General features: G+C 45.0%; 1 protein-coding gene across 7 annotated transcripts; it reads right to left on the bottom strand.

Moving 5' to 3' along the window:
* Positions 1 to 16151: 16151 nt before the first annotated feature.
* Positions 16152 to 43046, bottom strand: LOC121543382 (nuclear respiratory factor 1). 7 transcript variants are annotated; one of them, XM_045212703.1, is made up of 13 exons: positions 42948 to 43046; positions 41132 to 41368; positions 34412 to 34526; positions 34054 to 34180; positions 32689 to 32829; positions 29546 to 29704; positions 28817 to 29020; positions 27940 to 28038; positions 27435 to 27515; positions 25891 to 25941; positions 25378 to 25535; positions 23250 to 23410; positions 16152 to 16480 (listed from the first exon to the last, which is right to left on the bottom strand). In XM_045212703.1, the coding sequence occupies exons 2-13, from the start codon at positions 41340 to 41342 to the stop codon at positions 16320 to 16322; spliced, it is 1668 nt and encodes a 555-aa protein (XP_045068638.1). In that variant the 5' UTR covers positions 41343 to 41368; positions 42948 to 43046; the 3' UTR covers positions 16152 to 16319. The 7 variants fall into 7 exon arrangements, with proteins under 7 accessions (XP_045068638.1, XP_045068640.1, XP_045068639.1 ...); XM_045212705.1 differs by having other exon boundaries at positions 23286 to 23410; XM_045212704.1 differs by having other exon boundaries at positions 25378 to 25526.
* Between the last annotated feature and the right edge of the window lie 29043 nt (positions 43047 to 72089).

The following is a 72089-nucleotide window of genomic DNA, read 5'->3' as shown; positions in this document are numbered from 1 at the left end:
GCCTACATGCATCCAACAAGCGCATGGTGATTTATTTGGCAATTATCTCAACTGTTCGGTAAATGACAATACAAATATTGGTAGACTGAAATTGTGTAGACCTATTGTCAGCCTTAAAAGGATGGGCAATATGGACAGACCTATACCGCATTGTGACAGCCTGTTCATATGGAATGCAGCTTTTTAGTTCTTCTTGATAATTATTGGCCATCTGGACGCGGTCATTTGATCCTCCTACGTCAATTTAACCCAAGAACTGCAGGCTCAACAGTATTCCAGCCGACTAAACCTAATCCTTGAGTGGGGGCTGGGAAGATGCAGCCATTTTCTCTGTATCACAGGCCTATTGCTTTATATCTGAAAATGCAGCACAGCTAGGCCTAGTCTACAGTTATAAAAATCATATGATTCAATTAAAATGAAAAGTATAATATGCAATGCCTGATGTTGTGAGTAGCTAAGAAGTAGTGCACTAACTATTTATATTAATTTTGTTTATGTATTGTACCATATGTAGAGATTGTCGGTAAAACAAATCAAATAGGCTGCGTGAAATGCGCAATGGCAATTGGATAGGTTATGCCTACCCTACATCCGTGAATAGCTAATTATAATCAGCAGAGGTAATATCAAATAGCCCTATCTAAATGTTTAAAAAAAAATACAATTCAGTACAGGGCAGCCCGCCGATCCGTTATAGTCCCTCCCTCCCTCTCTCTTTCCTTTCCACGCTAGACAGAGCCTCTTTTGTCTGCTGGGCACCGCAGGTAAACACCTGTCTAACTTTATCCAGACAGACACAATCAGGACTGTCTTGCATATATGCCCGTTGCAAAAAAAGGACTGAATTTACTATTATGTTTAGATGTTCTATATTTAACATGTATCATGTTGTATTATTGTGCTCCATAAAAAATATGGTCAAATGACGCACAGCAGGATTTTGCTGAACGAATTTCGGATAACTTCTATTTAATTTGTAATATGTGTATATGATGTCAAAATACTTGTTAGAAATAGCAATTAAAAGGCATTAAAATAGAAAATAATTATTCATAATGGTTAAAACGTAGGCCTATCTCCAATGTAGTCCCAAAACCATCAGAGCACCGTATATAAAGAATCAAAGAGAGCCTCTTGTTATATCAAACAATAGCCTAAAGAGGGGCTGAACCAAATTATTCTCCATGAAATCATTTAATCCAGGGAGCAACCAATCCTCATCTGCTCAGGCTGCAATAGTCCTCCAGCCAAAATCGAAGCACTTTAATGTTGCCTTGCCTCCCGCGAGCTCCACCTTAAAATAAAAAAAAAGCACTTGAGCCAGTGACATCGCAAAATACGACAGAGGCGGGTTTGGATTATTCCTTTGGTACGAGAGTAAGATGCTTACAAACTAATTATCTTTTCCATTGGCAAATCCTTGCTCTCGCAGCCCGCAGCCCAAACAAGGAGGAACGGCTTGTGCGCAGAAGTAGAGCCTTTGCAGCAGGCGGCGGGATAGACGGTGGAAAACGAGGCAACAGGAGACTCGCTCACCTGGAGTCGACAAAGCGTCGCGGATTGAGCCTCTCTCGCAGGTAAAAGAAAGGGTGGGAAAGAGAGGGGAATCGTATGGGGGGGAACGGAGTTGGAATTGACATTTGATACTCAGGAAGTTAACGACGACGCTTGGATTTCTTTGTTTCATTGTAATTATAACGTTTTGCTGAGGTCTAGGGAGCTTCGAACGACGTTTTGTTTTGTCGAAATGAGGCGAGCAAATAGCTTCATGTTTTGAATTGCGTAGGCTAGTCAAATGTTGATTTGAATATGTTCTGCTCAAACTGGTGAGCTCTGAAAAAAGGTCAAGGGGACCTCAATTATGTGTTTAGAATATGTCTAGTTTTAGGTTAGGTTAATTTTTTATATTCGAATTGCTCAGGCAGATTTCGTCGCGCATCGAGAACAGGTAGGCTGATTCTTATTTGAGAATAGTTTTATATAGGCTAATAAATAATTCGATTTGGTAGACCATTGGTCCTCAAAACCTTTTTTTCAAATGACTGTTTTTTCCTTTAAAAATGTCCTTATTTTGTTGGAGAGACATTTCATCTGGAAACGTTACATTTCTGTAATCCGTTAGCCTATTCCAAGATAAAGCAATTCCGACATGCTTCAGCAAACTAGAACAATTATTAGCCTATAAATTAGGCTAGACTAGAGAATACATTCAGTAAAATATATAAACCATGTGTAGCCTAACATTTAATTGTCTTATTTTGTTTCAATAAAACATTTCGAACAATATTTTACTGGATGGTTTTAGCCTAGCTATTACATCGTAATGAGCAATATCGTTCTTAAAAATGTCTTACGGAAATTGTTTTCATCCTGCCACAGGCTAGAGCAGGTGTAGGCTAATTAGTGTATTTTGAGCCATTGCACCTGTTTATACAGTAGTTTACACGTTTTGTATAGGGTATGGACCTTAACTGCTACAACTAGTTTTATGTCTGTATTTCATTTAGCCTAACTGTAGTGTAGAATATTTCTGGAATTGTATTTAGGCTACAATAATTTGTATATGGAAAATTGAACGAAATCCCCCATATAGCCTAGGCTACAATATGATGATCCTCAAATTAAATTATTTACATTTTCGTTTGTTTTATTTATGTGCCATATAATGCTGAACATTTACATATTTTATTAATTCAGATTTTATTCCCCATATTTACAATCTTGTTTTCTCAACTGGTCAACACTTGTCAACTGATTCCTCAACCCTGTCGTGCCCTCAGAGTGAGAGAGACCATAGCAACATCGCGCCAAATCTCTCCTAAAATAACCGAAATTGGAGGACTTGCAGACTCCGTAATCAGACAAATGCGATTAGACGAAAGGGCTTTGCAACTGTCATTGGGGTTAAATTAACGATGGGTGACCAAATTATACCATGGTAGAGACAGGCACGCAATACACAGCACCTTTAGTTGGCATTGAGGACTGAGTAGGCTAATGGCTGTTTTGTCTCTGGACTCAAAATAGCTTAATTCATAGATAGGCCTAGGCTACATAATACATGTGGATCAGTTTATTAATTGAATTGTTAATTGTTTAAAAAATTTATATGTTTAAACATGTCTCAAATCAATGAAACTAAATCTCTAACCAAAATGGCATTTATTTTCTGTGTCAAAATTTGAACTAATCTTATTGAAATGATTGAAACCTCATCTTCAATGACATAAAACACTTAATGTGAATTACTTGTTTACCATACTATATTTAATTTCAAATCTGTGTTTTTTTTTCATAGAATCTTCTGCATTTTAAATTCGTTTTTTAATTATTTTTGTCCATTGGATGAATATAAAAATTCAAACGGCTTTTAGATAAGCAATAGGAGAAAAAAACCTACCATATGTAAATCTCAGGTTCTTTAAATTAGAATGAATGGCCAATGATACACAGACATTTCGGCTGCATTTGTTAAACAATGATGTAGTGGTAGCCAATATCTTCTGGATTTCCACTCTTTAATCAGCTGAAAAAACAGTAGACTCAGGTCAATCTGACTGGATGCAGGGCTTTTTTCAACTTGGGCTTTTTAGTGCTATTGATTTCTCCAGGAAATGGCAACAGGAGTCCTGCTCTGGGAGCCATTTGGGTGTCTGAGAAATCACTTAGAACATGGGTTGAGAGCTGGAATCAATGTGTGCTCTCCTCCACTGCAGGGCCCAGGGTGAGGGAGCTAATGGCTGAGTGCGGGACCCATCGGGGTGGAGTAGAGCAGAGCAGGGCAGAGTGGAGGATGGCTCATCACACTCACAGACAGATGGTAGGGAAATATTAAGCTGTAAACGAGAAATAGACTGGCTAGATGACTCATAAGGGAGAACTTGGTTTATGTCCTATGGAGGAATATAGGTTTGTTTCATGGGAGTCGTTTTACATGGAACCCAAAAGGGTTCTACTTGGAACCAAAAAGGGTTCTACCTGGAACCAAAAAGGGTTCTCCTATGGGGACAACTGAATAACCTTTTTGGAACCCTTTTTTCTAAGAGTGTCTAGCCTATAGCCTTTGGGTTAGATAGAGGACACTGCAGTTATGATGTCAAACTGCTGCACTTTCCCTGCAATGCCTAGTGTAAAAGCCGGCTGGCGGCCATTTTCTGTTTCGAACAGGGACTGGGTTGCATAGCCCAGAAACCCATGGGTGACCGTGAGACCCATTGACTGGCTGTCAACACACACAGGCCATTGTCTCTGTTGTGGACAGAGGGCACTGCAGCATCCTGAGCTTGGTGGCACACTCACCATAAAGGACTATGCTCATTGCCTCATAAAGGAATCTATGCATGATAATATTATGCTGGAGGTTTTCTCTTTATGGAGACAACATGGAGATATTAGATTATAATCTATAAATAGATTACTGCTTCAATGTGTGTGTTGTTTGTCTGTGCTTTATAGTCAAGGAAAATGTGTTAAGTGTGCTGGTATCATAGAACAGTAGGCTATTTAGAAAAAAGGGTCTCTTTGGCACAATACAGGATATTAGGGAGTCAGGAACAACTTCTGTTTTCTGGATCTTTCCATTGCAGCGATGTGTCTCTAGTGTAAAAGCTGGTGCAACAACAACCTTGATGAAAACAGTTGCAATTTGGCAGGGCACAATACAGTGGGGAAAAAAGTATTTAGTCAGCCACCAATTGTGCAAGTTCTCCCACTTAAAAAGATGAGAGAGGCCTGTAATTTTCATCATAGGTACACGTCAACTATGACAGACAAATTGAGAGAAAAAAAATCCAGAAAATCACATTGTAGGATTTTTAATGAATTGATTTGCAAATTATGGTGGAAAATAAGTATTTGGTCACCTACAAACAAGCAAGATTTCTGGCTCTCACAGACCTGTAACTTCTTCTTTAAGAGGCTCCTCTGTCCTCCACTCGTTACCTGTATTAATGGCACCTGTTTGAACTTGTTATCAGTATAAAAGACACCTGTCCACAACTTCAAACAGTCACACTCCAAACTCCACTATGGCCAAGACCAAAGAGCTGTCAAAGGACACCAGAAACAAAATTGTAGACCTGCACCAGGCTGGGAAGACTGAATCTGCAATAGGTAAGCAGCTTGGTTTGAAGAAATCAACTGTGGGAGCAATTATTAGGAAATGGAAGACATACAAGACCACTGATAATCTCCCTCGATCTGGGGCTTCACGCAAGATCTCACCCCGTGGGGTCAAAATGATAGCAAGAACGGTGAGCAAAAATCCCAGAACCACACGGGGGGACCTAGAGAATGACCTGCAGAGAGCTGGGACCAAAGTAACAAAGCCTACCATCAGTAACACACTACGCCGCCAGGGACTCAAATCCTGCAGTGCCAGACGTGTCCCCCTGCTTAAGCCAGTACATGTCCAGGCCCGTCTGAAGTTTGCTAGAGTGCATTTGGATGATCCAGAAGAGGATTGGGAGAATGTCATATGGTCAGATGAAACCAAAATAGAACTTTTTGGTAAAAACTAAACTCGTCGTGTTTGGAGGACAAAGAATGCTGAGTTGCATCCAAAGAACACCATACCTACTGTGAAGTATGGGGGTGGAAACATCATGCTTTGGGGCTGTTTTTCTGCAAAGGGACCAGGACGACTGATCCGTGTAAAGGAAAGAATGAATGGGGCCATGTATCGTGAGATTTTGAGTGAAAACCTCCTTCCATCAGCAAGGGCACTGAAGATGAAACGTGGCTGGGTCTTTCAGCATGACAATGATCTCAAACACACCGCCTGGGCAATGAAGGAGTGGCTTCGTAAGAAGCATTTCAAGGTCCTGGAGTGGCCTAGCCAGTCTCCAGATCTCAACCCCATAGAAAATCTTTGGAGGGAGTTGAAAGTCCGTGTTGCCCAGCGACAGCCCCAAAACATCACTGCTCTAGAGGATATCTGCATGGAGGAATGGTCCAAAATACCAGCAACAGTGTGTGAAAACCTTGTGAAGACTTACAGAAAACGTTTGACCTGTGTCATTGCCAACAAAGGGTATATAACAAAGTATTGAGAAACTTTTGTTATTGACCAAATACTTATTTTCCACCATAATTTGCAAATAAATTCATAAAAAATCCTACAATGTTTCTACAATGTGATTTTTTTTCTCATTTTGTCTGTCATAGTTGACGTGTACCTATGATGAAAATTACAGGCCTCTCTCATCTTTTTAAGTGGGAGAACTTGCACAATTGGTGGCTGACTAAATACTTTTCCCCCCCACTGTACCTCCTGTGGATGTCATCCACAATGTTGTTTTATTTTTTGTTTAATCTGTGAAGATGAAATTATGGAAATATTTTAGCTGCTGGGCAGAACAGTCAGTTCCTAAAAGAGGCCTGTAAGCCTCTATGGGTGGCATATTTGCCTTCTCTCTGGCCTGCCCGTGCAAAGACCATCATGGTTCAATGTAACAATGGGTAATCAATCTGCCAGGCCAGTATCACCAATTAAGATGTCAATTCGAGGGCATCATATCGGACGATATCCGCATTTCTCTGACAGAAGAGAGTAGGGGAACAGAGGTAGATGTAAAGAGATCACCTAGCAACCAAGGGTCCTCAGGACCACTGCTATCACCACCAGGGTCGTGTTCATTAGGGCACGTGGTGCCAGGTAGCCCCTCCCCGTTTCAGTCCATTTTCTTCCATTTTGTGCTTAATGAACATGACCCGACCTTACACCTGAGGAAACAATGCTCATGGGTAATGTTGGCTGCTTCTAAGACGGGCTCTTTCTCAATGAGTCTCCATGCAGACGGTAATCGTCTAGATTAGGGTGAAAGACTTCAGGTTACTTCAAGGTTTGGTGCTACTGCCATGCTATTTGGAGAACCTAATGTTGGGCCATTGACACCATTTGGAAGGTTAGAATGGTGGATAGTGTGAGAGGATGACTGGCATATTCTGTATCCTTATTACTAGTTTTATGTTGTGTCATCTATTTCACTTGGGGTGTTATTGGGTGAAGATGGTGTAATAAACTATTCTGAAGGTCGTTCCCACTGGGCACAGGCGTCATCAGTTCAACGTCTAGTTTTGATTTACATTTGGTTGACTTGTCAACTAACGTGAATTCAACGTGAAATCAACAAAAAATGTCACCATGTCATTGGATTTAGGTTAAAAGTTGTGTGGGAAAAAAAAGATGACTTTTTTCAAATCCAATCAGTTTTCCATGTTGATTCAACGTCATCACATTACATTTTTGGGTTGAAATGGCGTGCGAACAATTTTGATTCAACCTGTTTTGTGTTTCTATATCTTGTGGTTGTATAATGATGGCTTGTTGTATCAGCGTGTTTTAACAACGTAATATTTATTTACGTTTTAAAAATTGCAAAGTACATTAAGATCCCAAAACAAATCCCAGACATCGAATAAAGACGGGTGAATACTGATGTTGAACAGCCGTTTACAACATCTACAAGATGACTAGCTTTGGCCAAGGACCATCTGGCATCTTTACCAAAGGGCTGGGGTAATCTCGTAGTCTTCTTCACACGTTGTGTAAAAGTACTGTATATATTCCAGGTAAATTGAAAATATTCAAACTAAAGACGCCGGTTTTGTAAAAGATGAATGGCACTAGAAAGGCCTTGTTTTCAAACTTACAACTCAAGTGAATGAAATATGCAGTAACATCTTGGAAACAGTGAGATTTATGTTATAAATTGATTATTACACATTTACCTCTTCACTGCCCTAAATGTAGTGACTGTGTGATCACTCGCTCTATTGCTTGCACACAATTGCCAGAATTGCCAATATTACACAGCCTTTCCCAGAAATCCAAAGATGGCAGCTCAGGGCGATTAGCGGGGAGGAATTAGTCGTGGCAGTCTGCTATCCGAGGAAGTGGACTTACGGTCAGTCTCACATCTCCAAGGCACGCTGGCCATCGATTTATTATCCTCGAACGCCATTCCATCCACTGCAGCAGTGCCTCTTTGGCTAAGCTGCGTCACTCCATTCAGGTGGGAAAAACATTGAGTGTTGGAGTGTTGCCACCTTTCTCTCACTTTGTTTATATCTCTCTCTCTACAGTCTACTCTCACCTGTCTCCCTCCCTCCCTCCCTCCCTCCTCATGTTTTCTCTCTATCTCTCTTCAGGCAGTGATCTTCCTCTTCCCTCGCTCCGTCTCATGTGGTCTCTCGTTTCCTGCAGAGTTTGGCTTTGCAGGGCTGACTGGCTGGCTGACTTGCTGGCTGGCTGGTTCCCTTATATGTGTTGGGGTGATGATGACTCCTGTTCTGTGTATGGCACTGGTAGAATTCACTGTGAAAGCACACTATCAGTGAATTACCATAGGGCCATAAACAGAGCAGAGAAAGAACCACTGGATGACGCCCGTCCATTTCTAGAGCTAACTAAACTCTCCCTTGTCTTCTACTGCTTGGGGTGGGGTGAATGAGATGTCTCTGTTTCGGTTGTATGAGTAGTGCTCTGGATCTTTGATTGGGTACCTTTGGGATCTCTGTGGGTCAATCAAGCTTTGGTGTGTCCCTCACAACAACCGCATCGACTTGCATTGGGACGTCTCCGCCTCCGACTCTGCTTTTCTTCTTTGCCCATTTTGGCACTAGCACATTTTTGCTTCTGTATATATGCTTTGAGCAATCATGTGTAGTGCCAATATAGGACAAGATAGATTGACGTCGTTTTGGGGGGAATTCAACATTCACTGGGTACTAATACTACCTTGTCTTGTCTCCTGCACTGACAGTTCTAGGACTTTGACTTGATTGATCCTCTGTGTTCTCCTTGCTCTCCTGTCCTGTGTATGTCATTTTCTATTCTCAGTACAATGGAATCTGAGCCTCATTATCTGAATGGATAAACAGAAAATTCAATAGACCAATGGACCACTTTTAAAATATATTCTGCTGACTGCAAGTGTGTCGGTGTCTCGCATGCCATCCCCTCTGAAACGATTCCTTTTAGCATTGACAATGATGAAGATGAATGTCAAGGGTGTTTATTGCCTAAACTCAAAAATATGTATTAAATATATGTGCAGAGTGGAATTTTGCATGACAGCAGATAGGAGCGGATCGATTCATTGTCTTTACCTTCTTCCCCCTGCCATAGCCATGATTTTAGAGGCAATGCTAGACACAACCTTAAACCATCCATGTTCCATCAATCGGAGGTACTGGTTCGCTTTTCAGACGGACAGGCCTGGATCGGCCAGGCAGCTCTCTGGCGGTGTTTGGCAATGGTAGAACTCACACTGGTGAGGTAGCTGGATCCGGTGGTTCTAGACTTGCCAACTACTGCTCGAGAGCTTCAGCTCGGCGCATCGAGACCAGTGAAGACATCAAGGCACTCTCTATGGTGTCTAACTCTTCAACGTTCTTATAACGTATCTCAACATTTTCCAAATGCAGACACCCTCTGGATGGCTAGGATAGGGATAGCTTCCTCCCTGAGTGAGTGGCTGTTGGTGGTGAAGGGTGGGGTGAGACTTCTGTATTCCTCCCCTCCACACCCCAGTCTCAGAGCTCCATTGAACCAACCATACAGGCAACAGTCTCAGAGGAAAAGAGAGTTTGTGCTCCAACTACAGGAGTATCAGTCAGGAAATGTGACAAGATCGTGTCTCTCTTCCGTTGGACGTGACTGTATATGTAATCTACCCAGACTTTTCTTGAGTAGTTATGCTAGTAAAACATAGCTTTTGACTAGAGAATGTTATTGGTCATGCCTGCTGGTATTTCACTGTGAAGTCTGTGCATTTGTATTTCGCAGTGCGTTTAGAATGAGCAAGTACTGTTTTCTTGTTGTTGCTCTCAGCCTTGCTTCACAAGCCTGGTCCCATATCTGCTTGTGCTGTTTTGCCATCCCCAATGGCCCTTGTCATGCCAAACGACCATAAGAAGGCAAGACAGCACAAATAGATCTAGTGCCAGGCTATAGCTCCATCAGAGTTGAATAGAATGCGAGTCCAGTTCCCAAGTCTGTATAATGAGCCCCTGTCTGTTCTGCCCATGGCCAGCCAACAGGGGGCCATGCCTCCCTCTCTGGAGTCCCAGGCAGAATTAGCAAACTGTGTGGTGTCGTCTTACCCTCCTCTTTCAATGCACCTCTTTTTCCCTCCCGTCCCAACCTGCTTGAGAAAAGAGAGAGAGTAGGAGTCTGTATTTTCAGAGAGAGAATGACTTTGGTTGTTAGAGAAGCCCATAGCCAGAAAGCTGCTGCAGTGCTCTGCTCAGTAGATCAGGGTCAGGGTATCTGCTAGTGTAGGTGACAGGGGGATGGGGGAGGGATTAAAAACCCTTCATCTGCTTTTGCATAAATCCATGCTATACGCTTCAGCGTCGGCTAATATGATTTGTATTGTAACTCATTCAGCCGGGGGCTATGTCTGTTCTGTGCACACGCTGTCATTTGACCTGCACAGCAGTGGTTTTAGCTTTTGTGTTGGAAAGCCATTAAAATGGAAAAAGAAGGGAAGTGGTAAGATTGTGGTCGATAGACAGCCAGTATGCCTTGATAGACAGCCAGTATGCCTCGATAGACAGCCGGTATGCCTCGATAGACAGCCGGTATTCCTCGATAGACAGCCAGTATTCCTCGATAGACAGCCAGTATGCCTCGATAGACAGCCAGTATGCCTCGATAGACAGCCAGTATGCCTCGATAGACAGCCAGTATGCCTCGATAGACAGCCAGTATGCCTCGATAGACAGCCAGTATGCCTCGATAGACAGCCAGTATGCCTCGATAGACAGCCAGTATGCCTCGATAGACAGCCAGTATGCCTCGATAGACAGCCAGTATGCCTCGATAGACAGCCAGTATGCCTCGATAGACAGCCAGTATGCCTCGATAGACAGCCAGTATGCCTCAATAGACAGCCAGTATGCCTCAATAGACAGCCAGTATGCCTTAGACAAATCCCTGGTGAGAGTGGTGTAGCCTGTTCTCTGCTTGACAAACAGATTCAGATTCACTTGACTCTATTCTTGTGTGTCATATTCAGATTCACTTGACTCTATTCTTGTCTCATATTGCCAAACTTAACATGCACACTATTAACCCCACAAAACATGAAAATGCATTTTTATCTCTTGATAATGTGATGATTATGTGACTTGTGAAACCCAGTCCTGACTTTGTAATGTAAGCGCACCTGTTGACATTCTAGCTTTTACATTTTTCCTCCATAGCAAATCACAGTCTCTCTCATGCAAATAATAAACGTATTCAAAAGACTGGCCCATTGTCTGACTTCTGTAACAATCTTCTCTGCTGCAGTACAGTGCATTGTGGGAAAGCCATCGTCAATGCAGGGGCCTTCTCCAGATGGGCTGCACCTCTCAGGTTACACCACATTTTTCAGCCCCCTTTCTCTCTCTCTCTCTCTTTCTCTCTCTCTCTCCACCGCCAGCCCCCCACTCCAGCCCCCTCAGCCCTTCTCAATCTCCCACTCTCTCTCTCTTTCTCTCTCTCTCTTTTCTCTCTCTCTCTACCCCCACCCCAGCCCCCTCTGCCCTCTCTCTCTCTCTCTCTCTCTCTGTCTCTCTCTCTCTCTACCCCCCACCCCGGCCCCCTCTGCCCTCTCGTTCTCTCTCTCTCTACCCCAACCCCGGCCCCCTCTGCCTTCTCTCTCTCTCTCTCTCTCTCTCTCTCTCTCTCTCTCTCTCTCTCTCTACCCCAACCCCGGCCCCCTCTGCCCTCTCTCTCTCTGTCTCTCCCTCAGAGCCGTGATGAGTAGTTTTCAGTGTTAGGTTGGGAGAGTTGGGCTGAGGGCAGAGACAGCAGTGCCTGTACTCCACTAATGCACGCAGGGGCATTAGTGAAATGAGATTAGGACCCATCGTTCTTACGCCAGTGTCTGTCTGGGCCGGAGGGAGGGTAACAGAGGTGGTGTGAGTTAGTAGTGTTGCTGGGGAAGGTGTGGAGGCCATTATTGAGGTGTAAGGGGAGACTATAGGATGCAGCATCAGCACATGCTGATAGGCTGTCAATATCTTTGGGTGATAGGAAGGAGAGGTTAGAGAAGAGGTCAAATGTGTTACACGTTGGTGCAATTTATTTAACCCAATTAAAAGTTTATACAGCTGTAAGTGAAACAAAATATGCCTTTCCATGTAAATCTTTAGTCTAATCTATGATGAAACAGGTAGAGCATATGTTAACTATCATAGTTATAACCCACTATGAGACAGAGTGGAGCACTTAGTACACTGATAGTAAATGTTGCTATAATTCAGAATGATCCCCTGGTTCATCCAACACATTTAATATGTAGCTAACAAGTGTGTGTGTGTAGAAGTGTATACGGTAGAGTCTTGTTCAGCCCCACCCCTTCTCCCCCCATCTCCTATCAGCCCAACCCCCTCTCCTCCCATCTCCTATCAGCCCCACCCCTTCTCCTCCCATCTCCTATCAGCCCCACCCCCTCTCCTCCCATCTCCTATCAGCCCAACCCCCTCTCCTCCCATCTCCCAAGGCTGGTGCTGGGACAAGGGGAGGGAGTGGAGATTATCCCCTATGCTGGAGTATTAAGAAACGATTAGTGGAGATTAAAGGCCTGCCTCAGAGTCTGCACGACTCCGGGCAACAAGAATGTCTCCCCCACCCCCGTGGAGCCGAATCAATATCAATACGCCTCCTACTACTACCTACTACATATTACTGTGTGTATTTGTGTTTGTGTGTAGGTAGGTACTGTGTAGGTACTGTGTACAACTGAGGACCAGCACACAGAGCACACACAGCCACTCCCATAGACTCCTGTCAGAGAGACCCACTTAGTTACATATTCAATATCCAATCAATTCTAGAGTAGGTTTGTTATAGCTCAATCAAGGGCAGCAGGCAATGATGTCATATGTAATAAAATGATATGCTGTCGATATTATGAGGCTTGCCTGCAGTGTATTGTCCTAGCTGAGTAGTATTCCATTGGACAGAGTGGCTTAGTGCTGAAACATAACTGGATGGTGTTCAGTTGGCACGAAACGGAAGAAAACGGTCAGAAACAGAGTAAAACAGGGAGGTACTATCTGGATCTATCCAATAAGAAATGCTAGTTTTTGCTTTCTGTTGCAAACCACTTTATTACGGTGTGCCCTTATGAACAAGACTTTGGTTTCAGGGGGCATGTAGAGCAGTCAGGATTGGTGGAGAGGTGATTTGTCAATACAGATGCCCCCTGCTCTTCAGCCTTTACAGGTCAGGTCACCGCATCACCGAGCCCCCTGACAGACACCCGCATGGATCCGACTGCTGCCACCATTAGCTGATTACATCACCACCACCCACCTCACTGACCGACCGGCTTACCACAGCACCTTTCATCAGTGAGCCTGCCTTCATCAGACACTGGAGATGAAACCGTTAACATGAAGTCTGCGTCCAAAATGGCACCCTATTATAGTGCACTACTTTTGACCAGGGCCCATGCACTATAGGGAATAAGGGGCCATTTGGGACGCAAGGTGCTGTGAGGTGTTAGATGTATGTCAGTACACATACATTACTGCTAGTGTTGAGTTACTATTTACATTTGACATTTTAGTCATTTAGCAGACGCTCTTATCCAGAGCGACTTACAGTTAGTGAGTGCATACATTTTTTCATACTGGCCCCCCGTGGGAAACGAACCAACAACCCTGGCGTTGCAAGTGCCATGCTCTACCAACTGAGCTACACAGGGCCCTATGTGCACTTAGTGGTTACTTCCTGCTACTTTGTTAATTCCTATTTGTAGTGGATACTTCATTCTATAAATCCCAAGAATATGTTTGGGTGGACAAAACGACAAAAACGGGGATGGTAAGAATCAATTTCGACAGACAGAACCAAATCTTGTGTCTGCGCTGGCCAGCTACTCGATTGGAGTCAATTCATTTATCTAGCAGTCTGTCATGAGACTAGGTAAGAATGAATGTGGCTTTAATTCCCTGTATAGGTGGATATTTTAGAGAGAGAGAGAGAGAGGACAAGGCCTGTTTCCCAGAAAACATTCTAATAAGGCATTTTTAATCTGGTGCTACAAATTGCACACTCCTACAACCCCCATGGCTAGCTGTCCTCTAACCCACAACATCCCCCTCCCACATCAACATCCCCCTCCCACATCAACATCCCCCTCCCACATCAACATCCCCCTCCCACATCAACATCCCCCTCCCACATCAACATCCCCCTCCCACATCAACATCCCCATCCCACATCAACATCCCCCTCCCACATCAACATCCCCCTCCCACATCAACATACACACGATTTAGACGTCCTCTCAAAATGGTCTCCTTAAAATGTCTCATAAACAAGCACTCCAAGCACTCCAATACGGAGAAGATAGGAAAGCTGGGCACAACAGGACATGGTGTATCTTTCCATCCATGAGGTTGTAACCTGCTTCCTCTGCTGTAATCTGGGAGGCAGAGTGGGATGTGCGTTGACGCCTGACGGATTAGGGCCCGAACCAACGTCTCTCTCTCTCTCTCTCCCACTCCGCAACAGAAGGGCCCAGCTAGCAAATCCCAGGCTTTAACCAGGGGGAGGGCTGCACAGTGCAATACAGCTTATGATGTAACCAGGACCCTGACCGTCCGTCACGACAGGCTCTGGGTGTGTGTGGCGGGTATGGGGGATGACAGGGGAGTGTATAGAGGTCATTGAGTTTTCATGGCAGGGTAACTACATCCATATGTGATAATCCATGTAGAAAATGAGGGAGAATGAGATGGGATGACAAAACAAGTCCAACAACCACCAATATAGTGCCTGGGGTGATGAATAATAGTAGGGGTTTGGAAAGGAAGTATTTCACCTTCAGAGTTCAATGATGACACTGGCTAGTGTGACCGGTGAACAGTAGTCACTTTATTGGGAGAGCACATGGACTGCATGCTTGGAGTAATTCAGTCACCTTTCTAACATATTTCCCAAATCATGAATACTACGGAAAGGATTCTCTGTAGTGAGCTGGATTTATTCCTACCGTCATATCAAACCAGACTGAAAGAATGCACATGTATTCTGTACAAATACAAAAGTCATTGAATGCTCTGTAGTATACAGTACAGCCCCCCTCAATTTATAAAATGATTTAGAATACGTTCCTACCACTGTTTAAAAAAATACTAAAAAAGGGATAGAGGCTACTCATGCATTGCAGACAACAATAGTGATATGCTCTGGAGTCAAAATGGTTGCCTAGCCAGGTCGTCAAATATTCAGCACAAAAAATACCTTACTATTATATCCTGAGTCTTCACAAATCCCAGCATGTGTGTGGAGTGGTCTAAAGTACAATAAACCACACAACAACAGGTAACATATTTCAAAAGTAATGTTTCATTGGAATCATTTTAGGCAGTGAAGTGTCTTACAGTGGACAGTTGATAATTGGGACGCTTCGTAGACTTCCACGGTACAAGAGGAACATTGACTAATATAACAGGGGGTGGAATTAGTGGAATGGTTCCTGGGTTTCGGCATAACCTGATTGCATATGAAGTCTATGACAACAGAGCAGAGTGTGATTTGGTAACCACATTCTATAACAAACATGGAATAACATTCACACATACATAGTACCAAAATGTCATTAATGGGACTGTGATATAGGTTCAGAATTAAAAGGTCAATCGGTGGTGGTGGTGGCTTCCCCCTTGGCTTTTTGGTTAATCTTTAAGTAAAGGTTAAGGTGTAAAGAAATAAATACTAAATACTCTCTAACCCTTGTCACACAATGCTTAACATCACAAAGCTAAAAAAGGAAATTCCAAAAAAAACAAAAAAACATATATTCTACTATATACACATAGTAAACACAATGTATTGATAAATCTGTCACTTTTTATTCCCCTGCAGATGTACATAAAAAATATTTTGTACTTTGTACAGAGCGCAGCGTGTGGAGACCATAGAGAATGATAGAGGCCTCTAGTGGCCAAAAGGCCGTGTCAGCATGGGCAGCGCCATTGAGGGCTTCCACCATTTTAATGTAGTCAACTGGGTGGTACATCCAACTTCATTGGCTGATCCCTCCTGGTGACCCTGTTGGAGTCATGTTCAACCGGGTCATCAGGTGGGATCAGCCAATCGTGAAGAAGAAAATGTACTACTTCAAAATGGAGATTGCCTCAATGGCGCTACCCATGCTGTCACAGACGCTATAATGGCACAGATACAAAGATGAGTCCTCTATCTATCTCTATGGTGAAAACAGACTATCCCTCCCTCAGCTCCCGGCGGCAGCCATTTTGGGACACTTTTTTCCAGCAGCACACACCTGCAGAGGGAGGATTCAGTGTCACTGCTCGAGGGTCACTACCTCCACCGCCTGACCGTCCAGTGTGACCGTGTTGTCGATGCGCGTGGCCACGGGCGCCATGGCCACTTGTACAGGCCGGTTCCCCTGGGCTAGGCTGGTGACCACCGTCTGGTACATGCTGACCGGGATCTGCACCAGGCCTGGAGAGAGACAGACGGGGGAATACAGGCTTAGACACACGGGCTGCATATCAATAGTCTAAAGTAGCCTTCTCTTCTGTTCTCCATCTACCGAAATGTGCATTTGTTAAATGTTTAATGTCTTTAATTGTAAATTCTAATTGTTTGTAATGTCTTTTTAGTTATGTGTCAGACCCCAAGAAGACTAGCTGATGTCATGGCATCAGCTAATAGGGATCCTAATAAAAATGTAAATTCCATATTTTCTTGTCTGATGTTATAAATGTAATTATGAAGTGAAATATACATTTCCCAGAATGAGGGAACAATCCATTTTTCTATGCTATTCTATATTTTGGCCACACATACAATACAGTATTGACAAAGGGACTGGTGAAATGGATAAATAACAATTGACCATTTTAGTTCTGCTGTAAAGTGCCTTGGTCAATAGGGGTCTTTAAGGGGGTTAGGGCCTGAGAGAGAGCCGTGCTAGAGTCAAACCGTTTTAGGCAGCCATTTTAGAAAGAGGCTGCATTGCAGAACAATGGTCCAATTGAGCCTGTGACTGCCTCTCCTCCCTGCCCAGCTGTGTGTGTGTGTGTGTGTGTGTGTGTGTGTGTGTGTGCCTGGGGATTATTACTGCAGTCACGTGGGTCTCTGCCCAGCCCCACAAGCTGTCACAGTGTCACAGGCTAGGGGAAGAAGGTCAGAGCTGGGTATGGTGGCGGGCGGATGCGCGTGGCCATTCCACATTTCAGTGATACACTGGCATAATAATAAATAATGCGGGCATTTAGGAAATGATACATAAATGTGATAAACAATATGATAAGCCACACCCCTTTACCTTATCCACTAGGTAAAGGATCCAGACCCCTCATTTATAGATAAGCCACACCCCTTTACCTTATCCACTAGGTAAAGGATCCAGACCCCTCGTTTATAGATAAGCCACACCCTTTAACCTTCTCCACTAGTTAAGGAATCCAGACACCTCATTTATAGATAAGCCACACCCCTTTACCTTATCCACTAGGTAAAGGATCCAGACCCCTCGTTTATAGATAAGCCACACCCCTTTACCTTATCCACTAGGTAAAGGATCCAGACCCCTCGTTTATAGATAAGCCACACCCCTTTACTTTATCCACTAGGTAAAGGATCCAGACCCCTCGTTTATAGATAAGCCACACCCCTTTACTTTATCCACTAGTTAAGGAATCCAGACACCTCGTTTATAGATAAGCCACACCCCTTTACCTTATCCACTAGGTAAAGGATCCAGGCACGTCATTTATAAAATGTGCTTAGCTTAAATACCACATTTGAGTTCTAAAATGTAATGTGAGAAAATGCAATTGATAAAATGTCTGTCTACACACGCACTAATACAGTCTAAATTATGTAACAGCGTTTCATTTATAAATCACTAAATGTAATGCCAGGTAAATCACCTTTGGTCGACTCGTATGATCAATCTGCGTGTACAGGCTTTCTCTAAATGAGGCCCCAGGTCCCCCTCTGCAGTAGTCTAATAAGCCCCCTTGGCCCAACTAAGTGACAGAATCAAGTTGTGTTGATTCAGGTAATGATGATTGTGTAGTAGCAGGGCTTACAATATGGGGGGGGGGGGGCAGTCTGGCATAGTAAGTTTACCATGTCTTGTTTTGTGGTGTTTTGACTGATTTCAAGTCAATGATAATATGGAAAAATCCACTAGCTAGCTAACCAACAACTGTAACGATGTGTTTGAGAGACAAGTGCTCATTGTGCAAATGTATTTCTGTTTTCAATAAACATTTGGAGACTAAATATAGTTGACATGTTGTCAACATGCGGCAGGTAGCCTAGCATTCAGAGAGAGAGAGAGATATGTTTATTTATTTTCCCATTTGTACTTTAACTATTTGCACATTGTTACAACACTGTATATATACATTATATGACATTTGAAATGTCTTTATTCTTTTGGAACTTCTGAGTGTAATGTTTACTGTTAATTTTCATTGTTTATTGTTTACTGTCTACTTCACTTGCTTTGGCAACGTTAACATATGTTTCCCATGCCAATAAAGGCCATGAATTGAAATTGAATTGAGAGAGAGAGCACGGTGCTTACTGAGTCAAGTACCAGGCCAAGCCGCTCACACTTCACTTACTGTGACATTGAGGGCCATGGTCGACGAGTGTGTGTATGTGAGTGTGAGAGTGTGAGAGTGTGTGAGTGTGTGTATGTGTGAGTGTGTATGTGTGCTAGCCAATCAGGCAGCACTTCAAACAGCGGCCCCTCCACTCCCCCATTATGGTGATTAGGTAAAGGTCAACAGGCTCAGGAGAGGAGCAGTACTGGGCCAGCAGGTGAAGGGGCTGGTTGTTAGCTGAGTGGTGCCTGCTGCTAGCTAACAGACTAAGGATGTGTCCCAAATTACACCCTATTCCCAGTGGGCCCATAGGGCTAAGGTCAAAAGTAGTGAACTATATAGGGAATAGGGTGCCATTTGGGATGCAGTCTAACAGCAGAAGCTACAAGGGAAGGAAGTTTAGCACTGTGGCTTCTACCAACTGGCTAAAATACCCCCCCTTTGTAGAATGATGGGGCACGGAAGGGGCTCCAGCTATCCCACAATGCCTTTTCCTAGCCTCAGGCTCCACGGTTCTGCCGCCTCCCTCCCTGTCCATTCACAAAACAGAGTGCCTGAGTTTTTGGCGCTTCACAAAAAGCCACAACAGATGGGTTTCCACTAGATAACACAGCCACAAAGTCAAAATTGGCTACAAACATTAACTTTTTGGTCTTAATTTAAGGTTAGGGTTAGGCATAAGGTTAGCAGTATTGTTAAAGTTAGGTTTAAAACATATTTTAAGAAGATAAATTGTAGAAATGGGAGGGGTTTAGTCATAATTATGACTTTGTGGCTGTGTTAACTAGTGACGACCCAACAGATGGGCATCTTAAAAAGGGTAGCCATTTTGCAAATGACAGTATGATGCATGTCCAAATCGGAACATGTTTTTCCTCTGTCATACCGTCAGATCACTCCTGTGAAACATACACACCCAATAGGGACAGCTTTAACGTCACTTAGGAGAAAAGCATTCGATTCTCTCTGCAATGCAATGTGACTGTAAAATGATGTCAATTTCTTTAAATGTAGTTGTAATGCTTGCTAATCAGCTTTGGTGTTCAAAGACACGCCTCGCTCCTGTCCTAATGGCCTTCCTCCTAATGCAGCCTGTGGGCAGTGGTAGAGGAGGGGACAGTGTGTGTGTGTCACCATGCGGCCGGTTGCTGTCCGGTCCCAGAGCGCTGACAGCTGGCCCAGTGATTACACTATGGACTGATAATGGAGTGGATCAAAGCCTCTTTAGCAGGAGCTCTTCAGGGAGATGACAACACCCCCGTGCCTGGGGGGAAGAGGTGTGTGTGTGAAGGGGTAGGGATTGTCACCAGCAGGGGCATGGCCCACTGTAGGACAGGGGAGTGACGTGAAGAGACAGGAAACAAGCCCTGAAGGAGGAGAGGGAGGACTTGAAGGTTGAGGGATGGAGTTTCTGGAACGGTGGTGGTGGTGGATGAAAACGGCTGTTGAGATCATGATGTAACCATCAGCTGACGTGGGCTGTTATCATACGACCTGAAAGATTTTAATGAACTGTAATCAGTATGTATTGTAAATGTGCATCTACAGTATGAACGGCCTGCAGTAGGGTTGTAGAGGAATAGTATGGATTAATAGAATGGTGGACATACTGACTAACACGGTCTCTGGTGTCCACGCCCACCATCTGTTGCATCAACACAGAGTAGACTAGAATAGAGAAGCTCACTGGGCTGCTCCTGTCCTGTCTCATTCCCTCACATACTGACCAGACCTGGGTTCAAATACATGCCTATTTAAGTATTTGAAATATTTCGAAATGTATTTGAAAGTAATTAAAATACAGTAAATAGTATTTGAACCCAGGTGTGATACTGACACTACTGTGTACCTGGGAAGACTAGACTCAATAGAGGAAATGCTATTGGTTAAAAAAACACCTTCACTAATATGTCCCGGCGTTGCCACAACCCAAGAATGATACTCATCAACACTCATTTTATGTGGACCTTACCTTCTGGGGTAAAAGCAGAAAGTACACATGAAAATCCACAACTAAAGTACAGGACCAAATATCCAGTCATACCAATTCCCTTGTTAAATGCACATTGAAACCTCCCACCTTGTTGAAAACCTCCTATAGCCTTTTAGTGATTTGCATATGCCACCCTTCCAGCCAATTGGACTGATTTGAAGATGAAAGGAGCGCTGGACTTGCTCTGAATGTAATGAATGATATAAATCTAGTGTAAACCAAGTATCATTAACATTCAAACAAGGAAACTGGTAGAGTTCAGGTAGGCCTCTGAGCTACAGCAAACTAATTATCCACCGAATTAGTCCTTTTGGAAGTTTTTCTTGGCCTGGACAGAGTATCTAGTATGAGCCACACACACACACACACACACACACACACACACACACACACACACACACACACACACACACACACACACACACACACACACACACACACACACACACACAAACAGCACTGCTGGGGAACCTGGGTTATCCTAGCGAGAGCAAGGGGACAGGTGTGTGTGTGTATGTATGTACTGTGTTACCTACCTGTAGCTGACACCCCCAGACAGGTCATCATGATATGGGAGGATTATGTTAAACTGTTTTGTATGCATGGTGTCTAGCTACAGTGAGGGAAAAAAGTATTTGATCCCCTGCTGATTTTGTATGTTTGCCCACTGACAAAGAAATGATCAGTCTATAATTTTAATGGTAGGTTTATTTGAACAGTGAGAGACAGAATAACAACAAAAAAATCCAGAAAAATGCATGTAAAAAATGTTATAAATTGATTAGCATTTTAATGAGGGAAATAAGTATTTGACCCCTCTCAATCAGAAAGATTTCTGGCTCCCAGGTGTCTTTTATACAGGTAACAAGCTGAGATTTGGAGCACTCCCTTTAAGAGATCTTGTCAATGATCTCGTCAATGATCTCAAGGCAGCTGGGACCATAGTCACCAAGAAAACAATTGGTAACACACTACGCCGTGAAGGACTGAAATCTGAATGATTCAGAGGAGAACTGGGTGAAAGTGTTGTGGTCAGATGAGACCAAAATCGAGCTCTTTGGCATCAACTCAACTCGCCGTGTTTGGAGGAGGAGGAATGCTGCCTATGACCCCAAGAACACCATCCCCACCGTCAAACATGGAGGTGGAAACATTATGCTTTGGGGGTATTTTTCTGCTAAGGGGACAGGACAACTTCACCGCATCAAAGGGACGATGGACGGGGCCATGTACCGTCAAATCTTGGGTGAGAACCTCCTTCCCTCAGCCAGGGCATTGAAAATGGGTCGTGGATGGGTGTTCCAGCATGACAATGACCCAAAACACACGGCGAAGGCAACAAAGGAGTGGCTCAAGAAGAAGCACATTAAGGTCCTGGAGTGGCCTAGCCAGTCTCCAGACCTTATTCCCATAGAAAATCTGTGGAGGGAGCTGAAGGTTCGAGTTGCCAAACGTCAGCCTCGAAACCTTAATGACTTGGAGAAGATCTGCAAAGAGGAGTGGGACAAAATCCCTCCTGAGATGTGTGCAAACCTGGTGGCCAACTACAAGAAACGTCTGACCTCTGTGATTGCCACCAAGTACTAAGTCATGTTTTGCAGAGGGGTCAAATACTTATTTCCCTCATTAAAATGCAAATAAATTAATAAAATTTTTGACATGCGTTTTTCTGGATTTTGTTGTTGTTATTCTGTCTCTCACTGTTCAAATAAACCTACCATTAAAATTATAGACTGATCATTTCTTTGTCAGTGGGCAAACGTACAAAATCAGCAGGGGATCAAATACTTTTTTCCCCTCACTGTATATGAAACAACGGACCAGTTGAATGTTAGGGCAGTGTTGTTTGAACGTTAGGGCAGTGTTGTTGGAATGTTAGGGCAGTGTTGTTGGAATTACATTTACATTTTACATTTTAGTCATTTAGCAGACGCTCTTATCCAGAGCGACTTACAGTTAAGTGAGTGCATACATTATTTTTATTTTTCATACCCCCCGTGGGAATTGAACCCACAACCCTGGCGTTGCAAACGCCATGCTCTACCAACTGAGCTACATCCCTGCCGGCCATTCCCTCCCCTACCCTGGACGATGCTGGGCCAATTGTGCGCCGCCCCATGGGTCTCCCGGTCGCGGCTGGCTACGACAGAGCCTGGATTCGAACCAGGATCTCTTGTGGCACAGCTAGCACTGCGATGCAGTGCCTTAGACCACTGCGCCACTCGGGAGGAATGTTAGGGGAGTGTTGTTGGAATGTTAGGGCAGTGTTGTTGGAATGTTAGGGCTATGTTGTTTGAATTGACATTGACATTTTTACTTTTTAGTCATTTAGCAGACACTCTTATCCAGAGTGACTTACAGTTAGTGCATTCATCTTAAGATAGCTAGGTGGGACAAGCACATATCAAGTCGTAGTAAGTATACTTTTCCTCAGTAAAGCAGCTTTCAGCAAAGTCAGAGCTAGTAAGGGGGGGGTCAAGTGCGAGTGAGTTCACAAAAGCCTTTTTTTTTGTTAGGGCATTGTTGTTTGAATGTTAAGGCAGTGTTTGAATGTTAGGGTTGTGTTGTTTGAATGTTAGGGTTGTGTTGTTTGAATGGTATGAGGAGTGTCAGTGGAGTATTTCACATTAATTTATACAGGTGAGTCAATTACCTGACAATAGTTGTTGAGAGGTTGTGTGGTACGTACCGCTGCCATCCTGCACTCCAGTCAGTGCTCCTACAGCAGCCGCCGTTTCCCCGGCCAGGACGATTTGCCCTCCTCCCTGTAGGGTGGCCTCAGCCAGCGTCGCCACCGCATGGGCCGCAGCCTCACTGCAACACAATCACACGCACAGGTTATGGATGCATGGCGATTTGTCCACGTTGCATGGCATCCAAACGTTGTTGACAGATTGGTGGACACTGACATCTATAGGGAGAGGGGACAACAACCCAAGCCCCAACCCTGACAGTATGGTGCTGGCAGAGGCCCAACATTAGCCTACAGTTGACAGTCTGACACCTGTAGAAGAGCCTCGGTCTCTCACCCAGACATCCTCTTCAACTTCCCACATCTGAAGGTGAGTAAGGCAGCGCACCATTGCACATACTTGGCTCTGCATTGGGACACTCTTTAAAACAATACACCCATCCTCCCACCACTCCCAAACTGACCCCAGTGCCCCAGGGACTGCTGACAAGGAATGGGGTTATTAGAACATGGGGGATGGAGGCGTTATAAGCATATTTTCTGCCATGGTCAACTTTGGGAATCTGTCACATATTCCTGAACAGGCATACTAACTTCTAGTCCTCCTCTTCCAGGCAAACGAGATAGGAAATATTATCAACACCCAAGAGTTTCATCCACAAAGATTCATAGAATGACTGTTTACATCTCACTTTTATAGAACAAACTAAAGATCACACTGACAAGAATTGACATATCCCGTTTTCAACCACTGGCATAATGAGAACATCCACTAGGATAAAAGTAAGCTCTCTTTTTGAAAAAACAAAACAAAAACCTTTTCCCTCCTCAGTGGGGGTTGGGAAACAGGGACAGAAGGTTCTGGCAAAGTGCAGAGAGTGCCGTGCTGCTCACATGATGTAACCAGGAGGGAAGGGGACTCAGGTGGGTACCTGTAACAAGCCCCAATGGGAACTCCTCGACACTGGAGGAAATGACTCCGAACTACCGTAGTGTCAATGAGTGCACCGCTAGCATCTTCACACTTAATACACACCATGGGTTCCAAAAAAGCTAATGACTTAAACCAATTTGAGCAGTTTTACTGTTTAGTTCACATAGACCCGTTACCACACTTTTGTGAAAAGCGCAATCTCATTCAGCAGTGGTTTTCTGAGGAATAAATCCAGGCTCTGTCGTAGCCGGCCGCGACCAGGAGACCCATGGGGCGGCGCACAATTGGCCCAGCGTCGTCCAGGGTAGGGGAGGGAATGGCCGGCAGGGATGTAGCTCAGTTGGTAGAGCATGGCGTTTGCAACGCCAGGGTTGTGGGTTCAATTCCCACGGGGGGCCAGTAGGAAAAATAAAAATAAATAATGTATGCACTCACTAACTGTAAGTCGCTCTGGATAAGAGCGTCTGCTAAATGACTAAATAAATAAAATAATAAATGTAGTGGCTGATTGGTTGGTTAGCAACCATTTCACACCCCAGAAACCAGGCGAGGCAGTTCATTACACGGGTAACGACTAATTAATTAACTAAAATTGAACTCTGAAATGGGAGGAAAAAGCAGCTGACCCCATGTCCCTATGGAACCCTTAGTTTCCTGCCCCAACCGTCCCCTCCTTCTGACATCACAGGTGTTATAGAACTACCCATGCAATTAGAGACTTTGGGAATAACACTATTCAGCCTAGTTGCCTGCCCCTCCCTTGCTACGGCTGCAGAACCCAGGGCCTCATGTCAGCACTTGCTGATTTGAATACACCTAGATGCACTTTGTGCACGTTGTAAGATGCCTCATTGCAAATGCAAGCACTGTCCTTAAAGGCCCAATGCAGCCGTTTTTATCTCAATATCAAATAATTTCTGGGTAACAATTAAGTTACCTCTCTCTTCCCCCATCCTCCCTCCCCACCCCTCTCTCTTCACCCATCCTCCCTCCCCCACCCCTCTCTCTTCCCCATCCTCTCTCCACCCACCCCTCTCTCTGTGGTAATGTTCAGAAACTACGTTTCACTCCGTGAGGTACTATCTGAACTGGTCCAATAAGAAATTCCTATTTTCGTTTATTTTGCTACGGAGTGCCCTAATGAACACATCCTACCCGTTAAGTGCCATGGTGACGGTGGCTCCCTGCTGCATCTCCTGGGAGGCGGCGACAGCGGCCTCGGCGAGGGACGCAACCGCCTGATTGGCCTCGGACGCCTGTGTGGTCTGTATGGTCATCTCCCCACCCTGTAGAGTCGCCCAGTTCTGCTCAACCTGGCCAGTAAGGAGGGATGGAGGGGGGAGGGAGAGAGCGGGAGGGATGGAGGGGGGAGGGAAGAGGGCGAGGGAGGGAGGGAGAGAAAAAAATATGGTAAGAGGTGGAGAGAGAGATGGAGAGAGGAAGTCGTAAGAGAGATGGAGAGAGGAAGTCGTAAGAGAGATGGAGAGAGGAAGTCGTAAGAGAGATGGAGAGGAAGAGAGGAGGGGGAAAGTGACAGAGAGAGGCAGAGTTAGGGTGTTTCTACACTACGACAAACATTTGTTGCCAAAAACGAGTAGGATTGTGATCCTACGACAAACATTTGTCCCAGTTAATTAACATAATATGTGACGTAGATCTGCCGCTTACAATAAACTGTGGCGACACCTCCATCGGTAACGTGCGACACACCGACATATTCTGGTGAAGAGTAGAGAGAACTTGGTTTTCAGCAATAATATTGAAACATATGAAGTTGCATTTAAGGGTTACAGTACAGTAAATGACATGTTCCACAACAAGAGATGAAGGCATAGTGATTTATGACAATCCTACAAATATCATATCATGCAAATTACAATAAACATGTTTTGTTGGCTAACATATTCAGACAACCCCTTTTTCGTGATATCCAATTGGTAGTCAGTCTTGTCCCATCGCTGCAACTCCCGTACGGACTCGGGAGAGGCGAAGGTCGAGAGACATGCGTCCTCCGAAACACGACCCCGCCAAGCCGCACTGCTCCTTGACACACTGCTTGCTTAACCCAGAAGCCAGCCGCACCAATGTGTCGGAGGAAACACCGTACAACTGGCGACCAAAGTCAGCGTGCATGCGCCCGGCCCGCCACAAGGAGTCGCTAGAGCGCGATGGGACAAGGACATCCCGGCCGGCCAAACCCTCCCCTAACCCGGACGACGCTGGGCCAATTGTGCGGCGCCTCATGGGTCTCCCGGTCGCGGCCGGCTGCGACACAGCCTGGGATCGAACCCGGGTCTGTAGTGACGCCTCTAGCACTGCGATGCAGCGCCTTTGACCTCCGCGCCACTCGGGAGACCGGAACGCATAAAAGTTTTGAGTAATATAAAATTCAGTTTAAAACTAAAGCCTTGTATTGATAATCTCTTGAAAATGAAATAGGACTACAAACCAACAACATTATTTATCCATGTGCGTGCACATCTATCGCTAGCAGTATCGCCGGATCCAAGAGTGTAAAGTGCACCACACAGTGTTCCATGTTCTACAACACTTAACATACTAAAAAAACAAGATTTGATTGGATGTATATAGCGCTTTTTACATCAGCGCAGGGTTTTTTCTGGATCAAAAAGGGGCTTAGGTGGTGGGCGTGGCAGGGGGAGTGGCAATGGGCGCGGTCAGCCCGTAGGCGCAGCTGAATTTTAGAGGCCCTCATCTTGATGGTGTAGAGTATTATTTGCATTTTAAGCCAATTTCCTGCAGTTCTACACATTTCTCCACGGAGCTGAGATAATTTTTGGGGGAGTTTTAAATGTATATTTCCTGCAATTCGACATATTTTGCCATGGAGCTGAGAGAAGATGTTGCAGTTTTAAAGCTAATTTCCTGCAATTCTATGCATTTTGCCATGGCTAATGCTGTGTTATTTTGCTCAAGCATAATAACAAAATCAATACTGCTAAATTCATTGTTTTTATTTTGGTGATTGTTAGTGATCAAAGATCATATTATAAAAAAAATATTTTCTACATACTTTATATCTGTCGTTTAAGTAGTGTTTTTCCATCCTGAAAATCTATAAGAAATAAAAAGTTTTTTCTCTCTCACGGTTTGGATTTAGGTGATCCGCTAAAACGCGTAGGCGGCCCGCCTAAGGATTTCAATGGCAGAAAAATCCCTGTCAGCGCTTTAAATAGTAAGGGGGAAATCACCTCATCCATGACCAATGTGTAGAACCCACCTGGGTGTGGTCTGGACAGCCCTTTTGCGCCAGAAAGCTCACCACACATCAACTAGTGCCGAGGAGAGGTGAAGGATGATATATGCCAATTAGGAATCAGGAGATGGTTAACATTAGCATCTCAAAAGAGGAAACGCTGTCCGCACACTGCAGAAAAACCATCTTCAGGCTTAAAACGCCATCAAAATTGTTTTGTATTTATTAATTAATTATAAAAGTGATCAAATTGCAAAGGTGCATAGTGCCTAAAACTGTACAATGGAGCAAGTTAGAGAAACCTTTCAGCTACATGCTATGTTCACTACTCTGTAACATTACCATCTAACACTCCTCATAGTAAAGTAGTAAGAAGCCTTACACACAGGAGGGACTGCAATTACAACCGCATACTGTTATCAGATAGGAGAATCAGGTGTGTCTCTAAACGTGTGTGTGTGTTCTGAGAGACCGTGATGAGAGGTGTGTTCTGTGTGTACCTCTCCGTCGTTCATAGTGTAGTTGACCTGGGCCACGGTCACCGTGCCTGGCAGCTCCGAGGCATCAGCCAGAGTGGCCACCGTCTGCCCTGTGCCCACCTGAGGGGCAGAGAGGGAAAAAGAGAGAGACAGAAGATGGTGGGGGGAGAGAGAGAGAGAGAGAGCGAGAGAGGAGGGGGGAAAGGGAGATTACAATGGGCAGCTTGGCTTGAGTACAAAACAGCCAAATCCTTCCCATGGATTATATCCCTCCAAATCTTCATCCAGGGAATCTTTTAATCACTACCTATAGGAAGAGAGGACTGCGCCATCTATAGGGAGGGAGGCCTGCACCATCTATAGGAAGGGAGGCCTGGACCATCTATAGGGAGGGAGGCCTGGACCATCTATAGGGAGGGAGGTCTGGACCATCTATAGGGAGGGAGGCCTGGACCATCTATAGGGAGGGAGGCCTGGACCATCTATAGGAAGGGAGGCCTGCACCATCTATACAATTGTAAGAAAAACACTGGATCCTGACCTGGGTTGCAAAATTACGGAAACTCTCCCAAAGTCCCGGTTGGAGGACTCCCAGTTGGAGGATTCCCTCCAAGCTTATTCCCTCCTGATTCCGGGAATATTCCAATCAGGATTTCCGAAAAACCTGGGAACATTCCCGGAATGTTGGGACCCTAATCGTGACCCAGCATTTAGGTGACTTCTGATCTGTGGAGTAGGGTGAAGTTACACCTAGACGCTGATCATGGGTCAGTTTGGCATTTTCCCCACTAAAAAAGAAGCAGATCCTAGATCTGTACCTAGGGGAAACTTCCCCCCGGAGCTTGACCGAATAATGGTTAAGGGAGATCATAGATCTGTACCTAGAGGGAAACCTGACCTGTATGAGGGAGACGGTGCCGTCGGGGTTGCTGATGGTCTGCACCACGGTCTGTGAGGGCACCAGGTGGGTGATGTTGTGGGTGGCCGTGGTCATGGCTGTATGCTGTGGCACCTGGTCCTCGAAGGCGTACAGCAGGTCCTCGCGCCCATGCTGCTTGTAGCAGTTCTTCACGATGGTCCGCAGCGCCTGCGTCCACGACACCTAGCAAGGGGCGCCACAGCAAGAGGAGATGTTATACAAAGGGACTGGTAGATCGGTTTGTGTTGTTCTGGGTTGTTTCCTGTACTCTGTTGTCTCGAAACCCCGACGGAATTACGCTACATTTCACTATAGTTTCACTTCACTAATTGATATAGTGGAGTGAAACAGAGCTGAATTCAGTCTGGATTTGTAATCTGATGTAATCTGTGCTTTAGTTGTAATAAATAAGTAGTCATTTCCATGCTATGATATTCTGATAGTATCATTTTTTTGTTGTCTTTTATGTAAAAAAGTAACTCACAAAACCAAATGTACATCTGTATTCATTGATACCTATGCTTCATAAAAAAACTTTTGAAACAGTAAATAAGTCATTTCTAAATAACTAAGTGCTGGATTGTGACTGGTAGAACTCTGTCCCACCAAGTTATTATTCTCTAACCGTCTCCACGACGTCCTACCGCTCTACCATATTCAACATTGTAATGATACCAGGGAGGCAATTCGTTTCTCTCAGGCTCTCACCCTTTGTTTCTGCTCCTCAGTGCGCACATCACTGCGCACGTTCGCCCAGGGGATGTCCTCGGGCCACCAGATGGGCTTGCAGCTCTCCTTGCCCCAGCCAGGCTTGCCCCGGCCCGTCGAATACTTCAGCATCTCTGGGATGAACGCTCGCAGCTGGGCCTGACCAGAGGAAACAAGATACAGGGGGTGAGTGGTACACACACACACACACACACACACACACACACACACACACACACACACACACACACACACACACACACACACACACACACACACGCCCTTGACTAGGGGGAGGAAAGCGGTATTGATTACCTACCTGCAGCTTGCTGAGGTGGACTGGGCCCAGAAATAGGCTTTCTAAAAGGAGCCCAGACTGCACGGAGGTCTATCTACAGACCAGTCTATGACTGTGGCTCCAGTCTGCCTCCCTGACTGACTGTGGAAGAATGCGAGGACTGATGAACTAACATAATCTAGGCCTAATGGCTTTGAACCTGGGTGGCACTAAATGGAAGAAAACAGACTGAAACCTGGAGGGACTACGTGGACTTGCCCAATAAGAAATTGTGCTCTTTCGTTTTCAGGAAGAGGGGGCGGGGTAGAGATGGGGCTGGGGTAGGTAGGGATGGGGCCGCGGTAGGGGTAAGGATGGGGCTGCTGTAGGGGTAAGGATGGGGCCGGGGTAGGAGTAAGGATGGGGCCGGGGTAGGGGTAAGGATGGGGCCGGGGTAGGGGTAAGGATGGGGCCGGGGTATGAGCGAGGTAGTGATGGGGCCGGGGTAGGGTAGTGATGGGGCCGGGGTAGGGTAGAGATGGGGCTGGGGTAGGGGTAAGGATGGGGCCGGGGTATGGCCGAGGTAGTGATGGGGCCGGGGTAGGGTAGAGATGGGGCTGGGGTAGGGGTAAGGATGGGGCCGGGGTATGGCCGAGGTAGTGATGGGGCCGGGTAGGGTAGAGATGGGGCCGGGGTAGGGGGTAAGGATGGGGCCGGGGTAGGGTAGAGATGGGGCTGGGGTAGGGGTAAGGATGGGGCCGGGGTATGAGCGAGGTAGTGATGGGGCCGGGGTAGGGTAGAGATGGGGCCGGGGTAGGGGTAAGGATGGGGCCGGGGTAGGGTAGAGATGGGGCTGGGGTAGGGGTAAGGATGGGCACCACTGTCAGGGGGATTATATTGCACAGTGAGCCACTGCAGTGTCTGCCCGCCTTGACTTCACTGACTAGATTTGGCTCGGGAAAAAAGAAATATATATATATATATATTCGCCACACACACACACACACCTATCCAGTTCGCTCTGTGTTCTGAGAGAGTTGACAAAATGGCGGTGCCTTGACTGGCTCTGGATAGTCTGAGACATGGATGGGTAACCTCTGGTGAGAAGTTATCATACTATACAATTCTTTGGAGAAAGCCTTTCTGACCAGTCTTCTCCTGCTGCTGTATTTGAGTTGCAACCAGTGAATTACCGTTTGGCGAAACCCTCTCAAAACAACATCAACAGAAACACACATTTGCCAGAGTTGATAAAATGGAGACCGACAAAGGCTAGCTTACTAGGTAGCAACAGCCATAGAAAGCTCCTTAGTGCCTCTGTCTCTCCACCTGTAGCTGGTGTGGGGGGATTGGGGGACAGATGGCCTAATTACAGTGACTGTGTGTGGAGTTAACACCCCCTCCCTTTGGTCTAATCCGGCAGGCTATCAGCCAATCAGCAGCCAGCCACTCCAAGCCCAAAGAGCTGTAATTACAGGCTGGCTCACCCTGGCTGGTCTCTAGCCTCTCCATACCACCAACCACCAGGGCCTCTCGTGAACTCCCTAAGCCCAGCCAGGTGAGCCTCTCCTGGGATAGTCCTTGGGCCGACTCCCCTCCCCTGGTTGTTACTTCATTCCTATCCATCTGATAACTTCTTATTTGAGCCTTTCTCCTGGCACAACCACATCTTCTACTCCACTACTTTATTTAACCTTTACATGTATACAGATTTGTCTCATTGAGACAAATGCAAGAGAGACCTACTCAGCATAGTAGCAGTCGACAGACTACATCTCCACAAAGCCCATACTCTCCCGTCACTCTGGCCCCAACTAGGTGAGACTGTCCTGGGATACTGCTTTGACCTCGCTTTCCAGGTGCTCCAGAATCCCCCCCCCCCACCACCACACACCTTCTATAACCCCATTGCCAACCAGCCTTGGATGAGTGAAGTAAGGCAACAGATCCTCCTCTCCTCCGATTCTCAACTCCTAGAAAAACAACCGTTGAGGATCTTCCTGGTTCTATCACGCCTGCCCCCAAGGAGATGGGAAACTGGTTCTTTGATTGGCCACTCCTCTCCCTGTGGGCCCTGTGGTTGGCTGTTTCTATCCCTGTGGGCTCAGTAATTGGCTGCCTCTGTCCCTGTGCCTTCTCCCTGGGGTAGTGTCTCTAAGGGCGATCCATGGTGCCCAGTCTCTGATGATGATCCAATGACTGTGTCAGCAGTGAAGTAAACAAGCTGGCTCCTCTTGGGATGAAGACTAGCCTGTGAGCCATCTCTGGGCTGTGTTCATTAGGGCACAGCGAAGCAAAACATTTTGGAATGGAAAAACAAAAATGAGTGCTTCAGATAGTACCTCCCCGTTTCAGTCCGCTTCGTGCCTACTGAACACGACTCTGGTGTGGACCAGGCAACACAGCCTCAGTCAAAGCACTTCACTCTGCTTTCTCTTCCTCTTCCATACTGACTGGCACCACAGGGAGGATATCTGCCTCTTTTTAAATGATATGGGCATATCTGAAAGCCTTGTTTGGCTCATTTTGGATTCCAAATATGTCTCATGAGGACGTTAATTACAAACTAGAATCAAATAGGATCTATAGTTCTAACGAGCAACACAAAGCTAGAGAAACTGGCCAATTTGAACGAAGTGAAATGTGGCAACTATCATCATGAAAACGGATGATAACCTTGATGAAATTGACCTAAAAGGGGCATTTGACCTTGAAGAATGTCATTTTCTAGCGTAGCCAACAAATGAAAGGGATTTATACCCCACTGGCTCCATCTACTGGCCAGAAGGAGGGTTCTCATATCACCCATAGACATATATAAATATTGCTCTGTGTGTGTCAGTGTATCATATCTCTACGGGCTCACCTGGGTCATCTTGTCCACAGAGACGGGGATGCCATCGATGGTGAGGGGGGGCAGCTCGGAGCTTAGTTCCCCCCCTGGGGGCGCGTGCTCGGCCAGGGCGTTCTCCAGGTCCTCCAGGATCATGCCCTTGTACTTCCTCACCTGCAGGGAGGAGGAGAGGGAGGAGGGGTAGGAGGAGGAGAGGGAGGAGGGGGGAAAACATGGGTTAGTGGACGACCCAGAGTAGGGAGCAAAGGTCAGGGGAAGGTTATCCCTAACCTTTTAATACCAGTCTGAGAACCAAACATTGCGACATAGTGAGGTACTCTGCAGGACATAGTCAGTATGCATTGATGCTACTGTTGGTAGGATGTTGACACTGCAACTTGAAATGGCCCAATGCAATGGATGTTCTGGACAGAAGTTGATCTTAGGCACAAATCTAAGATCAGAATACAACCCCTTAAATTCTAACCTTAACCACTAGGATGACAAAAGGACAACTGGGTAACTTTATCTATCGTCACTGATATTTTCTAAATGCACCCCTTTTTCCTTGAGGTAAGGAAAGGAAAAGCACTCATCGAGTGAAGACAATGTTTCAGTCTATTGCTTTCACCAATCACAGATCAGATCAGTGTTTACTTCAAACAATGAAGAAGAAGCAGAATAAAAGTACCGTATTTTCCGCACTATAAGGCGCACCGGAGTATAAGCCGCAGCAGCTAAATTGAATCATATTGAATGATGTGTACATATATAAGCCGCACTGGACTATAAGCCGCAGGTGTTTTAATGTTTAATTACCATATGTAAGGGTTCGTGCACAGAGGGGATTGTCGGGAAAGAGACAAACTGTCTCGCTCTCGTAATGTCTGTCTGTCTTGCTCTCGTTCTGTCTCTCGTACCACTCTCGGTTCCACTTTTACTTTTGCGCGCTACCTGTCTCACTCTTTTCCGGCCTCCAGCTTTTCCTGCTGGAGCCCGCCGCTTAAAGGTGGGGGGCGCGGACCGGTCATAGAGCCCATAGAGTTAAAGTTGGTGGACTGTAACCCGTAAAATCCATAGATTTAGGAGGTCTTCTAGTGGCCGTTAGCTGTAAAAATCCATAGATTAGCCGCACCATTATATAAGCCGCAGGGTCTAAAAAATTGGAAAAAAGGCGCGGCTTATAGTCCGAAGATTACGGTAGATGCACTGAGAAAAGTTGAACTGGGCCATTGATTTAACCCCAATGAGAGGCAGGAACAGTGAACACACACTCCTTATCCTGATGTGAAAAACTAACTCCTTGTTCTTCTGCGTTACAGATTGAGCCAAACATTATGAGGTGGCAACACATCATCTGTCTGTGTGGGTGACGTATGGCAGACATTTTGCACTCACCACATTCTCCAGCGGCGCAGCACCAAACACCTTGAACAAAGCGTTGGGTTTGGAGGGAGAGATGCACAACACTATGGCCTGCTGGCCAACTCTGGTGGTGTACTCATCCAAGGTGGCTCGTAGTTTCCTACAGACACAAAAACACTCACTCAAACGCGCTCTTTCTTTTCATGGGGACTATACAAACAAATAGCCGTGACAAATGACTGTCACTCCATACTTTGATTAAAATAAAGTAGGATAATAATAGGATACTGTTCAGAATGACAAGAGAAAGAGAGTCAGGAAAGGCTCCCTAGCTGAGTTCTGGAAGATTTTGGGGTCATTTTGGGGTCACAGAGAGCTTTGTGATGCGCACCTCAGCAGGCGTGTCTGCTGTCTCTTGCGGATGGAGGGGTTGGACTCGAAGATGTGGGGCCTCTTGCGTTTCTTGCCTGTTGCTACGGCAGCAGCTGCAGCCATGCCCACTGGGCCTGTGAATAGAAACGCAACACAGTTGAAATGGAGCAGTTAGCGTTAGTGGTCTGACAGCACCATCTGCTGGTCAGTTATGAACATGACACCATGCATATGAACTAACTTATTATCTATGGACAGGAAAGACAACTATTCTTTTAGGTGAAGGGATCAGTTCAAAGACTTGTCAATGTCATGTCTGAAATAAGTAGTTGGGCTCAAGATTCAGTAGAGTGTAGATCCCTGAAACTCAACTCTGGACCTTGAAGCCAGTTCCACTGCATTTTTTCATTGTTCCCATCTAATCAGGGACTGATTTAGACCTGGGACACCAGGTGTGTGCAATTACCTATCAAGTAGAACAGAAAACCAGCAGGCTCCGGACCTCGTAGGGTCAGAGTTGAATACCCCTGGTGTAGATAGACATGTTATGTACAGAGCTGGTCATGATCTACAGTGCTTCCGGACAAGCTAAACACCTTCTTTGCCCGCTTTGAGGATAACACAGTGCCACAGACGCGGCCCACTACCAAGGACTGTGGCCTCTCCTTCTCTGTGGCCGACGTGAGTAAGACGTTTAAGCATGTTAACCCCCGCAAGGCTGCTGGCCCAGACGGCATCCCTAGCCGTGTCCTCAGAGCATGCGCAGACCAGCTGGCTGGTGTGTTTACGGACATATTCAATATCTCCCTATCCCAATCTGCTGTCCCCACATGCTTCAAGATGGCCACCATTGTTCCTGTACCCAAGAAAGCAAAGGTAACTGAACTAAACGACTAATCGCCCCGTAGCACTCACCTCTGTCATCATGAAGTGCTTTGAGAGACTAGTCAAGGATCATATCACCTCTACCTTACTTGTCACCCTAGACCCACTTCAATTTGCTTACCGCCCCAATAGAGCCACATACGATGCAATCGCCATCACACTGCACACTGCCCTATCCCATCTGGACAAGAGGAATACCTATGTAAGAATGCTGTTCATTGACTTTAGCTCAGCATTCAACACCATAGTACACTCCAAGATCCTCATTAAGCTTGAGGCCTTGGGTCTGAACCCCGCCCTGTGCAACTGGGTCCTGGACTTCCTGACGGGCCGCCCCCAGGTGGTGAAGGTAGGAAACAACACCTCCACTTCGCTGATCCTCAACACTGGGGCCCCACAAGGATGCGTGCTCAGCCCCCTCCTGTACTCCCTGTTCACCCATGACTGCGTGGCCAAGCACGCCTCCAACTCAATCATCAAGTTTGCAGACGACACAACAGTAGTAGGCTTGATTACCAACAATGACGAGACAGCCTACAGGGAGGAGGTGAGGGCTCTGGGAGTGTGGTGCCAGGAAAATAACCTCTCACTCAACGTCAACAAAGGAGATCAAAACAAAGGAGATGATCGTGGACTTCAGGAAACAGCAGAGGGTGCACCCCCCTATCCACATCGACGAGACCGCAGTGGAGAAGGTGGAAAGCTTCAAGTTCCTTGGCGTACACATCACTGACAAACTGAAATGGTCCACCCACGCAGACAGTGTGGTGAAGAAGGCGCAACAGACCTCTTCAACTTCAGGAGGCTAAAGAACTTTGGCTTGGCACCTAAAACCCTCACAAACTTCTACAGATGCACAATTGAGAGCATCCTGTCGGGCTGTATCACCACCTGGTACGGCAACTGCACCGCCTGCAACCGCAGGGCTCTCCAGAGGGTGGTGCGGTCTGCCGAACGCATTACCGGGGGCAAACTACCCGCCCTCCAGGACACCCACAGCACCCGATGTCACAGGGAGGCCAAAAAGCTCATCAAGGACATCAACCACCAAAGCCTGCCTGTTCACCCCGCTATCATCCAGAAGGCGAGGTCAGTACAGGTGCATCAAAGCTGGGACCAAGAGACTGAAAAACAGCTTCTATCTCAAGGCCATCAGACTGTTAAATAGCCATCACTAGCACATTAGAGGCTGCTGCTGCCTATAGAAATCACTGGCCACTTTAAGAAATGGAACACTACTCACTTTAATAAGGTTTACATATCTTGCATTACTCATCTCATATGTATATACTGTAATCTATAATATTCTACTGTATCTTAGTCCATGCCGCTCTGTCATTGATCGTCCATATATGTATACACTACTGTTCAAAAGTTTGGGGTCACTTAGACATTTCCTTGTTTTCCATGAAAACATACATGAAATTAGTTTGAATAGGAAATGTAGTCATTGACAAGGTTAGAAATAATGATTTTTAATAGAAATAATAATTGTGTCCTTAAAACTTTGCTTTCGTCAAAGAATCCTCCATTTGCAGCAATTACAGCCTTGCAGACCTTTGGCATTCTAGTTGTTAATTTGTTGAGGTAATCTGAAGAGATTTCACCCCATGCTTCCTGAAGCACCTCCCACAAGTTGGATTGGTTTGATGGGCACTTCTTACGTACCATACGGTCAAGCTGCTCCCACAACAGCTCAATAGGGTTCAGATCCAGTGACTGTGCTGGCCACTCCATTATAGACAGAATACCAGCTGACTGCTTCTTCCCTAAATACACTGCTCAAAAAAATAACACTTAAACAACACATCCTAGATCTAAATGAATGAAATAATCTTATTAAATACTTTTTTCTTTACATAGTTGAATGTACTGACAAAATCACACAAAAATTATCAATGGAAATCAAATGTATCAACCCATGGAGGTCTGGATTTGGAGTCACCCTCAAAATTAAAGTGGAAAACCACACTACAGGCTGATCCAACTTTGATGTAATGTCCTTAAAAACAAGTCAAAATGAGGCTCAGTAGTGTGTGTGGCCTCCACATGCCTGTATGACCTCCCTACAACGCCTGGGCATGCTCCTGATGAGGTGGCGGATGGTCTCCTGAGGGATCTCCTCCCAGACCTGGACTAAAGCATCCGCCAACTCCTGGACAGTCTGTGGTGCAACGTGGCGTTGGTGGATGGAGCGTTGATGCACATGATGTCCCAGATGTGCTCAATTGGATTCAGGTCTGGGGAACGGGCGGGCCAGTCCATAGCATCAATGCCTTCCTCTTGCAGGAACTGCTGACACACTCCAGCCACATGAGGTCTAGCATTGTCTTGCATTAGGAGGAACCCAGGGCCAACCGCACCAGCATATGGTCTCACAAGGGGTCTGAGGATCTCATCTCGGTACCTAATGGCAGTTAGGCTACCTCTGGCGAGCACATGGAGGGCTGTGCGGCCCCCCAAAGAAATTCCACCCCACACCATGACTGACCCACCGCCAAACCGGTCATGCTGGAGGATGTTGCAGGCAGCAGAACGTTCTCCACGGCGTCTCCAGACTCTGTCACGTCTGTCACATGTGCTCAGTGTGAACCTGCTTTCATCTGTGAAGAGCACAGGGCGCCAGTGGCGAATTTGCCAATCTTGGTGTTCTCTGGCAAATGCCAAACGTCCTGCACGGTGTTGGGCTGTAAGCACAACCCCCACCTGTGGACGTCAGGCCCTCATACCACCCTCATGGAGTCTGTTTCTGACCGTTTGAGCAGACACATGCACATTTGTGGCCTGCTGGAGGTCATTTTGCAGGGCTCTGGCAGTGCTCCTCCTGCTCCTCCTTGCACAAAGGCGGAGGTAGCGGTCCTGCCGCTGGGTTGTTGCCCTCCTACGGCCTCCTCCACGTCTCCTGATGTACTGGCCTGTCTCCTGGTAGCGCCTCCATGCTCTGGACACTACGCTGACAGACACAGCAAACCTTCTTGCCACAGCTCGCATTGATGTGCCATCCTGGATGAGCTGCACTACCTGAGCCACTTGTGTGGGTTGTAGACTTCGTCTTATGCTACCACTAGAGTGAAAGCACCGCCAGCATTCAAAAGTGACCAAAACATCAGCCAGGAAGCATAGGAACTGAGAAGTGGTCTGTGGTCACCACCTGCAGAACCACTTCTTTATTGGGGGTGTCTTGCTAATTGCCTATAATTTCCACCTGTTGTCTATTCCATTTGTACAACAGCATGTGAAATGTATTGTCAATCAGTGTTGCTTCCTAAGTGGACAGTTTGATTTCACAGAAGTGTGACTGACTTGGAGTTACATTGTGTTGTTTCAGTGTTCCCTTTATTTTTTTTTAGCAGTGTAGTTATTGCATAGTTTGGAGCTGTGCTTTGGGTCATTGTCCTGTTGTAGGAGGAAATTGGCTCCAATCAAGCTCCATCCACAGGGTATGGCATGGCGTTGCAAAATGGAGTGATAGCCTTCCTTCTTCAAGATCCCTTTTACCCTGTACAAATCTCCCACTTTACGACCACCAAAGTACCCCCAGACCATCACATTGCCTCCACCATGCTTGACAGATGGCATCAAGCATTCTTCCAGCATCTTTTCATTTGGTCTGCATCTCACAAAAGTTATTCTTTGTGATCCGAACACCTCAAACTTCGATTTGTCTGTCCATAACACTTTTTTTCCAATCTTCCTCTGCCCAGTGTCTGTGTTCTTTTGTCCATCTTAATCTTTTATTTTTATTGGCCAGTCTGAGATATGGCTTTTTCTTTGCAACTCTGCCTAGAAGGTCAGCATCCCGGAGTCGCCTCTTCACTGTTGACGTTGAGACTGGTGTTTTGCGGGTACTATTTAATGAAGCTGCCAGTTGAGGACCTGTGAGGTGTCTGTTTCTCAAACTAGACACTCTAATGTATTTGTCCTCTTGCTCAGTTGTGCACCGGGGCCTCACACTCCTCTTTCTATTCTGGTTAGAGCCAGTTTGCACTGTTCTGTGAAGGGAGTAGTACACAGTGTTGTACGAGATCTTCAGTTTCTTAGCAATTTCTTGCATGGAATAGCCTTCATTTCTCAGTACAAGAATAGACTGACGAGTTTCAGAAGAAAGTTATTTGTTTCTGGCCATTTTGAGCCTGTAATCGAACCCACAATTGTTGATGCTCCAGATACTCAACTAGTCTCAAGAAGGCCAGTTTTATTGCTTATTTAATCAGCACAACAGTTGTCAGCTGTGCTAACATAATTGCAAAATGGTTTTCTAATGATCAATTAGCCTTTTAAAATGATAAAGTTGGATTAGCAAACACAATGTGCCATTGGAACACAAGACTGATGGTTGCTGATAATGGTCTCTGTACGCCTATGTAGACATTCCATAAAAAAAATCTGCCGTTTCCAGCTACAATAGCCATTTACAACATTAACAATGTCTACACTGTATTTCTGATCAATTTGATGTTATTTTAATGGACAAAAAAATTGATTTTCTTTCGAAAACAAGGACATTTCTAAGTGACCCCAAACTTTTGAACGATAGTGTTTATTGTTAATTCCATTCCTTACTTAGATTTGTGTGTATATGTTGTGAAATTGTTAGATATAACTTGTTAGATATTACTGCACTGTCAGAGCTAGAAGCACAAGCATTTCGCTACATCCGCAATAACATCTGCTAAACACATGTATGTGACAAATAACATTTGATTTGATGACAAGCAACCATGTCTTTCTGTTCAACACAGCATTCTGTCATTTTGCATTTTCCTAATGTGTGACCCTGATACAATGGTCCCATGACCTAGCTTTGGCAGAGCAGACCCTGAATATAGTAACCTCTTCAAGACAGAAATAACTAGCTTTGGCAGAGCAGATCCTGAATACAGTAACCTCTTCAAGACAGAAATAACTAGCTTTGGCAGAGCAGACCCTGAATACAGTAACCTCTTCAAGACAGAAATAACTAGCTTTGGCAGAGCAGATCCTGAATACAGTAACCTCTTCAAGACAGAAATAACTAGCTTTGGCAGAGCAGATCCTGAATAAAGTAACCTCTTCAAGACAGAAATAACTAGCTTTGGCAGAGCAGATCCTGAATACAGTAACCTCTTCAAGACAGAAATAACTAGCTTTGGCAGAGCAGATCCTGAATACAGTAACCTCTTCAAGACAGAAATAACTAGCTTTGGCAGAGCGATCCTGAATACAGTAACCTCTTCAAGACAGAAATAACTAGCTTTGGCAGAGCAGATCCTGAATACAGTAACCTCTTCAAGACAGAAATAACTAGCTTTGGCAGAGCAGATCCTGAATACAGTAACCTCTTCAAGACAGAAATAACTAGCTTTGGCAGAGCAGATCCTGAATACAGTAACCTCTTCAAGACAGAAATAACTAGCTTTGGCAGAGCAGATCCTGAATACATTAACCTCTTCAAGACAGAAATAACTAGCGTTGGCAGAGCAGATCCTGAATACAGTAACCTCTTCAATACAGAAATAACTAGCTTTGGCAGAGCAGATCCTGAATACAGTAACCTCTTCAAGACAGAAATAACTAGCTTTGGCAGAGCAGATCCTGAATACAGTAACCTCTTCAAGACAGAAATAACTAGCTTTGGCAGAGCAGATCCTAAATACAGTAACCTCTTCAAGACAGAAATAACTAGCTTTGGCAGAGCAGATCATGAATACAGTAACCTCTTCAAGACAGAAATAACTAGCTTTGGCAGAGCAGATCCTAAATACAGTAACCTCTTCAAGACAGAGACCAAAGCGCTCATTTCACTCTGCTACTATGACTAATAGATTGTCCTCCATCATGCCAAAGACCCCTCCTCTAATTGGCCGAGGCTCACCTGCGGCTGCCAGGTGCGCGGTCAACTCGTCATTGCCGGCCGAGTGAAGGATGTCCGAGTCATCGTAGACGTCGTCGTCAGGGGATGAGGGCGAGTCCTCGTCGGCGCTCAGCATGCTGTGATCTGTGTACGTGGTCACATGTACCTGCTGCACGGCGTGCTCCTCGATGGTGGTCATATGCTCGGTCTGGTGAACGTTGTGGTCCTCCATGGCGTGGTGCTAGCCTCAAATACTAACTGAGAGAGACAGAGAAAATAGAAAACGTATTTATTTATCGATTTGCATGGAATTCAATTTTTGCTGTCTCAGTACGTAACAACCTAACACCACACACAACAGGCTGGGACAGCCATAGAGGAGAAGTGCCCCTGCCTCCTGGAGCAGATTTGGAGTTGATGTGCTTTATGGCATTAGTTAGCACATGGGATATTGATGCAAGCAATGCACGTGTCATTCAGGGGTGTGTATAGGCCCCGCCCATTTCTAGTGTGATACTATCACAAAAGTATGTTAACAGGGCTCAATGAAACAAAGCTTGTTATGTCTATGGGCTATATATGAAAATGTGTACTAGCTAGATTTATTGCGATACATGACACAGCTAATGATAACGCATTTGGAGCTACCTGTAGTAATATTTCATGGACCACCAGGGGGCCTCGTAATCCACAAATGTGTAATGTGGTCAGTGCTTCTGTACTTATGTTAAATAAATGTAATGAGTATGTACGTCTAATGGCTGAGGTTGACTATAGTCCAACTATGTTCATTCATTCAGAAGGCATGTATTACTTTATTACTCAAAAGGCTATTTGAGTATTGCACTGGGTGACCAATTAATTACATTTCAGAATAGATTTGGGGATGGGGGGGAAAGGAAATGCAAAGATTGAATGTAATATATGTTGAATGGCTTGCATGATGCATCTTTATAACGTTATGTAGCCCTAGTGTGAATTATGTGATGAGAGAGAGGCTACACAGACAGTGAGATACACAGGGGCGGGAATGGTCTGGCTAGCCATTCAGTTCGTCTTGACAAACTATCAATTGACATCGAGATGAACTAGCGAACAGTAACTCACGGGCTGCCCATACACTAATCAGCATTCTCGAATATTTTGCTAACAGACCATAGCTACTAGCTAGTTAACGCTACCCAACCTGCCATTCAATGAGATGACGGTGGATAGACGACAACAAGCTAGCTGGTTAGTGGCTAAGTTAAGTTAGCAAATGTGTTTCGCTAACAATGTTTAACCGCGTTTCTGATCAAACGGTATGGTTATTTAACTAGCCATATAGTTAGCTAGGTTGTCTAAAAACTATTAACTAGCTCCGAGGATGCTTTTAGATATGACAATAACCTAGCTATACCTCTCGTTAACGTTAACTAGCAAGTCAACCATAAAAACGCAGTATTTAGCGACATACTGGACAATTGTGTAGAAACTAGAACAATTATTGGAATCATCAGGATCCCAAATATTGTATGCTAACCAAGCATCACATGCAATTAGATGTGCTGTGCACTGGTAAGCTAAAATAACGCAGCTACTGTAGCACGGAACCCGCCATCTCGAGCTACAACTGTAACACAAGACATAACAGGCCTAGCGGCCTACATCAACACCAGCGCTATTGCTGCATTATCTCGACTTATTCTCAGTGTGCGCTAAGTGTATTTTCGTCAAAAATGCCAAATATTCGGTGTTTTCGTTCTCATCGGCATCTTTTCGCCCCTATGCTGCCGGGTTTGTTGGTGCGGCTGCGCCGGGGCTGAAATAGCTGGAGATTGCGCGGTAGGGCACTAACCTCAGAGCGGCTGCGCTACTTCGGGCCTGCGCCGTACGATGGGGCTGGGAATCCGAGCTCTAATGGAGGACAAAGAACAGCTAGCCCGAAAACACACGGAAGCTGAAGCTCGGCGGTCCCACTGATCTACACGAAGACCGGGCAAACCACGCCCCTTTTCAGTTAAAGATCACCGCATCTTCAAAAAAGTAGATTTTTCTTTTTTGATAAGAAGTTAAACATATAGCAAATATTGTTCAGTATTCATTCATTATTATCCATCTAGCTCTGTTTATTTTGTCAATTTTTTATCTTCTTCCAATTATAATGTGGGGAGGTAATGGAAAAACTATCTACCAAATCTATTCATTTTAAAATGTTGATTACTTCTCCTTGCCGTTATCATTCACCTGATGATAAGACAAAACATTTTTGCTAAGGTATGGTGGGGGACCCTGGGTTACCGGTTTGCCTGGGAAGGTGTCCCTGGGCAAGAAAAGGTTGAAGACGGCTGGCCCAGAATAGTGTCATATTTTGTGAGGTCCCGGGTGGTCATTACGCTGGGCGTGTAGTACTTGTTTAGGCTAAATTACCAAAAGGGGAGACGGCATTTCAATCTGATACAGGTTTTTCAGAGTCTTTGAGCTATTCTTCTTTAAACATTTGCCTTTTGCCTAAATTGGGTTATTTGAATCAAATTGTATTGTTTTATCTCGTTGACAACATTGATTTGTAATGTGCACATGATAGGCTAAACCTAAATCTACTTGTAGCCTAATTCAATACAATGACGCTATTGGAAACACAATTGTCAATAAGATTCAGCTAAATATGGCATAACACAGTAGCCTATTTAACAAATAAATTTAAAAAATAGCCAGATTGAAAGGGGAAATGTAACAGTACCCCTGTTTATCAAGGGAAAATGAAATACAACTAGGGTAAAGCCAAGCACATGTCCAAAGCCCTCCTGCTTCTACTACAGTTAATATGGTACAAAACCTACTTCTGCCGCTATTACAGTTAATATGGTACAAATCCTATGCCTGCTTCTACTACAGTTAATATGGTACATGTCCAACTTCTGCTGCTATTACAGTTAATATGGTACATAACCTACTGCTGCTGCTACAGTTAATATGGTACATAACCTACTGCTGCTGCTACAGTTAATATGGTACATAACCTACTCCTGTTGCTATTCTTTCTTTTACATTGGTTATTCCCTAATGAAGGCAAATGTAATTGCCAAAAAATGCCTAGAAACTAGGTTACTGTACTAGTAAAAACAGGCCTACCAGAAACGTTGGCTCAACTTAAAAGCATATCTTTACTTTATTACTTCTTTACAAATTTAGTTTTACAAATTTAGCCTCAACATGCTAAAACCAATAACTGCCATACATTTTAACCCACTGAAGAGATAAACTTTTTCACTGTGCCAAAGCAGCCTCACAACTGAGCGTTGCTATTCTTTACAATGCCCACAAAAGGGTAGTGTTGCATCACTAATCGCTTCATGAGTCCAGCACCTCCACTTCACAATAACAGGAGATGGCAGTAAAGGAGCATTGAACTCTCTCTGCAGGTGCCTTGGCATGCATTCAAGGTGATGGATGTTTTACGTTAGTATGTGATGACAACAGCATATGTTTGTGTCCCACTAAATGTCAGCAAGTATCATATTCAAAGCCGATGCAAGCCTCATAGTTTGTCTCAACGTTTCACAGTACCCAAACTGTGACCTTCGGGCCTCTTCGCCCCCTCCCCATCTCACATCACAGTAGCATGCCTATAGGGACACATGTACAGTAGGATATTCAGGACAGGAAATAAAGGTAACATTCGGTTGAAACCTAAGTAGTGTAAGAGATTGAATATACTGTAAAATGTGTATGTGTACAATATGACACAAAAAATCCATTGCACCTTTTCGACTGAGATCACCCAACACAGACAATCTGGCACACAGAGTCTGTCTGTCATAGCACAACGTCACAGCTGAAGTGAAGGTATGACGCTTAAGAATGAGCCATGTCCTCGTCATTCTGTCCCCCTACCCATCCTCTTCCACTGGGCTGCGGTGGTGGGGTATAGATAAGGGCTGTAGCCTGGGGGGCTGGGATCAATAAGAGCTTTAATTGCTCAGCTGGAAGTGAGGATAATTGTAGGTAATTGTGTGGGCCAGTAGCGAGCAGGGGCGAGGTGAAGGAGGACGAAGACTAGGAGAGGAAGGAGATGCTGTGGGGCTAATGGGTCCTAGACTAGCCTATGTCTCTGTCTGTCTGTCTGTCTGAATGTCAGTCTGTCTGGCTGCCTGTCTATCTGTCTGTCTGTCTCTGTTCTTCTGTCAGGCCGTGTGTCTGAATGTCTGCCTATCTGTCTGTCTGTGTGTGTGTACGTGTGGCTAGCCATCTGGCTGGCTGGCTCTGTCTGTCTGTCTGACTGACTGACCTTCTGAGGCTTGCCCAGTGGGGGTTGAATTTCCACAGGAGTTCTAGCCTCTGAAATCTCTGTCTGTCGCTGTCTCTCGGCTTCTCTCACTGACCATGTTTACATGCGCACAGTATTCCGGATAGTAACTCATATCCCGTTTAAGGTCTGAATAAGCTGTTTACATGCAGCTTTGATATCCCGCTCATGAGTTCCATGAATAAACAGAATATTCCTAATTTATGTTAATATAGGTTAAATGGAATAGTAACTGAAATATGGACACTGACTGTAGTCCTATAACCTCTCACATGTAGCTTAATAAAATATTAAAATGATACAAATGTTAATTTTGTCTTGGGAACAGTAGCAGAGAAATAGGATTTATTTCCTTCAGCATCTCTTGAGAAAATGCGAATGGGCGTTTAATGTGTTATCTTTGACACTGTTATGCAAGCAGACAGTCTTATCAGAAACGTGTTTCATCGTTTTCTCAGCTTTTAATTTCCTTGAAACCGGTCAAACTGATGACATTTGGACATTTCGCACAGGACCAATCTTTCCACTGTTTTGGAGTTATTGCGTTTTCTCCCTGGTCCCTAAAAGAAAAAGAACAATTTAGCTAGCGGTGTTAAATAGATTACCAAATGTATTAATTATATCAATGTAAGGCATTATTCTGGTGAGCACTACATTATTTAGTCTTCTGGGGCAACAAGTTATGACAGAAGAGAATAGTTGACAAACAAATGGCCTACCAAATGTCGGAAATTATAAGCATAAACGTGTCTAAATTAGGGGTTAAAGTAGTCAGTAGACGGTCCAGTACCGAGTATCAGCAAAAAAAAGGTATTATGGAATTATGGTGGATCGAACTGCGCAGGTGTACTTTTTTGAAGTGATTTGTTTGACAATCAGATGAAAACATCATCACACAACACTCATGATATGCGAAACGGAACCTGCGCAGACCGCGAAAAACAACAGTAAAGGGATAGGATGTTGACATGCCACAGTATCCCGTCTAAGATCAACAATTTCCAGGCATCTTATCCGGCTTTATCATAACCGGGATACAATATTTTTCAGGTTATTGTAAACGGGATATGATGTTTATATGTGTAAACTCAAAAACAGAATTGTTGAGTATCCCGAATAATAAGGGGATATTGGTGTGCATGTAAACGTGGTCACTGTCTCTGTCTTTCTCTGTCATTCTCTCTCTGTCTTGGTCTCTGTCTCGTCCCCAAAACCATATGTTTATAGGGTTGATTAGATAATAGCCTTACCATTTGAATCGTACAGTATTTAATCTGCCTACATGGTTATTATTGATTAATATGAAGGCATTGTAGGGCATCTCATCTATGAGTAGTATCAAGTTGTCTGCCCAGGAAATATTTCAAAAAACAAGTAGGATCACAACTAGTTGACCATTGATTCAAAGTCTTCCGATATCACTTCCCAGGACCTTAATGAGATTCGAATTCAAAGTCAAGTTTGATTCCCACGGCTTTCTAGGAGCAGGTGGAATGTGGTGGAATGATCAACAGGGGGCAGTAAAGCACCACATATAAAATGAAATACAAGGCTGAGAGGGAACTGAATTGTAACAGCATCTCTAAAGAGTCACACTGACTTATTTGAAACATGAATCCATTTTGCGTGCAATTTTACCTTGAGAATAATGACAGATTATTGTAGTTCCTGTCTAGGTCATAGTGACCATGTTCGAGGCTTATCTGTGGAGGAGTTGTATTGCTTTGCAACCAGAACTTATTGTTGGATCTTACAGAATGTATGGTGTCTGTACTGAGTGACTTCCCTTTGTTGCATAACTTTTCACTCTCTATTTCATCTATCTGTTGCCCACAAGCAGGGCGTTCTTAACACATTCATGGTGTAACTGTTAAAGACAAATAAATATATCCAGTCAACACAATATGATGGGCTATTCTGGATAGGCAAATGTCACAATGTATATTAAAAGGCTGTAGTTTATCCACTCTAAATCAGTTTGCATGGGTTTTACATTGTAAGGATTGTAGCTCGAGGTGTATTGTTATAGTGTTATATCACATTATTATTAAGCTTTTTCATTTTATTTTATTTCAGATGGTCCAGCATCATCCTCAGACAATTGCTTTCATTTTTGGTCTAATTCTCCTTTCTGGAAAAAAAAGCCTTAAAAAAAAAGGTTAAAATCCAGGTCATGTGACATGATTAACCCAAACACAGGAAATCCAGGTCATGTGACATGATTAACCCAAACACATGAAATCCAGGTCATGTGACATGATTAACCCAAACACAGGGCCCTCTACATTCTGCTCTATGTAACAGCTGTGAACATGGACAGGAGGGAATGAAAGAGGTGAAGCCACGGTCATGAGTCTTAACTCCTGAACTTATACCACTGCATCAGCCAGCATCCTCATCTGTCCATCATTTTGATCATTGAGGAACATGAATAGATGGATGGATGGATGAGACAGTTGAATGGGAGATAGGATGGGTCGACGGAGAGGTGAACGCATGGTGGATAGATGGACACAGATGAGTGGACGGAGGATGGATATGCCATTGATCATCCTCTGTGCCAGGGGCAGGGTTTCCAGACGGCTGCTCCACTTCAAAGTGCTCCTCCTACCTGCCGCTGTTTTATCTCAGAGATGAAAGACAAACTTGATCAATCAAGTGTTTCTCCTTTAACCCTACGTGGACACTCGCAACATCTCTACGTTGATGTCTACAATCTAACTATACAATGACGGATGCAGCCATTGACGAGTGGCCATGGAATTTGTCTTGTCAGAATAGAAACACAATGTTCCCTAGTGACATTAGCTATCACTATGAGGGAGGAAGGGAGAAATAGCTGCATCAAATAATCAAATTGGATGGTTTCTGTGGTAACCTGTTGCTAGGTCAGATTCCTCTCTGTTATCATCTCTAATCTCCATGTCTCTTTTTGTCTCTCTGTTTCAGGTCCCCTTCCTCACTCAGTCCTTGGCATGGAACACATGGAGAAAATATTTTTCCACTCAGAAAGAACGAGCGAGAGAGCTGGAGAGAGGTTTGTATCTCACGTATTTGTTATTCACCACCAAGTCAAAGCCTTGCCTTTATCCGGCACATACGCACACCTCCCGTTGTCAATGGAAACGGGGAGGACTGGAAGAGAGGGAGATGGACACTAAAATAGAGAGAAATGGAGAGAGCGGGAGAAAGAGAGGGGATGAAGGAGAGGGACAAGCAGCTGCCTTTCTCTCCCTCTGTTAGGTTCTACATCCTTCAGGCTATGTTCTCCTCTTTAATTGGGAATGTAATGTAGAGAATGAACCCCACTTACAGTCATGATAGTATTTATCAGAGGCAGGTCTTATAGATGGTGAAGGGAGGGAGGGAGGGAGGGAGGGAGGGAGGGAGGGAGGGAGAGAGAGAGAGAGAGAGAGAGAGGGAGGGAGGGAGGAAGGGAAGAAAGCCAGTATGCCATGATCCCATGTATACTGAACAAAAATAAAAATGCAACATGCAACAATTTAAAAGATTTTACTGAGTTGCGGGTGAAGAAGATAGATGTGGAGGTCCTGGGCTGGCGTGGCTACATGTGGTCTGCGGTTGGACGTACTGCCAAATTCTCTAAAACGACATTGGAGACAGCTTATGGTAGAGAAATGAACATTCAATTCTCTGCCAACAGCTCTGGTGGACATTCCTGCAGTCAGCATACCAATTGCACGCTCCCTCAAAACTTGAGACACCTGTGGCATTGTGTTGTGTGACAAAACTGCACATTTTAAAGTGCCCGTTTATTGTCCCCAGCACAACGTGCACCTATGTAATGATCATCCTGTTTAATCAGCTTCTTGGTATGCCACACCTGTCAGTTGGATGGATTATCTTGGCAAAGGAGAAATGCTCACTAACAGGGATGTAAACAAATTTGTGCACATCATTTGAGCGAAATAAGCTTTGTGTGCGTATGGAACATTTCTGGGATATTTTATTTCAACTCATGAAACATGAGACCAACACTTTACATATTGCGTTTCTATTTTTGTTCAGTGTAGTTTTCCAAAAACACCTTGCAGGTTTTATGAAGATGTTAAGGACAAGGAGCAGGGAGGGAGAGAGGGATGGAGGGAGAGGGGGATGGAGGGAGAGGGGGTTGGAGGGAGAGGGAGATGGAGGGAGAGGGGGATGGAGGGATGGAGGGATGGAGGGAGAGGGGGATGGAGGGAGGGAGAGGGGGATGAGGGAGAGGGGGATGGAGGGAGAGGTGGTCTGGAGGGAGAGGGGGATGGAGGGAGAGGTGGATGGAGGGAGAGGGGGATGGAGGGAGAGGGGGATGGAGGGATGGAGGGAGAGGGGGATGGAGGGAGACGGGGAGGGAGAGAGGGATGGAGGGAGAGGGGGATGGAGGGAGGTGGTCTGGAGGGAGAGGGTGGTGGAGAGGAAAAGAGAGCCAGATTGCCGTGATGCCGTTCTCCAAAAACACCTCCCAGATGTTCCCACTTGGCACCTGCTCCAAAATGTCTGGCGGCCAAACAAGTGCTTGGACCGAGCTAAAAGGGGCACGCTCTGTCTCTCCACAGTGAACGCTTAATTTAACGCCTTGGAGAGGGGACCAGAGCGCTCCTGACACGAGTGTCGCTGCTGCGACCACTGCTCAAGAGGGTGACATTTTCAGCTCTGCAGGTGTAATGACCGAGTACGGCGGAAACTGAGAAACTAACCAGGGGAGTAACAGAAAGAAAGGAGGAGGGAGATATGGGAAAACTCTGATAGAAACTAACAGACTGTAGATGCCAACACCTCGCTCTCACACACACATACACTACCGGTCAAAAGTTTTAGAACACCTACTCAAGGGATTTTCTACATTGTAGAATAATAGTGAAGACATCAAAACTATGAAATAACACATGACAGCTTTGCACACTCTTGGCATTCTCTCAACCAGCTTCATGAGGTAGTCACCTGGAATGCATTTCAAAAACAGGTGTGCCTTGTTAAAAGTTAATTTGTGGAATTTATTTCCTTCTTAATGCGTTTGAGCCAATCAGTTGTGTTGTGACAAGGTAGGGGGGGTATACAGAAGATAGGCCTATTTGGTAAAAGACCAAGTCCCTATTATGGCAAGAACAGCTCAAATAAGCAAAGAGAAATGACAGTCCATCATTACTTTAACACATGAAGGTCAGTCAATACGGAACATTTCAAGAAATTTGAAATGTTTCTTCAAGTGCAGTCGCAAAAACCATGAAGCGCTATGATGAAACTAGCTCTCATGAGGACCGCCACAGGAATGGAAGACCCAGAGTTACCTCTGCTGCAGAGGATAAGTTCATTAGAGTTACCAGCCTCAGAAATAGCTTATTCTACAATGTAGAAAATAGTAAAAAATAAAGAAAAACCCTGTAATGAGTAGGTGTTCTAAAACTTTTGACCGGTAGTGTACATCCTAGCCTGCTCTCCTCTCCTTCAGTGGCTGACACTAACAATCCAAGTGGCTTATGGGGCTTCGCTCCTGTCTCAGCGGGCGACTTTGGGATGAGACCACTCATCCCCCCATCCCTCCATTCCCATAAAGAGATTGAGGGGAAAATCCAGTAGTGGGGATGCTTTTTTGCTGCATGTGTGTTAAACTTACATCATCACCCAGGTAAGTTTTTAACCTTGTTGTGTTGTTAAAGACTTCTAACGTGTTTGAGATGCTCAAAGAGTTTAGTCTTGTAAGGCATCCTCTTATTTACCGATTAACTCTCAGTCACAAACTACACAGGCACTAGCCCTGTGACAACCTCGGCTCTCACCATTGAATAATGCATAATAACAGCCCGATAATAGATTTACCTGCCAACTCCTATTTTGACTAATATTTTGACTTAAGTGAAGCATCGTTTAAATGTAGAGGAAACTGTTGTTTTGATACCCATGGCTCCTCGTTGTTGCTTAACTGAGAAATGTTTTGCCGTTTGACTTAATGAGCTTCATTAAATGATGACTCATGCGTCTATGAGGTTGAATATTTCCATATTGTGGTCCTCTGTAGCTCAATTGGTAGAGCATGGCGCTTGTAACGCCAGGGTAGTGGGTTCGATCCCCGGGACCACCCATACGTAAAAATGTATGCACACATGACTGTAAGTCGCTTTGGATAAAAGCGTCTGCTAAATGGCATATTATTATTATTATATTCTTTTCTTCCTGTTTTTCCCTCCAGGTAATCCATGTTCTCTGTTTTTCCCTCCAGGTAATCCATGTTCTCTGTTTTTCCCTCCAGGTAATCCATGTTCTCTGTTTTTCCCTCCAGGTAATCCGTGTTCTCTGTTTTTCCCTCCAGGTAATCCATGTTCTCTGTTTTTCCCTCCAGGTAATCCGTGTTCTCTGTTTTTCAGAGTTCTGACAGTGTCTGGCCAAATCCTTTAAAAAATGAAGGGTGTTTGATAGTGTTCGTTTTTTAAATAAACACGTGATTCAACACAAAAGTACCATAGGACGGCGAGTAGCCTAGAGGTTAGAGTGGCGGGTCAGCAACCGGAGGGTTGCCAGTTTGAATCCTGGGTCAGAAAAATCTGGTAACTGCCCAGTGTGGCAGCCCCCTGCACCTATACAAAAAAAACAGGATATACACTGAGTGTAGAAAACATTAGGAACACCTTCCTGAATATTGAGTTGCACCCCCTTTTGCCCTCAGAACAGCCTAAATTCGTTGGGGCATGGACTCTACAAGGTGTCGAAAGCATTCCACAAGGATGCTGGCCCATGTTGACTCCAATGCTTTTCACAGTTGTATCAAGTTGGCTGGATGTCCTTTGGGTGGTGGACCATTCTTGATACACATGGGAAACTGTTGAGCGTGAAAAACCCAGCAGCGTTGCAGTTCTTGACACACTCAAACCGGTGCGCCTAGTACCTTCTAGCATACCCCGTTCAAAGGCACCTTTGTCTTGCCCATTCACCCTCTCATAGCTATCACCTGGATTCACCTGGTCAGTCTATGTCATGGAAAGAGCAGGTGTTCCTAATGTTTTGTACACATAGAGTATGTATGTGTCTTTCGGAGGGGTTGGGTTAAAAGCGGAAGTCCAATTTCGGTTGGACCTTGTGTGTGTGTAATCTTGTCCATCTTTTACTGTTCTGTACTACGATGGTTATTACTAGCCTGGTCCCAGATCTGTTTTTAGCTGTATAGCCAACTTGACATGACAATGACCATAAGAGTTGGCAACACAGCACAAACAGATCTGGGACCAGGCTACCATGATTATTACAGAACACAGGCTAAAATGGCTGCCCTTAGTTTGTCCTTTAACCCTAACTGGGTGGCCATAAGTGGGATGTTGACTTGATTTCCTGATTTCAAGATGGCTGCAGCCTCTTCTCCCTTGATCATGATCATGTGCAGCACACAGTGGTCCTAGTTCGGCTTCCGAGATGAGATTGTGATGCGGGAGAAAATAGCTGACGAGAGGGGGAAAAAAGTATCACCGGCCCTTGTTTTTAAAGGTCAGGTCGTAGAAGAGGTGTGCTTGCTGCTGTCCTTTCTCTAATTGACTGTCCGGGGTCTACGTGTTCTGCTTGACTAAAACGTCCATTGATCCACAGTCGTTTGCACACCAGGGTTATTCCTTCGCTTGTAGCTTCCACTCCACCTAGGTGTAGTGCTGCGATGGAGGGATGGGGAGAGGGGGAGAGAAGGGAAGGGAAGGAAGAGAGAGGGAGAGAAAGGAAGGAGGAGAGAGGGAGAGAAGGGAAGGAGGAGAGAGGGAGAGAAGGGAAGGAGGAGAGAGGGAGGGAAGGGAAGGAGGAGAGAGGGAGGGAAGGGAAGGAAGAGAGAGGGAGGAAAGGGAAGGGGGAGAGAGGGAGAGAAGGGAAGGAGGAGAGAGGGAGAGAAGGGAAGGAGGAGAGAGGGAGGGAAGGGAAGGGGGAGAGAGGGAGAGAAGGGAAGGAGGAGAGAGGGAGGGAAGGGAAGGAGGAGAGAGGGAGGGAAGGGAAGGGGTAGAGAGGGAGAGAAGGGAAGGAGGAGAGAGGGAGGGAAGGGAAGGGGGAGAGAGGGAGAGAAGGGAAGGAGGAGAGATGGAGAGAAGGGAAGGGGAGAGAGGGAGAGAAGGGAAGGAGGAGAGAGGGAGAGAAGGGAAGGAGGAGAGAGGGAGGGAAGGGAAGGGGGAGAGAGGGAGAGAAGGGAAGGGGTAGAGAGGGAGAGAAGGGAAGGAGGAGAGAGGGAGGGAAGGGAAGGAGGAGAGAGGGAGGAAAGGGAAGGGGGAGAGAGGGAGAGAAGGGAAGGAGGAGAGATGGAGAGAAGGGAAGGGGGAGAGAGGGAGAGAAGGGAAGGAGGAGAGAGGGAGAGAAGGGAAGGAGGAGAGAGGGAGGGAAGGGAAGGGGTAGAGAGGGAGAGAAGGGAAGGGGTAGAGAGGGAGAGAAGGGAAGGAGGAGAGAGGGAGGGAAGGGAAGGAGGAGAGAGGGAGGAAAGGGAAGGGGGAGAGAGGGAGAGAAGGGAAGGGGTAGAGAGGGAGAGAAGGGAAGGAGGAGAGAGGGAGGGAAGGGAAGGAGGAGAGAGGGAGGGAAGGGAAGGAGGAGAGAGGGAGGGAAGGGAAGGAGGAGAGAGGGAGGGAAGGGAAGGAGGAGAGAGGGAGGGAAGGGAAGGGGTAGAGAGGGAGAGAAGGGAAGGAGGAGAGAGGGAGGGAAGGGAAGGGGGAGAGAGGGAGAGAAGGGAAGGAGGAGAGATGGAGAGAAGGGAAGGGGGAGAGAGGGAGAGAAGGGAAGGAGGAGAGAGGGAGAGAAGGGAAGGAGGAGAGAGGGAGGGAAGGGAAGGGGGAGAGAGGGAGAGAAGGGAAGGGGTAGAGAGGGAGAGAAGGGAAGGAAGAGAGAGGGAGGGAAGGGAAGGAGGAGAGAGGGAGGAAAGGGAAGGGGGAGAGAGGGAGAGAAGGGAAGGGGTAGAGAGGGAGAGAAGGGAAGGAGGAGAGAGGGAGGGAAGGGAAGGAGGAGAGAGGGAGGGAAGGGAAGGGGGAGAGAGGGAGAGAAGGGAAAGGGTAGAGAGGGAGAGAAGGGAAGGAGGAGAGAGGGAGGGAGGGGTGTGTTCTGGCATGCCACTCTCTCTCCCTACGACAGATGATGTTCTGATAGTCAATGGAAAGTGTTTGCATTATTGATCAAGTACAGCATGTAGCATAGTGCAGTACAGATACTTACTCAAGCACCTGACTTCCTTTATGAATCGATACAAGCATACATGTAGATTGCTGTAATGAAATGAAATGTTGTTGTTCCCATAGCTGGCTTACATTTCAGTGTAAAATGTTCAATGTCTCTTGACTATCATATTAAATACTTGTGATCCAGGCATAAGGTGCTATGGAATGTATGTGGCTCCAGTATAGTCTATACGTCTGATACCCAGCTACCCAGCAAAGACCTACAGCAGCCTACAGAATATGTCATATGATCCAGTGATGCTCAATCAGCAAATGTATTACATGGAAATTAAACATCTAAAAGACATTGTAGATTCAACTTATCAATAGTCAACATATACCATTAGTTTGAGTGCAAGACATGACTGATACTTGAGAACTCAGAACGTAAGACCAACATTCTGTTATGGTGTCCTTCAACATTGGAATGCAGCAAGATACTCAGGACCTTTGAGGACCTCTTCCGCTAATATTGACCTCTCATCCTCAAGGACCTTCCTTAACGAGACACACTTCCTCCCCCTGGGCCGAGCGGGTCCGTGGGAGGTGTGAAGGTCTGGAGACCCATCATCACCAACATCGTCATCACCTCCACCATCATCATCATCATCATCACCATCATCATCATCACCATCATCGTCATTGTCATCATCATCATCAGCACCACCATCATCATCAACCATCATCATCACCATCATCACCAACATCGTCATCATCTTCACCATCACCACCACCACTATCATCATCATCATCATCACCACCACCATCATCATCATCACTATCACAATCATCTTCAACCATCATCATCATCATCATCACTATCATCATCACCATCATCATCATCACCATCATCATCCTCATATAGCCTACCACTCTGATCTCTCCTCATGCTGTGAGCATATAAAGTGTGTGTTGTTATGTTTGGCTGAAAGATCTAGAACATCACAGGGCTTCTCCATGAGACCCTATGTCTCTGAGAGTGTTGTCTGTCTGTAACTGTGTCCCCAGCAGGAGGGCCTACTGCCCATCGTTAGGAGAATGTCTACATTTGTGGGTCCATGTGACATGGTGACAGCTCATCTTTGTCGTGGCGTGGAAGAGGTTGAGTCTGTGACTTAGGTTAAGAAAACTGCCTAATCTATGTTGGCAGTCTTCATTTGCGTGCTTGATTCTCAACATCATAAGTGATTATAATCACTTTGCTTTGGTGCAGATGTATGACGTGTGTGTGTGTGTGTGTGTGTGTGTGTGCAAGTATGTGAGTTAGTGAGAAAGTAATGTGTGTGTGTGTCCACGTGTATGTGTGCAAGTGTGTGCAGGCATGCATTCCGTGTGTGCTCAGGAAGGTGCCTGTAATAACCGGAGTGTAATACGTCTGAATTGCCCCTCACGTCCATCATGATTGATGTCACCATAACCCCCTCTCTCATATAGCAGTCTGGCTTTGCATCAGTATTCACACACTGACTAATGGAGAGTTTGTACAGACCATCTGCATTCATGGCAGCATAACTTTCAGCCAAAGAAACTGACGTATCTCTTGACATGTCACTTATTCTCCTTGTAATATACGTACGCATATATCTACTCCGACCATAAATATCCCATAAGCACCTGCTGTATTCTGAAAAGCACCATATAATTAAAAACACGCCTGGTCGAAAATCCAGACGCTGAAATATTAAGATTCACTGTGTGCATCGATCCCCTGTTTTCTGTAACCCCAGTTTGTTCTACAGAGCCAAACTCTGTGAATCATTCCATTTTTAATGTTGACTTATTTCCAGATGCATTATTTAATAGGCGGTGGGCAGGGTGATTCATAAGCCATCTGATTGTCTGTGAGTCCAGGGCCCGGGTGGTATTGACCCAACTGAGGTGTGTGTGTGTGGTGTGTCACACCAGATTGTGTTTTCTGTGTGTGTGTGTGTCTGTGTGTTTGTGTGTGTGGGGTGGGTGGACATCAAATGGAGGATGCTGGATAGATGGATCATGGCTGGATTCAACAGTGCAGTGTGGCAGGGATTGGTGGTGTTGGATGCAGCACTGATCTGATGGCCCTCATCAACTGGCCCAGGAATAAAACTCTCACATCCACTGTATTCACACTAGGTCTGTGTCCCAAAAGGCAACCTAGTCCCTATTTAGTGCACTACATGGGGAATAGGGTGCCATTTGGGACAGAGCTTATAGTGCCATAGGAGTGCTCCATAGGATTTACACAGTAGGATTATGTGCTTTAAAGTCTGTTCTGTGGAATCAGATCTTCAACACTCATTTTAATGGCCTATTCCGTTAGAAGCGATGCCATTTTTGAGAACTGAAATTGTGACCCGCAAGATAATCACCATCATTGAGACATTGTGGGACATCGAGGGGTCAAGCTTTCTGAGTTATGCGATGTGTCATCTTGTAGTAATGCTGAAGTCATGTAAGGTGTAAAAAAGCTGGAAACTCTTCTATTGGTGCAGCTGCTTCCCCTCACCCTCTGTTATGTTAGCGATGTGCTTTTCCCCCCTTCCCTCTGTTACGTTAGCGATGTGCTTTTCCCCCCTTCCCTCTGTTACGTTAGCGATGTGCTTTTCCCCCCTTCCCTCTGTTATGTTAGCGATGTGCTTTTCCCCCCTTCCCTCTGTTACGTTAGCGATGTGCTTTCCCCCCCTCCCTCTATTCTCCCTCCTTTATTCATTTGTTTTATTGCATTACAGAATTATGTAAATATGTGCATTGCAAATTCTTGAGGGAGAGCGCCGAGCGTGGGGCCGGGGCCCGAGAGCATCCGTGAGGGCAATTTGATCGTTTGCGATGAATGCTCACTAACATATGTTGGCTTGTCACACATACAAATGGACATTAATACGATCACGGAATGAACCCATCTGCGGAGGGGTGACATGGTGAGGGGCATCCTGGTGTCTAATTTAAAACTGAACTGTGGAGTGTGAGATACAGGAGGGCTGTGAATGGGTATTATTAATGGATATCTGTCACACACACACACACACACACACACACACACACACACACACACACACACACACTCACAGAGACAGAGACACCCAGGGCTGCCTGTCTGGCTGCTTAGTGGCTGACCCTCAGTGAATGTGAATAACAAAGGCAGTAGGATCATTAGCCTGGGGGCATCTTTAATCGGGTTTGCGGAATAAAGACAGCTGCCGCGAATTGCTGCATATCCATAATGTGGCGGCGACGTCGCCGTAATCTTGTATTAATGTTGCATCGTCTGGGGGTGTGTGTGTGTGTAATTGGGTCTTTGAAATTATGTCCGCAGTCATATCCCACAGACTTTTGCAGTAGTTCCAGCGTTGCTCAGGCGTTGTGACAGTGTTATGACAAGGCCTTGTCGTATATGATGAATGGTGGCAATTATTGCTGTCAACAAAAGGAGTCTGCTCATACTGAACATTGATCATAAGGTTTATTCAGACCACAAGCTTCAGCATGAGTTTACAGACACGCGTGGTCCGGAGAGCAGTGGCGTCCAATTCTAATGTCTGCTCTAACGTCTCATCGTTTAACCCCTATTTATAAACACTGATGCCCCCTCTTCTGGCCAATCACCAGTCTCCCCTGTCTACAACCCACCCCCTGTCTGTGGTATGTGGTATTACACCTAAAACATTCCCTCTTGATACTACCATAAACAACATTCTATTTCTTCATGAAAAACATTTAACAAAGGCATAATCTTCAGATACTATATTCCCCCCCTTTTCGAGAGCGAACTAAACGTCTCGAAACCAAACAGAATAGGATTATGACTAGTAACAACTTATCTTATTAAGTATCTTTAACCTTAAACCAAAACATTCTCCTCTAGAGTGTAAATACCTTTCTTATGAAATATGAATAACTGTTGATGAAGTGTGAACACATTACTATGAATTATGAACAAACTGTTTATGAAGTGTGAACACATTACTATGAATTATGAACAAACTGTTTATGAAGTGTGAACACATTACTATGAATTATGAATAAATCTTTATGGAGTGTGAGAGCGAAAAACTGTCCGGCAACCTTTGTTCCAAATCCATCCATCCATCAATCAAGACAGTAAAATTCTCTCACGGTCCCTCTGCCCCAGGCAACCACCGCGGTACTCCAGATAAACTCATAAATCATGTAAAGACATTTGAAACTATGATGCCATTAAATACACATGTTCCCCTGCAAACAAAATCCTATCCATAAATATCCATTGTACGGCTGGTCAACCCATCGAATCGTACAATGAATCTCTCCCTTCCTAGACCTTCTGTCCCTAAACCCCATCGAAATAAACAAAAGCATCTAAGATCCTCATCTGCATTCAATAACATCAAACATCATTCTACTAAAATCAATACCTAAGAATATGACACAATTATGTATTACACATCAAATATGTCTATATTTCATTGCAGACACTGGAATGTAGTCCACTACCCTTCATCTCCTCCGTATTCTCCTCCTCCAATCTCGACTTCCACTGCATCGTTGATGATGGAATCAGCCACACCCTCCTTGTTTCATCTCCTCCAGTCATATTGTCCCTTCATATTGTCTTTGTTTGAGTCACATGTTCCCCCAAATGCTTCTGGAATGAAAAGAAACGACCAAACAGTATCCTTTGCAAAACAACATTTTCAAATTAAACCTCCACATCAATTTAAAAGAATATAAAAATGACATATCAATGATGTATGAATCACATTATCCATTCCCCCCTTTATTCATAAAATCATATTAAAATCAGCCTACAAAATGTTTTCTTTGAAACAATAAAAATAAAATGATCAAATAATCAAAAAGGATATTTATCCATCAGTTCCACTTGTCAATCTTTATCCAGATCAGGAACAGTCAACACCGGCATCTGAGTGTTGTCTCCAGGCACCACTTCTCCAACCTATCTCAATCTCATAACTTTATCAAAAGTCAGTACAAACATCACAGTGTTATCAAAGCTGAAACTAAAATCTGACCCATCACTGCCCCTACTGGCCTAACTGATCTTGCAACCAAATCTTATCAGATCTCTCAAATGTTACACCATATCATGGAAGAGGTCCCCCCTTCTCCCTTAGACTCATTCTCCAATGGTAGGCTTGAAGACTATGACATGTAGCCATGTCACCCTTTTAACCCTAGATTTAGCTGTGTTCGGTGCTAACTCTCTTTTAATAGTAAAAGCCTCATATGGAAGCTTAAACGTTGACCTGTAACAACATCCTATCCCCCATAGGGTAAGAATATACTCTATCATCACAAACCTACCAAATATCTCTAAAATTCCCATAGTCACATTGTCAGTCAAAAGCTAATCTTTTAACCATCAAAGTCCTAAGTAACATATTATTTGTCATTACTACCCTTAAGATCATACTTATCCTAAGTAATCCTATAACATCCCAATCTGATCTTCCCATAAACACACCCCCTTACCTCATATGTTTTATTAGAATAACAACAACTTTTATCCTCACTGGTTCACCTGAATACTTCAGGTTTCCACTGTTACCTGACTTTACTTTCCATCTAACAATTCCCATAGGATAATTCATTTACCCAAGAACACTTAAACCCTACTGTTCTGACAACTACATTATTTTATCTGTCAATGACTGTTGCCGATACCACAGTCATGACAAAGCATAACCCTGACCCAGACCCGCTAGAGGCTGCGCAACCGTCCAACACGTCTTGGGCTGGCATCCCCAACAGACATCAACCCTCAAGATTCCTCACTGATTCTTACAGAATGAGTTAATCTATCTCTAATTTTCACAACAGAGGAACGAGCAGCACTGATCAGATGCCCCCCCCCCTCCGTCATCAAAATCAAAAGACCCCATCCCGCAGCTTCCATGATGAATCTCTCTTCTCCGTTTCAGATTAATCTATATTGCTCTCTACTACTATCTGCTCTGCTTTTTAACCCTATTCGTCGTAACCTAAACCCCTGAGTCTCTCTTGCTGCCTCCTTTAATTTCAGAAAAGTTGTTGTCATCCTTCCTACATTTGCTATTACCATCGTATCATTAATCCCTTCCCAAAGTTACCATTAACGTTGTTGATTTAGTTGATGAATTAAAACCCTTAATTCCCTCTAGTGGGAAACTACCAACATCCTATTCGATTATTCCCTGTTGGAGTGACTACTGTAATAAACTTATCCTTAACTCCCTCTGTGACTGTAGAAAGTTTTACAGACTTCAAATCTTCCATTATAAGCATCACCTTATAAATTACATAGCCCTTTAACCCATAATTCTTAACCGGTACAAATTTCTATGCTTTCACTAGATAAGTACACATATTCTCCCTGATCTTTATCTGTAACCTTACACAAAATAAGTGAACAGTCACTCCTAACCCTCTTCTAAACTATACCTCCTTTTACTCCTGGTCCTGATAACAACACTTATTCTCCATAATTATCTCTCCATATGAGAGAAACGTCCCCATCCTAAACCCTAATAAGTGTTTTCCCCCTAAAATTGGTGCTGTATTGGTTCCCTTATAATCAAATGCGATATATTTATGACTTTAATACCTATCAATGTTGAAAGAGTTAAATTGCTTCTCTCTGTTGTTCTAATAGACTGAAGTGTTAATGTCCTTATTTACTCCTAGTTTCCCCCAGTTTTCCCCTAAAACTTTGAACTCTTTCCTTGTACTTCCATCCATCACCACTAGTGTCACTTTTTCCCCAAATCTCAGTCCTATCTCTAAATCCCTGACTTTCAAACTTTTGATTACACAAAGTACACCTATAATGACCTTGATCTCCCTGCTGGAAACTGTAAATATAGATACTCAATCACCCTCAAATCATTCAGCAACACATACTTTCTCAATGCATCTGCTCCTAATCGATTTAAACTCCTACCATATCTTCCCACTAAACTTTAAAATGTCCTTCCTCACTGTTCTCTCTCTGTCTTACTACTAACTTTGAAACTTAGCTCACTGTCTCAGAGTTCCTTCACCCCTAGTTCTCCTAACTTATTTTAATCTAATCTTTTCTCTCATAACATTTAAAACCTTTTCCCACTGATTTATTGACAAAATTCCTTCCCCACCAATTTTTAGAATACGTGATTGGGAATTCCCCCACCTGCTCCTGACTCCTTTACACAGACTTGGCAAAACCGACTAAACACCTTTTAGCCTAACCTCAAATCTCTTAGTGTAAGAATATAACCCAAAATAACAGTCACCCCTATTAAGTTTTTTTTCCCAGACAAATTGTCTAACAGGCAATCTAATACATTATCATCCTTCCTATGATATTATCTTTTAAGCAAATGATTCCCAAAAACCCTACTTCTTAAAATATTCTACCAGACAGTCAGTCATTTAGTGTGCCTCTGATTGAACCCTTCAATTTAAACCATGCATCTCTTCCCACAATATCCTTGATATATTGTCCTAATATTAGTATGTCTATTGTAATTCCTATTTGACTTCTATAACAGAGCTCAATTGATTCCCGAAGAGTAAACTGTTTTATTACTTCAAATCCCTATCCTAACCTAATTAGTTTATTTTACAGAGTGATATGTTTAACCTCTTTAGGCTGAACCCAGATAAGTTTTTCCCCTATTCACTATCACTTCTAATGGTCGGTTGTTTTTACTTCAATTGTTGGCTATTTTCTCTTCTTCTCTAATCGATGCTATCAGCTGATACCCCCCCTTCTGGATATTCTAGACACTCTAGAATATTTAGTGTTCACCTGGAGAACAGGTGATCTTGAATTGCCCCTGTATCTTCCTTAAAAATGTTCTCTTGTTTCCTCCTGACTTGTTGCTGTGGATAAGGAACATCTGGTACCCCCCTTTGGCTGGTACAATTGCATTTGATATTGTTCAGTTGAAGCTGTGACAGTGATTGTTGATTTGGTTCACTCTGATTCTTCATACTTTTCTTCTTCTCCACCACCAGTTATAAGTTGTATTTGATTGAGTTTTCTTCGTCCAGTTCTTCTCGTTGTGGACCTATCAGTATTCTTCAACAGGTTATCTTCTAAGTTCTGTTCTTGAAATATCATCTTCCATCATCTTCTTACTTTTCTTCTGTGCCAGTCCTTGTAGGACAAACTCCTCTTGAAAATAAAGCACCTTTAATCTCCAAATCTTCATCGCTTTCTTCATCTTCAACTTCCATCAGAGATCAAATCTCTAGTATCCATTTCTTCTTTCCTCTCTTGCCACTTCCCTCTGATCACAGAGTCATATCCACCCATGCATAACCTCTTCATCATCACTCATCTTCTTTAACTTCCCCTTCTCCTTCACATTCCAGACATCTCCTATTGTTGGGATCCTTTTCTTCATCATCTTCTCTTCTCTTCATCTTCATCTTTCTGAACCTCCTTCTCTTCGTTTCCAGACATGTCGGTTCTTCTTACTTCTGGAGTTTTGAATTCATCTTCATCGTTGTTTCTGCTGGTACCCTATCTATTATTAATCTATATTTCTGATGCAATAATCACTCCTGGATGATTATTGTAAGCTGAGAATAAACCTCCCTAAGCTCTACTTTTTAAACCTATCTTATCACTGACATATTTTATCAATTTCTGTTTGAGAATGAAGGGCAACTTTTGTTTCACTTGCCGGATACCCTAGCAACACTTTAGTTAAAGGATTACCACTATGCACTATATCAACCAATGTACTGACTTTCATAGTCCTGATAATTTTTTACCCACTTGTAACAAGCCTTTCTATTCCTTTATTGTGAACTATCCTATTTTAAACTATATAGGTTATGTAGCCTTCTTCCCTGTAATTCTTAATATAACCTAACAACTCCAAATAAATCCCACTAAACTTTAAAAATCATGAATAATTAAAACCAATTTTTATTCCTATATCCTATGTCCCCAATTTATCCATTAGTGTTGACTATATTACCACAACCCATCAAATGCAAATAAATTAGTCAACTCCAAAGCAATCCCAACACAAAGCTTTTAACCCTTCAATAAATGATACAATTCCCATCAAATGCCAGTGATACACAGAGCATCCAAAATGCAATTTTTAATGAAATAGTATTTGCCAAGCCCATGCAAAATCGTCATAAGCTCACATATCTTGTAACAGTAACCTGTTTGATGACTTGATCCCTCCACCGCGTCACGTGATCACTTCCTGTATCTCCTCGCTCCCCTCTCTCCTGTCTCTCATGACAAGGGACAAAGACACAGAAACAGCTTTTAATAGTTAATGCCATCACTGAGTGTTTCCAACCATTCAATATTCGTTCGTTCTACATTCACTCTAAAACTTTAACTCAGGACTAATTATAGATCGCCTAAAAACATTTTGCTTTTAATCCGTCATTTAATTATTTAATTCACTCTATTATAATCCGCCACCATATATTTAATTTATAAATTCAATAGGTCCCAAAACAAGTTTCATCTTAACCCACCGCCGTGTAAACTTCGTGTTAAACTCTCCTTGTGCCTATTTGTTCCGTCGTCTGTGTTCCTCTGTCTCCCCCTGCAGTTTAACCAATGTGTTGTTTTGCAGAATCCCACGCATGCGCAAATATCATTTATTACATAGATCGCTCCAAAACATTTCATTCAATTTTAATCGTCTTTTAATTTAATTAATTATACTCCGTCAACATATATTTGATTTATAACTTTACTACATATCGCCAAATAGTTTCCCGTTCAAATAAAAGTCACTCTAACGATTTTAAAAGATGGTGTCCACCTTTCCTTCTCAGTAGCTATTAAACCCCTGCAAAGAAACCCCAAAGACCTCTGACCCTAAGCCACCATTTTGTTTTGTAGGCTCAACGCGACCTCATGTCGTAGTTTTTAGCCCCGTAAAATCACACGCATGCGCACATCCCCTTAAGCCCATGCTTCCCACACAATAGACCGATAGCATTACGCTACAGCGTCACTATTTTATACGTTATACTCACACAATTACACATAACAGAGCTCACATTTGCGTAAAACTTTCAGTTCCACCACATACAAACAAGTTTAAGAGGCTTGAATCCATCGCAGTGGACCTCTAAGGTTGAGATTATCATGTAGCACGCAACACAATTAGCCTTTAGCATTAGCCTTTCGCTAACTGCGGCCTACAACATGTAACAAAACCCAGCATTGCGTTCCTTTAATTGAGTACTGTTTCGTTTGCCCTAAATTTATTCTGCCGTGGGTATGGCTATTTCAGTGAGCGATCCCCCCCAATGCAACTATCCCGTCGAACAGAAGTTGAGTAAGCCATCCCCAAGAAATGTCCCACCAACCCCCAGTCCCAGACTGAACCTGAACACTCATAACGCATGTCCAGGATTTTGGCCCACCCTGTGGTCGCCTCATCACGAGGGCTTATCTAAACCTGCAATGCTCTAAAATTGTATACATATCTTGGCCCCGACTGTTCTTGACTTACTATTCAAACAACACATCTCTATAAACAATTTTTAAAATTTGTATAATGATTAGCCAGACCCCAGTCATCAGCAAAAACACCACCTAAGGCACAGTCATAAGGGTACACTCCTCCAGTGTACACAAGCAGTAACAAAACCAACAACTTAGCTGTGTTTGGTCGGGTCATGACTCCAGACCGAAGTTAGCTTGAGTTAGCTTGGCGACTCCAAATGCAGCAAAGAAGGATTGCATCATCCCTCCTGGCAAGCTCGCCATTCTGTCGTATATGATGAATGGTGGCAATTATTGCTGTCAACAAAAGGAGTCTGCTCATACTGAACATTGATCATAAGGTTTATTCAGACCACAAGCTTCAGCATGAGTTTACAGACACGCGTGGTCCGGAGAGCAGTGGCGTCCAATTCTAATGTCTGCTCTAACGTCTCATCGTTTAACCCCTATTTATAAACACTGATGCCCCCTCTTCTGGCCAATCACCAGTCTCCCCTGTCTACAACCCACCCCCTGTCTGTGGTATGTGGTATTACACCTAAAACATTCCCTCTTGATACTACCATAAACAACATTCTATTTCTTCATGAAAAACATTTAACAAAGGCATAATCTTCAGATACTATAGCCTGAAGGCCACACCGATGATGTCAGATGAAGCGTATGAAATGAAGGTGGACTAAACTGTCTTGTACTGTGTCTATGAAGCAAGAGCATCTGATTGGCTGGGCTCTGACAACCAATGAACCAATGATGCTCTCTTGTCTCAGGTTCTGGGTTCTAACCATAACTCTCCTAAACTCTCTTACAGTGACTCTATCTCCTAACAGTGATGTCATCCACATACAGTTGAGTAATCCCTTATTGCCGGCACATTAGTTAAGCCTTCATGTTCTTCCTAGTGGAAATGTGTGTTTTTTAAATGAAATCTGCCACGGAAAGTGTGACGAGTCGCTCTCTTTCCCACCCTCTAACATTGGCCCTACAGAGTAATGACAGAATCTGGAGGCCACTCCGACACAGCTGAGCCACTCTGCACTGTAAAGAGCTAAACCCTCCAGCAAGGGGTAATGTGTTTGCTGTGCCCAAACCCCCATGACTCTCTACACACACACACACACCGCCCAGTCATGTCCCACTACTACCCCATCCCTTTTAAAAACGACAAGATTTGTATCTTAATGAGGGGGCCTACCAATGAGGTTTGTTTGTTTTGAGTCAGTCCGACCAATCTGTGTGATCAGTTGCCAAATAAGTGGCTGTTTTTTCTGAGGTGCCTGCGTTGCCAAATCCAGGCTGATTTCCCAGCTGTTTTGCACTAATTAATTGGTATGGCGAGCAGCGTGTCACTCTCATGTGTTTTTGGATGTTAGCGACCACGCTCCTGCCTTTGTACAGCCCAAGCAACAGTGCAGGGGTCTCAACCGGCGCCAAGTTGTTGTCTTATCTAAATTAAAACTATGCTAATCTCTGTATTATCCCCACCCCGTAGAGCTGCACACTTCCAACAAGCCCCCCCCTCTCTCTTTTTCTCTCTCTCTCTCTACCTCTCTCTCTCTCTCTCTCTCTCTCTCTCTCTACCTCTCTCTCTCTCTCTCTCTCTCTCTCTCTCCCTCTCTCTCTCTCTCTCTCTCTCTCTCTCTCTCTCTCTCTCTCTCTCTCTCTCTCACTCTCTGTACCTCTCTCTCTCTCTACCTCTCTCTCTCTCTGTTCCTCACTCTCTCTACCTCTCTCTCTTTCTCCCTCTCTCTGTACCTCTCTCTCTGTGTACCTCTCTCTCTCTCTCTCTCTCTCCCTCTCTCTGTACCTCTCTCTGTACCTCTCTCTCTCTCTCTCTCTCTCTCCCTCTCTCCCTCTCTCTCTCCCCCCTCTCGCTTTCTCATTTCCTGAACTTATTTGATCAACAGTCAGATCCAGCAGTCAGTGCTGTGCGCCGGGGGAATAAGAGCGATTGAACGCCCCACTTTAATACATACATTTATTTTTACAACCATTGTTTTTTTATCCCGGTGCTTTGAGGTAATTACGAGTCTGTTGTTGTGGTTGTAAGGCTGGCAGGATGCCTGGTGTCCCCTGGTGTCCCCTGCAGAGGCATGTAGGGACAGATCCCCTGAAGGAGGTGACTTGCTGAATAAAACATGTTTTTTGTTGATGTGTACCCCTGGACTCTGAGGGGGGGTTGGGCGTCTGTCCCAAATCCTGACCTCCCCTACTGCCCCACCATTGGATGTTTATGTTGTCCTGAAGGAATTGACTGAATGAGGCACCTTTTCCTTTTCGTGAACATCTGACCTCCTCAGGAGCAAGTCCCATTCCAAACCCCCTCCATCTGCCCTACCCATAGAAATACAATTACACAATTCTATTCTAGTTCATTCTAGTTATTCTATCCTAGGATGGAAGGAGGGAATTTGGGACAGGCCCCGCTCACGCAGGCTGTTTATGAAAGCAGACACAAGTCACAAGGGCAAGGAGTCACTATTTACATATGCAAAGGATGAGTTGTTTTTTAATGAAGGGAAACCTCCCCTGTCGGTGAATAAAGAGAGGGACTGAATACATATGAGACATGCCTTCATGATCTGTTTTAATAGTCTATTTTAGTGGGGAGAAGTGTCCAAGAGTAAGTCCCAAATCGCTCTGATCAAAAGTAGTGCACTATGAAGGGAATAGGGTGCCATTTGGGAGCCAAACCCAAAGTTCTTCTTCATAAAGCAGCCCAATCCTCAGCTCGTCAGATGCCAATCGCAAGACCAATAAAAAAGCAAAATCCATTTGTGATGTTTTTTCCCCGTGTGTACATCCCTGGCTTTTTATTTCTGATGTTTTTTCGAGAGGGAAAGTGTGTTAAGGGATATAAAAGTTTTTGTTTGTCTGTCTCTTTCAAAATACGCCAGGGGCGACTTTGCCTCGCAGCGATTGGAGGATTCTCTTCTGTCTGTCTGCATCCGGCCTAATTCAAGACTGAAGTAAAATGGTTTTGAGTGCCGCACTCTTGGCAGCCCCTACGTGAAGAGAATCCATCGCTGGAATCAAAGTCTGATTTATATCATCGTAAATGGCTGCTGAGTTGCAGGGGCCCACTGTTAACTGTACTGTACTATATAACCGCTGCTCCTCCTAATGTAGGAGTTGAGAGGCATATTCATCCATTGCCAAGCCAAGGCACACCACAGTTGAAGCAGACCTTTTAGTCACAATTACCTTATTATAGTGTAATCATTCCATGATAAAATACTGTTAAGTAATAGCCACACACGCACACGCACACACACACACACACGCGCACGCACACACACTGTCACGATTCTCTAAAGCAGAACCCAGAAGCAGACCAGGACAAGGTGAGTAGAACGAAGGTGAGTACTTATTTACAGACTCAAATGTGGGAGCAGAATAATCCAGGAGACGGAGCGGGCAGCGGAGGTGAGTTGGTGGGAGTGAATAGGCAGATCCAATGGTGTCACAGAAGCCACCGACGACCAGGCAGGGGTGGGGTGAATGTTCCGGGAGAATGACTGTAGACAGAGTAAACAGAGGTGAGTACACGGAGGCTGATACGCTGACACCACATACTGTTCATGGCTAACGATCCGGCAGGGAATGGATGTCAGGTCAAAGCTTATGAAGTGGAGAGGTGATGATCAGGACCAGGTGTGCAGATAGCTGATGAGATGCAGGTGCGGGTAATAGAGAGATCTCCCGCCTAGCTTCGTCGCCTGGCAACCAGACAGGGTGCGTTCAGGAACCTCAGGAAACAGACTCCAGAACAGAAAACAGGAAACACAGGCAGAAACAGACTCAGGAAGCAGGATTCATGACAGTACCCCCCCTCCGACGAATGCCACCGGGCGGACTACACGGAGCGCCAGGATGGAGGCGGTAGAAGTCATGAAGGAGGTCAGCATCAAGGATCTGACGCCGAGGAATCCAACTCCTCTCCTCAGGACCATACCCCTCCCAGTCCACGAGATACTGGAAACCAGACCCCGCTGTCTGGAATCCATGATGCGGCAACCCGTGTAGACAGGATCACCTCCGATCATCCGTGGAGGAGGAGGCGGAGGGGGCAACAGAGGACTGAGGAGAACAGGCTTGAGGCAGGAGACATGAAAGGTGGGATGGACTCTGAGCGTTCTAGGCAACTTGAGTCGAACCACAACAGGATGAATCACTCTCTCCACCACAAACGGACCAATGAACTTCGGTGACAGTTTCTTCGACTCAGTCCGCAGAGGAAGATCCCGTGTAGCCAACCAGACCTTATCTCCGACGGCATAAGCGGGGGCTGGAATACGGCGACGATTCGCCTGGAGCTGATACCGGTCAGAAACTCTAAGGAGGGCCTTTCTGGCCCGATGCCAGGTCCGGTGGCAACGACGAATGTGGGCCTGGACAGAGGGAACCGAGAGATCCTTCTCCTGAGAAGGAAACAAGGGAGGTTGGTAGCCGTACAGGCACTGGAAGGGAGACATCCCAGTGGCAGATGTAGGGAGAGTATTGTGGGCATACTCGACCCAGGGCAACTGAGAGACCCAAGAGGTGGGGTTGGAGGAGACAAGGCAGCGCAGCGTGGATTCCATCTTCTGGTTGGCTCTCTCCGCCTGACCATTAGATTGGGGGTGAAATCCAGATGTGAGACTGACTGTAGCTCCAATGGCCAAACAGAAGGATTTACATTTACGTCATTTAGCAGACGCTCTTATCCAGAGTGACTTACAGTTAGTGCATACATTATTCTTTTTTATTTTCATACTGGCCCCCCGTGGGAATCGAACCCACAACCCTGGCATTGCAAATGCCATGCTCTACCAACTGAGCTACCTCCCTGCCAGCCATTCCCTCCCCTACCCTGGACGATGCTGGGCCAATTGTGCGCCGCCCAATTGGTCTCCCGGTTGCAGCCGGCTACAGCAGAGCCCGGATTCGAACCAGGATCTCTAGTGGCACAGCTAGCACTGCGATGCAGTGCCTTAGACCACTGCGCCACTCGGGAGATTTCCAGACAGCAGAGGTAAACTGAGGACCACGGTCGGAAACTATATCACTGGGCAACCCGTGGACCCTGAAAACCTCCCTAACCAGGATCTCAGACATCTCAGAGGCAGAGGGAAGCTTGGAGATGGGCACAAAGTGGGCGAACTTGCTGAATCTGTCCACAATAGTCAGAATGACCGTGTTCCCCTCAGAAGAGGGCAACCCAGTGACAAAGTCCAGGGCCAGATGCGACCATGGTCGCCGGGGAATAGGTAGCGGGTGAAGAAGTCCAGAGCTGGGCCGATTGGCACTCTTATTCTGCGCACAAACTGGACAGGCAGCAACAAACCTCCGGGTATCTTCTCCCATGGCAGGCCACCAAAATCGTCTGAGTAGTAACGCCATCGTCCGAGCCATTGGAGGACAGCAGAACGGACCGACTCTGGCACAAACAACCGACCGGGTGGACCGTTACCGGGACCGGGCTGTGTCCGAAGGGGCCACCATAACCTCCTCCTCAATCCTCCACGTAACTGCTCCCACGACGAAGTTCCGGGGAAGAATCGTCTCAGTCTTGGCCCCACTCTCCTCCGTCTTGGAGAACATCCGGGACAAGGCGTCCGCCTTGCCGTTCTTAGACCCAGGTCGGAACGTCAGGGAAAAATTAAAGCGTCCAAAAAACAAAGCCCACCTGGCCTGACGGGAGTTGAGACGTCTAGCCAAGATTCTTGTGGTCAGTCCAGACAATAAACGGTTGCTCCGCCCCCTCCAACCAGTGGCGCCACTCCTCCAAGGCAAGTTTCACCGCGAGAAGCTCCCGGTTACCCACATCATAGTTCCTCTCCGCAGACGAAAGACGACGAGAGTAGAAGGCGCAGGGATGGAGTTTACCGTCAGTGGAGCTTCGCTGGGACAGGATGGCGCCAACCCCCACATCAGATGCGTCCACTTCAACGACAAACTGACGGGCAGTGTCAGGTTGAGAGAGAATCGGGGCATTGGTGAATCGACTCTTCAAATCCAGAAATGCTCGGTCTGCCTCAGGATTCCAACTGAAGGTTCTGGTACTAGAAGTCAGGGCAGTTAATGGAGCGGCCACACGGCTGTAATCCCGGATAAATCTACGATAGAAATGTGCAAACCCCAGAAACCTCTGGAGCTGCAATCTCGTACCGGGCTGGGCCCAATCCAGAACCGCCCTAACCTTCTCTTGGTCCATCCTAATCTCTCCCCTGGAGATGATGTACCCGAGGAAGGATGTAGTGTGGGCGTGAAATTCACACTTCTCGGCCTTGACAAACAGGCGGTTCTCCAACAATCGCTGCAGAACCTGCTTGACATGCTGGACGTGGCTGGAAAGCTCCTTAGAGAAAATAAGAATGTCATCCAGGTACACGAACACAAAAAGACCGATCTTATCTCTCAGGACGTCATTCACCATACTCTGGAACACTGCTGGAGCATTGGTCAGTCCAAACGGCATCACCTGATACTCGAAATGACCCATCGGTGTATTGAAACCAGTCAACCACTCGTCCCCCTCTCTGATCCGGACCAGATGATACGCATTGCGTAGATCCAGCTTAGTGAACACAGTAGCACCCTGTAAGGAGTCGAAAGCAGAGCTCATCAAGGGCAGGGGATACTTGTTCTTGACCGTAATATCATTCAAACCCCGATAATCAATACAAGGTCGAAGAGAGCCATCCTTCTTACTCACAAAAAAAGAATCCTGCCCCCAGGGGTGATGACGAGGGACGAATGAGACCAACAGCTAGAGACTCCTTTATGTAGGTCTCCAAAGCTTCACGTTCAGGTTGAGAGATACTGTATAACCGTCCCTTGGGATAGGCAGCTCCAGGGAACAGGTTAATGGCACAATAATATGGTCGGTGGGGAGGAAGTGACAGAGCCTTTTGCTTACTGAACACTTCCCCCAAATCGTGATATGTTTCAGGAACCAGGGACAAATCTGGGGGGGTAGAATCAATGACCTGACTGGGAACAGAATGGGAACAGGCAGTCTTAAGGCAGTTAGCATGACATTCAATGCTCCAACTAGTTACCTTGCCAGTCACCCAATCGAACGTGGGATTGTGTTCTCTCAGCCAGGGGTAT

Source organism: Coregonus clupeaformis, unplaced genomic scaffold (assembly GCF_020615455.1).
Source record: "Coregonus clupeaformis isolate EN_2021a unplaced genomic scaffold, ASM2061545v1 scaf0042, whole genome shotgun sequence".
Lineage (NCBI taxonomy): Eukaryota > Metazoa > Chordata > Actinopteri > Salmoniformes > Salmonidae > Coregonus > Coregonus clupeaformis.
This window is presented reverse-complemented; position numbering and strand designations above follow the sequence as displayed.

Coding starts and splice junctions, on each gene's coding strand:
- LOC121543382 (XM_045212703.1), bottom strand. CDS start 41,342: ATGGAGGACCACAACGTTCACCAGACCGAGCATATGACCACCATCGAG. Junction 34,527..41,131: donor CGCGCACCTGGCAGCCGCAG/GTGAGCCTCGGC, acceptor TTCTATTCACAG/GCCCAGTGGGCATGGCTGCA. Junction 16,481..23,249: donor CTCTCAACAACTATTGTCAG/GTAATTGACTCA, acceptor GTCTCTCTCCAG/GCCTGGTGCAGATCCCGGTC.